At 38.8% G+C, this 71670-nt stretch overlaps 3 protein-coding genes, 1 non-coding gene and 2 pseudogenes across 14 annotated transcripts in view; 5 read left to right on the top strand and 1 right to left on the bottom strand.

Annotated features, from left to right (window-relative positions):
• Nucleotides 1-23054: 23054 nt before the first annotated feature.
• On the bottom strand, nucleotides 23055-43972 carry RMI1 (RecQ mediated genome instability 1). 4 transcript variants are annotated; one of them, XM_047102914.1, is made up of 4 exons: nucleotides 43850-43972; nucleotides 38191-38251; nucleotides 26812-26903; nucleotides 23055-25770 (listed from the first exon to the last, which is right to left on the bottom strand). In XM_047102914.1, exon 4 carries the CDS (start codon nucleotides 25731-25733, stop codon nucleotides 23856-23858), a length of 1878 nt encoding a protein of 625 aa, XP_046958870.1. In that variant the 5' UTR covers nucleotides 25734-25770; nucleotides 26812-26903; nucleotides 38191-38251; nucleotides 43850-43972; the 3' UTR covers nucleotides 23055-23855. The 4 variants fall into 4 exon arrangements, with proteins under 4 accessions (XP_046958870.1, XP_046958883.1, XP_046958876.1 ...); XM_047102927.1 differs by having other exon boundaries at nucleotides 23055-25469; XM_047102920.1 differs by lacking the exons at nucleotides 38191-38251; nucleotides 43850-43972 and having other exon boundaries at nucleotides 26812-27110.
• On the top strand, nucleotides 27270-27787 carry LOC124524136 (V-type proton ATPase subunit G 1-like; annotated as a pseudogene).
• LOC124505295 (U6 spliceosomal RNA) lies at nucleotides 31975-32077 on the top strand. Its single transcript, XR_006960608.1, has one exon. It is a non-coding gene; the product is annotated as a U6 spliceosomal RNA (small nuclear RNA).
• A 155-nt stretch (nucleotides 43973-44127) lies between the features above and the next one.
• On the top strand, nucleotides 44128-55646 carry HNRNPK (heterogeneous nuclear ribonucleoprotein K). Of its 7 annotated transcripts, none has more exons than XM_047102889.1 (17): nucleotides 44128-44235; nucleotides 46224-46300; nucleotides 46408-46492; nucleotides 46931-47028; nucleotides 47711-47767; nucleotides 49217-49260; nucleotides 50140-50212; nucleotides 50730-50801; nucleotides 51301-51414; nucleotides 51786-51914; nucleotides 52535-52842; nucleotides 52955-53009; nucleotides 53317-53400; nucleotides 53665-53680; nucleotides 53758-53840; nucleotides 54219-54388; nucleotides 55164-55646. In XM_047102889.1, the coding sequence occupies exons 3-17, from the start codon at nucleotides 46435-46437 to the stop codon at nucleotides 55192-55194; spliced, it is 1392 nt and encodes a 463-aa protein (XP_046958845.1). In that variant the 5' UTR covers nucleotides 44128-44235; nucleotides 46224-46300; nucleotides 46408-46434; the 3' UTR covers nucleotides 55195-55646. The 7 variants fall into 7 exon arrangements, with proteins under 7 accessions (XP_046958845.1, XP_046958860.1, XP_046958854.1 ...); XM_047102861.1 differs by having other exon boundaries at nucleotides 44129-44235; nucleotides 55104-55646; XM_047102876.1 differs by lacking the exon at nucleotides 44128-44235 and adding an exon at nucleotides 44525-44593 and having other exon boundaries at nucleotides 55104-55646.
• Nucleotides 55647-59440: 3794 nt separating this feature from the next.
• On the top strand, nucleotides 59441-62576 carry LOC124524129 (phosphoserine aminotransferase-like; annotated as a pseudogene).
• A 7807-nt stretch (nucleotides 62577-70383) lies between these two features.
• Nucleotides 70384-71670, top strand: part of QNG1 (Q-nucleotide N-glycosylase 1) — a 14944-nt gene continuing 13657 nt past the window's right edge. For both annotated transcript variants that reach the window (XM_047102847.1, XM_047102855.1), the window contains exons 1-2: nucleotides 70384-70947; nucleotides 71461-71670. The exon at nucleotides 71461-71670 is cut by the window's right edge and continues 50 nt beyond it. In XM_047102847.1, coding sequence (XP_046958803.1) covers nucleotides 70611-70947; nucleotides 71461-71670 — 547 coding nt within the window. In that variant the 5' untranslated portion in view covers nucleotides 70384-70610. The remainder of the gene's footprint in view (nucleotides 70948-71460) is intronic.

Below are 71670 nucleotides of genomic sequence, written 5' to 3'. Positions count from 1 at the left end.
ACAAAAATAGTACTCATAATCACACAACCCAGATATAATCACTATTAATATTTAGGTTAAAAAAATTTTTTTTTTTTTAGAGAGAGAGAGAGAGAAAGAGCACAAGTGCACAAGTGGGGGAGGGACATAGGGAGAGAGAGAATCTTAAGCAGACTCCACACTCAGCACGAAGCCAAACATGGGGCTTGATCCCCATGACTGTGAGATCATGACCTGAGCTGAAATCAAGTCAGATGCTTAACCAACTAAGCTACCCAGGCACTCCTAGGTCTAACTATTTCTAATCTTTCTCTACTATATCACTGCTATTACTCATTGGTTAAGAACACTCACTCTGGATGCTCCGCCTGAGTCAGAATCTTACCACTTACTAACCATCCAATCATGAGCAAGCTGCTTAATCTCTCTGGATCTATTTCCTCTACAAAATGGGAATAATAATATCTACTTCAAATGGTTGTTGTGACAATTGAGTTTAAAAATACAGAGCACGTAAATATATGCCTGGCACATAAAAACTGTTCAATATATGCTAGCTATCATTATTACTAAAAATAAAGCTGTGTGAATATCCTTAAGTATATATATCTTATTATTTGTCCAATTATATGTTTTTATTAATTACACAAAGTGAAAACACTATTTTAAAATGTATGCAGGGGCGCCTGGGTGGCGCAGTCGGTTAAGCGTCCGACTTCAGCCAGGTCACGATCTCGCGGTCCGGGAGTTCGAGCCCCGCGTCAGGCTCTGGGCTGATGGCTCAGAGCCTGGAGCCTGTTTCCGATTCTGTGTCTCCCTCTCTCTCTGCCCCTCCCCCGTTCGTGCTCTGTCTCTCTCTGTCCCAAAAATAAATAAACGTTGGAAAAAAAAAAAATTTTTTTAAATAAAAAAAAAATAAAATGTATGCAAATGAAACAAAATGTTATTTTAAGTTTGCCTGAATAGTTTTCTATTGCTGGAAATCAATATACTACAGAGTATTCACAAGTTTGGAAACATGGGGAAAAAATCAAAATAAAGAAGAAAAATGACCCTGGAAAATACAATCGAGGAAGAAAAAAAAGCTCTTAAAGTTATAATCATATCCTCAGGAAGATTTAAGAAAACACTGGGTCCATAAAACAAAAGGATACTGTGAGAAGAAAACAATTTGTGAAGAGGGAGAGAGAGCACAAGCTGGGGAGGGGCAGAGAGAGAGAGGGAAACACAGAATCCAAAGCAGGTTCCAGGCAAAAGACTTTTTTAAAATTTATTTATTTATTTAAACAATCTTTTTAATGTTTATTTATTTTTGAGAGACAGAGAGAGAGCATGAGTGGTTAGAGGGGCAGAGAGAGAGGGAGAGAGAGAATCTGAAGCAGGCTCCAGGCTCCGAGCTGTCAGCACAGACCTGGACACCGGGCTTGAACCCACGAACCACGAGATCATGACCTGAGCTGAAGTCAGACACAACTGAGCCACCCAGGCACCCCTAGTTATTTATATTTGAGAGAGAAAGAGAAAGAGAGCACAAGATAGGGAGAGACAGGGACACAGAGGGAGTCACACCAGGCTCCGAGCTGTCAGCAAGGAGCCCAATGCAGGGATCAAACCCACCAACTGTGAGATCAAGACCTGACCCAAAGTCAGATGCTTAACTGACTGAGCCACCCAGGCACCCTGGCAAAGGACTTTTTTTAATATAAGTATTTGAGAGGCTGAGAAGCCACAAACTCTTAAACACTCCAGGCAGGAATACTAACTGGAAAAACTTTTTTTTTTTTTAAGTTAATAATAGTTACCACTGAGTCATTACCATGTGTTGTTAGGCACTGTACTAAATGCTTTAAGATAATATATTTTGGGGGCACCTGAGTGGCTCAGTCAGTTCAGCGTCCAACTTCGGCTCTGGTCATGATCTCAGGGTTTGTGGGTTTGAGCCCCATATCGGGCTCTGCGCTGACAGCTCAGAGCCTGGAGCCTGCTTCAGATTCTGTGTCTCCCTCTCCCTCTGACCTTCCCCCACTTGCACTCTGTCTCTCAAAAGTGAATAAACATTAAAAAAAATTTTTAATAATATATTTTCACATTATCTCCATTTAATGAATGAGGAAACTGAGACTCAAAAAGGTTAAGTAACATGCCCAAGGACACAAAGCTAGTAAAACAAACAAACAAAAAACAGAGCTAGAATGCAATTTGGCAACAAATATCAGAAGTCTTTAAAATTTATTTTTTTGAGCCAGCAATTATCCCTAGAGTTTATCACAAATAAATAAATATATAATTATATCTGTACAATGATGTCCACTGTAATATTAATTAATCATAAAAAGGACAAGTGGAAACAAACTAAAGGTTCAAAAACAGCTAAATGGCTAGTTTCGGTGCACTGTGCACCTTGGCAACAGAACACTATTCAGCTATTTTAAATGACGGTATAACTCTATACTTATTAAAATAAAAAGCTAGTCCCATGTTAAGCGGGAAAAGCAAGATATACAGTAGTGTATATAGTATAACTTTTATTAAAAACCATAGAGGTATTTAAAAAGACAAGAAGAATATACTCCAAAATGGCTCTGTCTCTCTCACTCTCTCTCAAAATAAATAAATAAACATTTTCTTTTTTTTTTAAAGGGAGTACCTGGGTGGCTCAGTTGGTTAAGCATCTGACTCTTGATTTCAGCTCAGGTCATGATCTCACAGTTCATGAGATTTTTGAGATGGAGCCCCATGTCAGGTTCTACACTGACAGCGTGGAGCCTGCTTGGGAGTCCGTCTCCCTCTCTCTCTGCCCCACCTCCACTTGTGCTCATTTTAAGTAAACATTTTAAAAAATGCATTAATAAGGAGTCCGGAGTGGCCCAGTAGGTTAAGCGTCCAACTCTTGATTTTGGCTCAGGTCATGATCTCAGGGTAATGAGATCAAGTTCCTCAGTGGGCTCTGTGCTGAGTGTGGAACCTGCTTAAGATTCTCTCTCCCTCTCCCTGACCCTGCCCTCAGCTGGTGTACACTCTCTCTCTCAAATAAATAAATAAATAAATAAATAAATAATAAAAATGGATTAAAAATACAATAAGTGTTATTAACAAAGAAGTAGAGAACTGTAAACCCTCATACATTGCTCGTGGAAATGCAAAATACTACAACTACTTTGGAAAATAGTTTGACAATGCCTCAAAATGTTAAACAAACCTACCATTATGACCCTACAATTTTTAGGTATCTACCCAAGAAAAATATAAACATGTCTTCATAAATTTTCATGGCAGCATTATTCATAATAACTAAAAATGGAATCAGCCTAAATGCCCATCAACTAATGAATGGGTTAAAAAATAAAAAATATATGGAATACTATTTGGCAACAAAAAGGAATAAAGTATTGAATAAAGTGTTGGCACTTTCTATAACATGTCTGAACCTCAAAAACATTGTACTAAATGAAAAAAGCCAGTCACAAAAGACTACATATTGTGAGATTCCATTTATATAAAACATCCAGAATAAACAAATACATAAGGATAGAAAGTAGACTAGTGGTTGTCAAGGGCTGAGAGGGAAGGAGGGAGGAAGAGAACGGGGAGTGGCTGCTAATAGATATAAGGTTTCTTTTGGGGGGAGGATGGAGATTTTCTAAAACTGGATTATGGTTAACAGTTACAAAATCTGTAAATAGACAAGAAACATTGAATTATACACATTAACAGGTGAATTTCATGGTATGATAATTATATCTCAAAAAAGCTGGGTTGTCATAAGCAATATATTTAAAATTTGTGTCTTTAACCATATGTAAGTTACATAGCAATAAAATATTGATTAAAAGGCATATTAAGAACTACTAAAAAAAAATAAGAAGGGCTGGATGATAAACCAAAATTTCATGGAAGGATAAGCTGTTTGAGATCATCTGGTCCAGCCTCTTCACCATATAAAATAAGGAAACTGAGGTTCTGAGAAACATGACTTGCTCGTTTTCAGTGGCAAAACTGAAGAGAAAATCAAGGAGTTTACTCAGTGGTCATTTGCCGGGATATATACTGAATATTCAAAATCAGGTTTCTGGTATTCAATATATAGATTACTATATTCAAACATACAGATCTCTGCTAGAGTTTACAAAGAAGTATTTGCCAGAAAGTGTTAATCAGCTCTCAGCATTGCCATCTGATGCATTCTGTTTTATAGAAGTCCCTTAAGAATAATCCTGCCAGGGGAAAGGATATAAGAGCAAACTTATATTTTATGATGGCACTTAGAATCACCTCACTTTCCTGTTATTGTTTTTTTCTCCAAATGATATTCTGTTCTTTACCATTACACTTCCATGATTAAAAACATTTTTAAAAGAGATAAAAAACAGTTCCTAAATAAATCAAGTAATATGTAGCAATTAATGATGGATACAAAGTGGAATAATCCAGAGCAAAGATAACCTGATTCATTTTAGAATTATCTGCCAAACTTAATTAATTAGGAGTCATATACTTAACCAGATATCTTCTGGGTCTTTGAAAATGAAACAGTCCAAAATACAATATTTCTGTTATTTCCTAGGATATTACCAAATGCCTTAGGATTTCACTGTAGTAAATTTCAAGAGAAAACAAGAACAGGAAGTTTTGGAGTGGATCTCCTAGGATTTAATCCCCAATCCATCACTAAACAGCTTATTTGGTTGAGAAAAATGTATTTAACCTCCCGTACCAATGTTTCCAAATCTGTAAAATAGAAGAGTATAGGATTGTTCTAAGAATTAGATAATTTGTTCCTTTCCAAGATGATGAACTATATGCTTACTAGTCCCTCCTAAGACCGTATTTAAATAATAGAAAAGGTTAGGTTTGGGATATAAATCCACAACATTGAAGAGAGAGGAAGGAAAGCCATCAGCAAACTGATTTTAACAAATTTCTGGGAAAACGGAAAGAGGATGGAGAAGTAAGGACTGATGAGGAGGGCAGGAGGAGCCACTACTTAGAGTACATTCTGAGTAGAGAAGATGGCCATGGGGGAGGGCAGCAATCTTATCCAGAGAATCCCAAACTCCTTAGAACTAGGAAACTCCAGTTAGGAGGGACAACACAAGTGAGAGCTGGGTCTGAAAGCAGCAGTATTATTTAAAGCCTGCATATAGAAAGCACTCACTCTCCTCTCAAAATGCAGAGAGCAAAATATTTATCAGGCAGGTGACTATCTTCTAGGGGAAAAAAAGATAATAAATTAACAAGCAGTTTCTATAAAGAAATGTATCAGACCATCTAAGAAGAATTAGGGCAACTAAACTGGGCATTGTTGCCCTAGAAGTCCACCCAGGTATACAAAGTTCAAAGTCTTTCCACTGCCTCATTCTTTTTTTTTTTTTTAAGCTTTTTTTTTTAAGTTTATTTATTTATTTACAGAGAGAGAGAAGCAGGGAGGCACAGAGAGAGAGAGAGAAAGAAAGAATCACAAGCAGGCTCAGCACTGTCAGCACATAGTTGGATTCAGGGTTTAAACCCACAAACCATGAGTCATAACCTGAGCCAAAACCAAGAGTTGGATGCTTAGCTGACTGAGCCACCCAGGTGCCCCTCTACTGCCTCATTCTTAAAAGTAAATGGGCTCAAGGATTGCTAGACTTTTGAAGAAAATCTGTAATGTGAATGAGAAATATAAAAGTAAACAGGGAAATGAATTAAGAGAAACAAAGACATAAGACAATTCAGAAAATATAAGAAAACTATTTTTAAAATACTAGTAGATATTCCCAGTGATACATGGGAGACACCACATTTATAAAACAATAGACTGCTAGGAAATAAATTAAAAATTCACTTAAACAACAAGAAAGAGTTTTGTAGATAAACAATTAGACCACCAAAAAAAAAAAAACCACATGCATAAAGTTAGAAGTTCAAAAATATTTTTCAGAAGGAACCAAAAGACAAAAAGAAAAAAAAAAGAAAAAAGAAAAACAGACAATCTCAAGAGAAAGTTAATAGGCACTAACTAAGGCCAATCTAGGACGCTAATATTCAACTAGTAGGCTGTTTTAAGAAAAAGGAAAGGAAAAAATCTTTAAATACATATACCAGAGAAATTTCCAGAACTGAATGAGTCTTCAGAATGAAAACAACTACTAATGAATGAAAAGACTAGCTTAATGAATGAAGAAATAACTACACCTAGATTCAACAAAGTGAAATACCAGAACACCAAGGATAAAGATAAAATTCTAAAACCTTCCAGAGAGAAAAATGCAGGTCATTTACAAAGACAGCATGTTTCTCATCAATCACACTAAATGCTAGAAGTCAGAGCAGCACCAAAGGTCTGAAGGAAAATTATTTCAATCTAGGCAGCCATACTTTCCATCAATTGTAAGTGTAGAATAAAGAAGTTTTAAAACATGCCAGACTTAGAAAATTTACCTCCAATGCCCCATTTTTAGAAAGTTACTGGAGGATTCATTCCCACAAAAATTAGAGCATATAACACCAAATCTCAGAAACTACAGATCCAAGTCAGAAGAAAAAAGGCCAATAATCTAGGATGAAAGCTGAAAGGCAGGCTTAGAAAATACTGAGTAAATTGAAGTAATGACTCTCAAGAGAGGTATCTAACACCTAGTATCTAGATCTTTGTTTCTAATACCATTCTCTAATAAAAGGAAACTGGGCTTTTTGAGAAATGGCTTACCCTATGCTCTAGCAGGAACTATAGAGCATCTCACAGCACCAGAAAGTAAAGAAGTGTTTAAAAAAAAAAAAAAGGATGTGTCAAAATATCACAGGAGTCAAGACAAGGAGTTCCTAATAGCCAAAGCTGGAACAATTTGAACAACAAAATAATGTTGAATTATAACCCACAGTATAAAATGAATATCCATGAGTTCATATTGATATGATTGAATAAATTAATGAATGAGAGAGAAGAGATAAATCTTCATGCAAAAGAATTCTGAATAATTTATGCAGAGTAGGGTCATAAATTCCCACTCCTTAAGTGTAGGTTACACACAGTGGACTTCTCTCCAAAGCATACAGTATGGAAAGTTGTGGGGAGAGTGGAAGAGTACCTTTACAGTGGAGAAGCAGACAAATTTTATCTCAGCCAGATGACCAAGGTGAATGTGAGCAGTGATGAATCATGCTGATAGTGTGTATCCTTAATATGATGTGTTGAAAATGTCATTTACCTCTATGGTCTTTCTCCCCAGCACCCAGAGGCTCAGTATAATCAGGCAAAAAAAAAAAAAAAAAAAAATTACAAAAACTCCAACAGAAGATCATCCTACAAAACACTTGAGCAACACTCAGCAAAACTGTCAAAGTCATCAAAAACAAGGAAAGTATGAGAAACTTACAATCAAGGAAAGCCTAGGGGCACCTGGGTGGTTCAGGTCATGATCTCATGGTTTATGGGTTTGAGCCCCCTGTCAGGCTCTGTGATGACAGCTCAGAGCCTGGAACCTGCTTCGGATTCTGTGTCTCCCTCTCTCTCTGACCCTCCCCCACTCATGCTCTTGTCTCTCCCTCTCTCTCAAAAATAAAAAAAAAAACATTTTTAAAAAGTTTTAATAAAAAATAAAGAAAGAAAGGAAGAAATCAAGGAACGCCTAAGGAGACATGACAACTAAATGTAACGTGGCATTCTGGAGGAGGAAAGACATAAGGTAAAGCTAAAAAGTCTGAATAAAATATGGATTTTAGTTAATAAAATGTAATAATATTGTTTCATTAATTGTAACAAATTTATCATACTAATAATGTAAGAGGTTAATAATAGGGGACACTGAGTGTAAGATGTTTAAGAACTCTGTACTATCTTCTCAATTCTTCTGTAAATCTAAAATGTTTATTATTAAAAAAAAAGAGGTATCTAGGAAAGGGGGAGATTCAAAAGATTAGACAGTGTCCCTAATAAGTTGGAAGAAGTTAATAATGAAATAAAGGTGGAAAACTTCCCTAAAAGTGGAAAGACAATTAAAACTCTCCTAAACACACACACACACACACACACTCTATAAAAAGATTGGCAATCCCAATATACTACATATACTCATGCAATGACAATACTTAAATAGTTGTAACAATGTGATCACTGCTCATTTTCAAGTTTTATAGTAAGCTTATAGAAAAAAACAGATGTCATAAATCTGATTAACAGAATGCAAATGATAATGGTATGATAATGTTAAGTAAAAGTATAACTGCCCAAAGCTGAGAGGTGCAATGGGGCGATATGAATGGAAGGGAAAGTTATGACTACTAATGATCCTCCTGCGTAATGGGCAGTTAGAAGAAATGGTCTATAGTTGAAAGAAGAGGGGCACCTGGGTGGCTCAGTTGGTTGAACGTCCAACTGATCTGAGGCTTGTGGTTGGAGCGCCGCATTGGGCTCTGTGTTGACAGCTCAGAGCCTGGGGCCTGCTTTGGATTCTGGCCCTCTCTCTCTGCCCCTCCCCAACTCATTCTCTCTCTCTCTCTCTCTCTCTCTCTCTCTCTCTCTCTCTCTCTCTCTCAAAAATGAATAAACATTAAAAAAATTTTATAGTTGATAGAAGAAATCAAGGAGTAAGTTCATCATTTCTTTTTTTTTTTTTTTTTTTATTTGAGAGAGACAGAGACAGTACAAGTGGGGAAAGGGCAGGGAGAGAGGGAGAGAGAATCCCAAGCAGGCTCTGCACTGCCAGCACAGAGCCTGACATGGGGGCTCAAATTCACGAAACTGTGAGATCATGACCTGAGCCAAAAGCAAGAGTCCAACGCTTAACCAACTGAGCTACCCAAGCACCCCATTGTTTCACGTTTTAAGGATAACAAAGGGATTCAGAACATGTCACCCCAAAATATGCCACTTTGGCATATTATTTTGACCTGAAAGCATTTGAGAAACAGGAGATGCAGGAAAGATTCCCTAACTCCCCTTTTCTACCTAAAAGCAAGTCTTGAAATTTCCCACAAGAAAGGTGCCCTCCCTGTACCAGGAAGAGTACTTTGTTAACACCATGACAGTCAACTCCAAAATGGACCTGCACAAACAAACCTACTAAAATAACCCTTACTTTCCATTACTTTCTCCCATATATTTCCTAGTCACTGTTCCACAATTTACTAGCCCCTAGCCCAAGTCCCTGTCTTGTCACCTCCTCACAATTCATTAATCTTTGTTTTAAAAGTCTTCCTTTTGAAGACTCCTGTGTGCAACCTAAAAATTTTATACAAAATTTGTATGCTTTTCTCCTGTTTATCTGTCTTACATCAGTTTAATTCTGCGGCCCAACCACATAACCTAGGAGGGAAGAAGTTTTTCCTCTCCTCCTATGACAAATAGAGAAACTAAAAAGAGTGATATAATTACCCAGAGCGTAGGGAGAGCAAGAGAGATGGGGAAATCAAATAAGCTAAAAAACTTTATCAGGGCTGGAACTTCATAGACAGGTATCTAAATAATGGAAATTCTCAAATTAATTAGACAGTAGGGAAAAATCAACAGATACACTAAAAACAAAGTGTAGGAGTTAGGAGTTAGGGAGTAGAAGGGAGCAGGGTTGGAAAAGAATGGAAAGAGGACTGCTACTTTTCATTATGGGTCATTCCATACCATGCAATTTTGTTAAATATATTTATGTGCTACCTTGATAAAAGATTTGGTAATGTTCTGAAAAGCTTTTAACGTAATAATCTTTGTAAAGCATTTTAGCACAGTGCCTGGCATTCAGCAAGGAGCTTACACTTAGGCAAAGATTCTTGTATGTACATATTATTCATCTATGTATGGCACAAAATCTTCAAAGCCTACCTACTTCCAGGTCGGGACAATAGAGTGTACTAGTTGACCAGATGTCCAACTAGTCTGCTCAAAGTGAGACTTCTCAGGACCTTTCACTGGGGCTTAGTAAGAAATGAAAATGCAGGAGAAAAAGTGCTGTTCACTTTTAAATACTGTTAAAGTTACTAAGCACTACTTAAATGCTTTTAAATACTGTTAAAGGTACTAAAATACAAAGCTGTTTCCTATCTCTAAACTTGTCATGGTATTTTTTACTTGTCCTTCTTTTTAAGTTTATTTACTTTTTTATTTTGAGAAAGAGAAAGTGTGCACAAGCAGGGAAGAGGCCGAGAGAGAGAGAGAGAGAGAGAAAGAGAATCTCAAGCAGGCTCTGTGCTGTCAGCACAGAGCCCAAGTTAGGGCTCAGTCTCACAAACCTCAAGATCGTGACCTGAGCTGAAATCAAGAGTCGAACACTCAACCACCTGAGCCACTTAATGTCATTTCAAGTAAAGAAAAAATTTAAACTATTAGCATGGATTTTACCATTCACCTTTATATTGTGCAATGACGGTTTTAAATGCAAATACAAGAACATGTAGCTTTATGTGGAATCACCAAAATTACCTAATTCTTATTTTGTAGCTCATACATGTTTATGTATCTTATTCTTACCAGAACAGTGAAAACACTGTGCAAAAGCCAACTGTTTTTATTTCACTTAATATGCACACATTCTATTAATACTCTACCTTTAGCTTACTGATGAATAAGGAAGAAAGGATGGAAAAAAGATCTATGGGTTGCACTATCATTGCCTCTCCGTCTGTGTCACCATTTTCAGGGTAAGTGGTTGGCTAACACAGGGAAGTAACACAAGTAAGAAAGAATATGATAGCATTCCTTGGTTGTTTAATAGGTCATTGCCTTCTTTCTGCAAAGGAAGTTCTGGTTCAAAAAGAAAGCATGGCTCCACCTTACCTCTTACTCAGTGATAGACTTAACACTCTAACTTTGTACTCCTTTGAGACTTGCTGACTCATGCATTGTGTGTCCACTGGAATTCTGAAATCACAGGGAACCTCAAATGCTACGTGCCAGCAGGGTAGGAAGAAACAGCATCAGATACACATATGGTGCCTTTTCCCTGTGTTCAAGTGCATACTCTGCAGTCCTATTGGACTTCAATTACAAACACAAGTCCAAACAAAGATAAAATTATCAAGAATTTCAAGACAGCAACATAGAGCATTGAACCAAGTGAAGGGAGCCCTGCTGGGTATGCAGCCAAGACGACACAGGTCACACACCCATATAGGTGACTTTGCTAGGTTCATAGTCAAATTTAATTTGATTTTAAGAATACACAAAAAAAGTAACATTTCTTACACCTTCAAGTGTGTGAACTAAGATTCATACCTGCAACAAGTAGGAGTTTTGTCCGAAATTATATTAATACAAAACTAGAATTTGGGTTGTCACTTAAATGACAAATTGGTCTTCAGAATCAGGTTTGAACTTATTTATAACCTACCAAGAGAGCAGAGATTCTGTGATACAAACTGACTTTGTAATGTTGTAATTACACTTTTTAACTCTTAAAGAGCTAAATTTCCTTACGATGATCTTGCTCTGTTTATTTTAAAATATTGTGCTGTCATTTTGATTACTCCTTTGACTATCTCCCTGACTATAAGATCCTGGAGATGAAGAATTTGTTATAATTCCAGCTCCTAATACCAGAAATCCTGAATAAATGTTAAATGTTTGAGAGAATGAATGAGGAAATACAGTAGCAAGAACATTTAATGAAACATTAATTTGTTTACAGTGTAAAAGAACAAAAAATAAATGACATAAGCATTTTTTGTTCTCTGGATTTTTCCCCTTTTAAATCCCCTAAGTACCCAGGAAAGCTTTCCCTTGCTTCAGCTTCCCTTCCTAGTTTTTGTTAAGAGTGTGCCTGAAATCATTCAAGGAATTAGGCTAGAGGGAGGTAGAGGAGAAAAATAAGAAACCGGAAAGGGGAGGAGGAGAATTCCCCCAAGCAAACGGTGGGGTATGGGACCCCACAGAATGAGACCCATGTCCCCCTTCCTGCCAGTGCCCCAAGAGGTGACAGGACTCAAAAGGAATGGCTGCCGGATGCACCCAGGAAACTTAGGCTTGACACTGCAGTCAGGGATCAAACACCTAAAGAAACCAGAGTAAAGGGAGTCAAACAGCCTTACGGCCAATTTATGGGAAAGCTGAAAAGAAGCAAGTCTTTGAAAATTCCAGTGAGAACAAAAAAACACTACATTATTCTTCATCTTCCTGCACCATTTATACTCCCTAGGCTATTTCTAGAGCTTCTATCCTTGGCAAACCTGGATGTACCTCGCATAGCACAAAAAGAATCATTTGGGGCTAATGCCATAAATATATCAGCAGGTAAACAGTGTGAGGGATCAGTGGGGCCTCACCAAGCGTTCAACTCTTTCCAAAGCCCTCTGGGAATGTCACATGAATTTAAGGAATGGAAAGCAAACTATTATCTGTGGTTGAGTTTTCTATCAGTCCAGTCAAATTAAAAATGTGGAGAAAATGTGTGCTGCAACAGAAAATTGTCTTGTCTAGAGAACACCCCTCCTGGTTATAATGATCATATGGGAGCTGTTTTACAAGTCTGTAAATTGTAGATAACTGATAGTGCAAAATAATTCTTGTCTACAGACATGCGAATTCTGCCCTATCTGACAGATGCATTCACCCATCCCGCCACTGTGCAAAAGACCAGTTTTGCCTCCATTTATACATTAATTTCAACATTCCTTTACTACATAAACATTTGTGGGTTTTTTTAAGTATTTCCTCTCAACCAGTTATAACATCTGCCTGTTCCTTCGTTGCTTAAGTTAAATAACATCTATAAAGTTTGTTCAATTTTATACCTGAGAGCCTGAATTTACCTTTTTGTTTTTTATTTTAAAATTTTTCTTTAATGTGTATTTATTTTTGAGAGAGCGAGAGAGAGACAGAGCACAAGCAGGGGAGGGGCAGAGAGAGAGGGAGACACAGAATCCAAAGCAGGCTCTAGGCTCCAAGCTGTCAGCACAGAGCCCAACAGGGGGCTCGAACCCACGAACTGCGAGATCACGACCCGAGCCAAAGTCAGAGGCTAAACCAACTGAGCCATTCAGATACCCATGAATTTACTTTTTCTAAAAGTATCTTTTCACAGAAGGTAATAAATGTAAGATTTCTCATATCTCTGAGTTTATAAAGATTCATATCCACAACAAACATATAACTAAATAAGCCCTAGAAAGAGCTAACTGAAAATGACTTAAGGTAATCAACACTGGAGAATAGAATCACAGGTTGTCCTTACTCATTCTTTTACCTCTTTAGGATACAGTTCAGTCTGTATCCTACTTTAATTTCTTCTCTGAGCTACAATTGATCTTGGAAATCAATTGATATTATAGTTCATACTCACTAGATAATTGAAATGCACTGTTCAGCAACAAAGTCAAAAAGTATTTTAACCTATTATAGAAAGATAGGTCTATACCAGTAACTCTGCATTAAATGAAGCATATCCAACACAGAATATTTAAAATTCTGTATCTATCTCTCCAACTACTTCCATGCTACTATCAAGAGGCACAAAGGGCAAGGGAAAGAGAAAATCTGTTAGAAAACCTATTACCTGAGCATCCTTAATCAAGAGATAAAGGTGGCTTATGGTTAGAATGATCCCAACATGGAGGCACCTGGGTGGCTCAGTTGGTTAAGCACCCAACTCTGGATTTTGGCTCAGATCATGATCTCAGTTTGTGGTTTTGAGCCTCGCTTCAGGCTCCATGCTGACAGCAGGGAGTCTGCTTGGGATCCTCTCTTTCCCTTTCTCTTTGCCCCTCCCCTGCTCATGCTCACTCTCTCTCTCTCTCAAAATAATAAACTTAAAAATAAAAATTCCAATGTGATGGGGAAGAGTAAATATATTGGAGCTATGTTCTGGAGGTAATACTTAAAGAATATTGCCTATTATCAAACCACTGCTATAGATATATAGATAATAGCTATTCTTCCCTCCCCTCCCGCTTTAAAAAATTTTTAATGTGGTAAGAGAATAGCAATTCTTTTTTTAAATTTTTTAACTTTTTTTTTTTAATTTATTTTTGAGACAGAGAGAGACAGAGCATGAACGGGGGAGGGTCAAAGAGAGAGGGAGACACAGAATCTGAAACAGGGTCCAGGCTCTGAGCGGTCAGCACAGAGCCTGACGCGGGGCTCGAACTCACGGACCGCGAGATCATGACCTGAGCCGAAGTCGGACGCTTAACTGACTGAGCTAACCAGGCGCCCCGAGAATAGCAATTCTTAACCACATGTATTAATATAATTAATATGGAGAACTAGTTACAAAGGAGTTGAAAATACTGACAAGCCTGAGGGAATCATGAGACAATGCAGAGATGAGCAAAGAAAGCAGGAAGCTGCTAACCCCTAGGGCTAGAGGGATCAAGACAGGAGGTAACAACCCAACTAAAATCAGAGTGCCCAGCTGGCTCCGTTGGAAGGGCACGCAACTCTTGATCTCAGGGTTATGAGTTTGAACCAGATGTTGGGTGTAGGAGATACATACATACATACATACATACACTTAAAAAGAAATAACCCAACTAAAAGCAATTGGAAAGGGATGAGTATTAATTTTCTATCGTGTAACAAATTAACCCAAACTTAGTAGCTTAAAACAACACACATTTATTATGCCACAATTTCTGCGGGGGAAGAGTCAGGCGCAGATTAGGGGGTTCCATACTTGGGGTGGCAAGACTGCAATCAAGGTGCTAGCCAGGGCTTGTCTCTGGGCTTAAGTAGGGATGGATCCATTTGCTATAAAAAAAAATTATTGAAACATCTGGAAAAACTGGAATGAAGTCTAAGAGTTAGATGGTAGTAACATAATATTTCCTGAATTTGATGGTGCTACTCTGATTATATTCATTTATTATAACTGTTTATGGGAAGTGTTGCTCAACTATTTGGAGGTAATATGACTTGAATTTGCATTCCCATATAAATTTTAGAATCAGCTTGATGCACACTAAAATAATCCTGCTGAGGATGATATTGCATTGAATCCATAGATCAATTTGAAGAGAGTGGATATCTTTAAAATATTAAGTACTCCAATTGAGTATTCAGTTAATAACTGAATTTGCTTTGATCTTCTTTAGCGTTTTTCAGTATTTTGTAGTTTTTAGTGGACAAGTCTTGCATAGCTCTCCCTATATCTATTCCAAAGATTCAGATTTTTTATGCTGCTATAAATAACAATTTCTCGTTTCTTTTTTATGTTGGCATATGAAAATAGAACTTTTTTAAAACATTTTTTTAATATTGCTCTATATGTAATAGGAACCTTGCCAAGTACACTTACTACTTCTAATAGTTTATAGATTCTGGATTTTCTACATACACACTCTGTCAATTACAAATAATGAGGCTTATTTCTTCCTCTCCGACACGTTTTTTGTTTTTGCTTTTTCTTGCCTTATTACTATGACTAGGACCTTCAGAACAATGTTGAATAACAGACATCCTGATCTTATTCCCAATCTCAAGTATGATGTCTGCTGTAGATTTTACAGAGATCTTTTTTTATGTTTATTTATTTTGAGAGAGCAAGCATGTGCACGTGAGCAGGAGAGGGGCAGAGAGAGAGGGAGAGAATCCCAAGCAGGCTCCACTTGTCAGCACGGAGCCTGAGGCAGGGCTTCGTGTCACAAACCATAAGATCATGACTTGAGCCAAAATCAAGAGTCAGAAGTTTAAGCAACTGAGCCACCCAGGTGCCTCAATATTTTTTATCAAAATAAGAAAGTTCCCTCTTGGGACACCTGGGTGTCTCAGTTGGTTAAGTGTCTTACTCAATTTCAGCTCAGGTCATGATCTCACTGTTCTTAAGATCAAGCCCCAGGTTGGGCTCTGGGCAGACAGGTGGAGCCTGCTTGGGATTCTCTCTCCCTGTCTCGCCCTCTGCCCCTCCCCCACTCATGCTAACTCTCAAAATAAACAAACATTAAAAAAAGAAGGTTCCCTCTTCCTAGTTTGGTGAGTTTTTAATATGAATATCAAATGCTTTTTCTGCACCTATTGAAATGACCTTATAGTTTTTTTTCAATGTGAAGTACATTGGTTAAATTATCTCTGCATTCCTGAAAAAAAAGAAACCCACTTTGTCATGTATTCTTTTTCATATTTTAATATTTAATTTGCTAATATTGTACTTAGGTTGAACTTGTATTTTGGAATTATATTCATGAAAGAGTTGTCTGTAATTCTTTCTTTTAATCTCCTATGTATGTTCAAAGTTATGTCAGCTTGGTAAAAAGAGTTCGGAAATGTTCTCCCATTGTCTAATCCCTAGAATTTATGTAGACTAGATATAATATTTGAAAGAATTCAGTGGGGATGCCATCAAGGCCTGGAATTGGTGGGAAGATTTTAAGTAACAGATTTGATTACTTTTTTATTTAGATATATATTTACATACCATAAAACTCACCCTTTTAAAGTATAAAATTGAGTGGCACTTAGTGTATTCATTAAATTGTGCAATCATCACCACTAAGTCCAGAGCAGTTAAATCATCCCAAAAAGAAACTCCACATCCATTAGCAGTCACTCACCAATCATCCTCCCTCCTGCTGGAGTGAACTATTATGAATTATTTCATATAAGTGGGACCATACTCCACGAAGTCTTTTACATTGCTTCTACTTAGAATAATGTTTTTCAAGATTCATCCATGTTGTTGGATGGATGAATACCATTCCATCATACATACATACATTTTGTTTATCCATTCATCAGTTGATATACATATGGCTTGTTTCAATTTGGGGGTTATTACTAATGCTGTTATGAACACTGACATGCAAGTTTTTGTGTGAGGATATGCTTTCAATTTTCTTGGGTAAGAACGGAAGAATGCTAAGTCATATGGCAACTATGTTTAACTTTCTGAAGAACTGCCAGACTGTTTTACAAAGTGACTGTACCATTTTATAGCCCATCAGCAACATAGGAGGGTTCCAGTTTCCCCACATCCTTGCCAACAACTGCCGTTGCCTGTCTTTTCAATTATAGCTATCCTAGTAGGTATGAAATAGTGTCTCATTGTGGTTTCATTTAGATCTCCCTAATGACTAATGATGTTGAGCATCATCTCACGTATTTATTGGCAATTTATTATCTTCTTTGGAAAGATATCTATTCATATACTTTGCCCATTTTTACCGAGTTGTCTTTTTACTGTTGAGTTGCAGAATTGTTCATATATTCTAGATATTAGTCTCTTACAAATATGTGATTTGCTCCCATTGCTCCATTCTTTCATTCTCACATTCTAGGAGTTGTCTTTTGACTTTCTTGAGTGTCTTTTAAAGCACAGTGTTCTTAATTTTGATGAAGTCCAATTTATCTATTTTTCATTTGGTTGCTTGTGCTTCACATATGTAAGAAATGACTGCCTCATGCAAGGTCACAGAGACAACTATGTTTTCTACCAAAGAGTTTTATAGTTATAGCATTTAAATTTAGGTATCTGATGCATTTTGAGTTAATTTTGGGATAGTGTGAGGGAGAGATTCAACTTCATTCCCTGGCATAAGGCTATGCAGTTGTCTCAACATCATTTGTTGAAAAGACTTAGTTCTGTTCATCAAATAGATTCAACTATTTTAACAAATACAGAGCTATTCAGATTTTTATTTTTTTAGAAATGTCTACACACAGGGGCACCTGGGTGGCTCAGTTAACTGTCCGACTCCTGGTTTTGGCGCAGGTCATGATCTCACGGTTCGTGAGTTTGAGCCCCACATTGGACTCTGTGCTGATGGTGCAGAGCCTGCTTGGGATTCTCTCCCTCCCTCTCCTGCTCACGTGTTCTCTCTCAAAATAAATACATAAAACTTTTTTTTTTAATTTTTTAAAAAAAGGAAGAAAGAAAGAAATCTCCATACACAGAGTGGGATTTGAACTCACAACCCTGAGATCAAGTCACATGCTCTTCTGACTGAACCAGCCAGGCACCCCCTAGATTTTCTTATCTGTATTTTTTCAGGTACTTGACCACTTCATCTAAAATTTTAAATGCAGCAACATGCATTTATTCATACCTTCTTGAAAGATTTTTAATGAATGCAGAAGCAGTGAGTGATGTCTCCATTTCATTCTTTTTTAAGTTTTATTTAAGTAATCTCTATACTCAACACAACCCCAAGATCAAGAGTCGCATGTTCTTCTGAGTCAGCCAGCACCCCTCCATTTCATTTCTGATATTTGTTCCTTCACGCTTTTTTCATTTGTCTTGCTGTGGATGTCTTCTCAACATGACTCAACTTTGTTAATTCTAATATGTTCACTTTCTATTCCAATAAATTAAGCTCCTTCTTCCCTCTTTGTGCTTTAGTTTTTAATAACTTGAAGCCATTCATTGACTTTTAGCTTTTATTCCCTTGTAATAAATACTCCCCTCTAAGCACAGCTTCATCTATACATCATGAATTTTGATGTTTTATTTTATAGTAAAAATTTTTCTAACTTCTGTGATTTTTTCCTTAACTCAAGATGATTTTGGAGTATGTTTTGTAGTTTCTAAATATGGTATTTTCTAGCCTTTTTTTCCCCTAGCTCATTTTCCTTTTTTAAGTAATCCTTATGACCACATGAGGCTCACGACCCTGAGATCAGGAGTTGCATGTTTCACTGACTGAGTCAGCCAGGTGTCTCCTCCTTATTTTATTTATGGTCAGAGAATGTACTAAGATTGATAATTTTTTGATTCTTTAGACTTCCCTTCTGCTAAGCAGGTGGTCAACTTTTGTAAATGTCCCACATGTACATGAAAAAAACATGTATTATACATTTGTCAAATACAGTAGCCTACACATGGTGGTTAGGGCTCCTGTATTTTCTATAACCCTGCCAACCTTTTTTCTATGACTGTGTAATCTATGACTGTGGATTTCTCTTATTTCTTGTGATAAATTTAGAAGCTATTGAATTCTATAAATTTAAACTTGCTAAACCGTTCTGGCGAATTAGTCCTCGCATGATCAACTCTTTCTCTACTATGAGTTTTTTGCCTGAAATTATGATATTAATATAGCCACAGCAGCTTCCATTTAGTGTTTATATGTCTACATCCTTTCACTTTTCACCTTTCTGTAGACATTTTGGGTCTCTTTTGTATATAACTGGGTTGTATCATTATCTGAAAATGTCTGTAACTGGAGGATTTTACTCCATTTACACTTACTGCAATTTCTGATATATTGGGATTTAAACATACCACCTTAACAATTGTTTTCCTTGTCACTTTTCCCGGGTTTTCAGTCTTGCTTTCTTTTTAGGTTGAGTACTTTTTTTTCCCGTTGTTCTATTTTATCCCACTAGTATATAGTAATATACCTTTACAAATCTTTTAATGTGGTTACCCTAAATATTACAACATGCAATTCTGAATATTCAAGTCTAATATAAAATGATGGCTTAAACCTTTCCTCAGACATAATGACTTTAAAACTTTTCCATTTATCCTCCTCTCAATTTACATAACATTATTTTCATGTACTTTAGTCCTATTTTCTTTTTAATGCTAAAGATACTACTTTAGGTTTAATATCACTATATATATATATATATATATATATATATATACACATATATATATATATATATTTTTTTTTTTTAAGAGAAAAAGAGAATACATGAAAGTTGGGGAGGGGCAGAGGGAAAACGAATTTTAAGCTCCATGCTCTGCATGGATCAACACCTGAGCCACCCAGGTGCCCCTGTTTTAAAATCACTATTAACTTAAACCCCCATATTTACCCTGTTATTCCTCATTCCTTTTTTCATCTCCAATCTTCTATCTGGCATCATTTTCCTTCTACTTAATGACATCATTTTTGTGGTTAGGAAAAACTTCTCACTTTTTGTGTGATGTATGTTATTTTTTTAATTTTAGAGAAAAAGAGCATGCATGCAAGCAGGAGACGGGGGGGGGGGGGAGGGAGACAGAGAGAGAGAGAGAGAGAGAGAGAGAGAGAGAGAGAGAGAGAATCTCAAGTGGGCTCCATGCTCAGCGTGGAGAGTAGGAATATTAATTTTACCTTTCACACTCTTATTATTAACATTTTTGCTTGGTATAGAAATCTACATTTGCAGTTATTTTAACTCCATCACTTTGAAGATGCCATTCCATTGTCTTCTGATTGCCACTGGTTTTACAGTCTGTTATCATATATTTGCTCCTTTGGAACATGCCTCATTTCTTCCACTGCTCTAGACTTTTTTCCCTAGTTCTTAAAAATGGTAATATTTACATAATTATGACTTTCTCTGAATGTATCTTGCTTGAGGTTTGTGGCACTTCCAGAACCTACAGTGTGGGAGGCCAGACCCCAGTGCCAGGCTGAGACTGGGTGGAGCAACAGCTCCCTGTTGACTCAGCCAACCCGGTGGTTCTCCCTCCCATTCCCCCATTTGCAAAGGCATACGAAAGCCTTGTCAAGGTTGAGAAAGTTAATTCCTGAAGCCTGTGGTCTGTGGGTGTTGGCAGTAATGTTACCCCCCTTTTCTACCCTGGGTCAAATAGAAACAAACATGGGAACTGTGTTTTGCTAGCAATCTATCAACAAGGTCTTGTTGTGACCCGTTTAGAAAGTTCACAAGGTACACAGAACTAAATGGTTTGGCTGGCAACGATCATGTGAAACCTGTTCTTAGAATGACCTGATCCATAAGAGTCTTATAAAAGATTGTGTACAGCAACAATAAAGCCGTCACTTGGGCCATCAGCCCAGGGGACCCTCCTATTCCCAAACTGGCTTCTCTTTTCTTTTTCTTACATTCCCCTACCCTCAGGACCCTGATCTCAGTGTTTGTTGCGCCGGTCGCAACACTACAGCTTGATGATTTTCATAAAATTTAAAGGTTTCTTAAGAATTAACTTCAAATATTCTTTCTTGTCTTTCTGGAACTGCAATTACATTAATGTTGGCCCATCTCTGTTATATTCTTTTCTGGTTCTCTCCCATCCTTTGGACTCTCTATACGTTATTCTGAATTTTTTCTCTTCTGACCAAACTTAATTCACAATTCCTTCAGCTATATTTCATCTGGTGTTAAACTCGCTCACTAAATTCTTTTTTTTTTATTTTTTTTTTTTTATTTTTTTTTTCAACATTTATTTTTTTTGAGACAGAGACAGAGCATGAACAGGGGAGGGGCAGAGAGAGAGGGAGACACAGAATCGGAAACAGGCTCCAGGCTCTGAGCCATCAGCCCAGAGCCCGACGCGGGGCTCGAACTCACGGACCGCGAGATCGTGACCTGGCTGAAGTCGGACGCTTAACCGACTGCGCCACCCAGGCGCCCCGCTCACTAAATTCTTAATTTTAGCTTTGTTTTTATTTATTTTTTTTTAATTTTTTTTTTCAACGTTTATTTATTTTTTTGGGACAGAGAGAGACAGAGCATGAACGGGGGAGGGGCAGAGAGAGAGGGAGACACAGAATCGGAAACAGGCTCCAGGCTCTGAGCCATCAGCCCAGAGCCCGACGCGGGGCTCAAACTCACAGACCGCGAGATCGTGACCTGGCTGAAGTCGGACGCTTAACCGACTGCGCCACCCAGGCGCCCCATTTGTTTTTATTTTTTAAATTCCTAATTCTATACTGAATTTTATCCAGAGTTTAACAGAATAAGAGAGAAGCAATAAGTACAGTAAAACATACATAATATTAGTCTGTACAATGTACAGGATGGCATGAAAGTAGGCAGGGGAATTTAACACTTCAATGGACACCTAAAGCTTAAGTCAAGTTGGAAATCGTATGAAACAGTTTGAGAAGGGAGATCACTATGAGCTTGAGTATGAAAACATGAAGTATATTCCCCCACATGTTTGGGGAATTACAAATTGATATGACTAAAATTTAGGGGCAGACTAGGTAGGTAATAACGGAGGAAGACTAAAAAGAAGGCAAGGGCCAGATCACAGAAGACCTTACATACTAGATGAAGAATTTATACCTCACCCTATAAGAAGGTTAACAAAGAAAAAAATGGTAAATTTATTCTAGAAAGGTCATTCAGGCAGAATTATGGGAAAAGGTATGAGGACAAAATAAGGCACAAATCAATTAGTAAATCTACTGGAATATCAAAGCCAGAGAAGACCAGAGCCAGAATCACAGCACCAATACAGAAGGATGGACTAATATGGTAAAGTACTGTACCCAGTCTTCAGGGACTGAATATGAAAAGGAAATAAGGTCTAATCCCAGCTTTCAAGCACTAGTCAGAGGTAAGAGTACCACAGAACATTTAGAAGAAAGATAGTGTAGGATAATGCCATCTCATTTAGATCTCGTCTAGTAAAAAGGCTATGCAAGTATACAGAAGAGGTTACTATTAGAGCACATATCAGTAAAATCTGTGTTGTACCTTGAACTCTGATTATCATCCTTCAAATATAATGGCAAAGATTTTTAAAATATTTATTACATCTATACCATATTTACATATAAGTATTTACTTTAACTTCTAGATATTTTCCTATTATGTTATTTTAATTAAAACAAAACCATGTTTTCTCTTACTTAAGTATTTGATTAAGGTTTTAAAACTCAAGACACTTTAGGGGCACTTATTTGGCTCAGTTGGTAAAGCATGCAATTCTTGATCTCAAGGTAGGGAGCCCAAGCCCTACACTGGGTGTAGATCTTATTTAAAACAAAACAAAACAAAACAAAACAAAACAAAACAAAACAAAAACTGGGGCACCTGGGTGGCTCAGTTGATTAAGAATCTGACTTTGGCTCAGGTCATGATCTTGTGGTTCATGAGTTCTAACCCCGTATCAGGCTCTACTGTCAACATGGAGCCTGCTTCCGATCCTCTGTCTGTGCCCCTGATCAGCTCATGCTCTCTCTCTCTCAGAAAAAACATTTAAAAGAAAAAAACTGAGAATGTTTTAAGTTTGCAAAGACAAAAGATTAATAAAAGTAACTTTACCTTTCAAATGTGACTTTAAAAATTTTTTTTTAATGTTTATTCATTTTTGAGAGACAGAGAGAGACAGAGCATGATGAGCAGGAAGGGGCAGAGAGAAGGAGACACAGAATCCGAAGCAGGCTCCCAGGCTCCGAGCCGTCAGCACAGAGCCCGACGAGGGGCTTGAACTCACGAACTGCGAGATCATGACCTGAGCCGAAGTCGGATGCTCAATCGACTGAGCCACCCAGGCACCCCTCAAATGTGACTTTTTAACAGCGAAATAGAAAAGTGGTAAACCGTCTCCATTAAAAAAACAAAACAAAACAAACAAAAAAACAATACTCCCAACAAAACTAAAGGTAAGCTTACATGTTGAGCTAATTCAGATAGTACATAAAGACATGGACAACCACCTTATTTTAACCCCCTCAAAAAAAATATTTACTGAATCTTATATTCAAGTTTTCCATATACAATTCGAAATAAATTATCCTTGAAAATAAGATGTTTAAACCATGCAACATAATCTCTGCAATTGTACCTAGTTAATATATTTGCCTTAAGTATACCAGACAAATATTTACAAAATAAAAACCAGCAGAAGTATTTTTGTATCTGAGAGCCTGACATTCTAATCCACTGGATTAACATTGTTTCCTAAGTATAGTAATATAAAAAAATCTCTTTGGGTACTCAACACATTAGAAGTACAACTATCTATTTATAATTGCCAACTTCCAACAATATGACACATCAGTAAACACCAACACAATACTTTAGCAATCGTTATGTGAAATGACAAGTGAGAAACAAAACTCTCAATAATGATGGGTCACCAAATTCTTTCGTCTAACAGTTATTATAAAAAAAATTTATTTAAGAAACCTAAATACACGTTCATGATTAAACATTTTAAAATTAAACTAAAATGTTATAAAATTTCCTTTTTCTCTTTTACAAAACAAAGTCTCAAACATAAAAGGTTAAATTTAATGTTAAATATTTCTTTTTTTTTTTTGGAATTGTTTTCTGATACTATCTTAGTAAATTATTTATTCAGCCGCTTTTTTAAGTTCTCAAGGTGTTCCATTTCAACATCCTGTAATGCCAGTACTATTGCTTTAGACAAGGAGGGATTAAATGAAATCGTCATTAGACAACACAAATCTATTAAATCTCTCTGACACTTCTGCAAACCTTCCAGGAACTTTTGGTATTGAAGAGGATCCTTTTTTAACTGTTTCATTTCTGGTACTGAAAACCCTATCAGACTAGTAAGTATCTCATCCACAAAGTCTACATCTAGATATCCAGTACCATCAGAAATCTTTGCTGTTATACTCCAAATGCCACCAGAACTTGAAAGATTTCCAGTTAAGGTTACAATAAATGCTTTGACCTTCACTGTTGTAACTTCCTTTGGTTTGCTGGCCATTAGGACAGACAAATAGATAAAGGGCGGAGAATACAAATCCATGGCAATAGAAAGATTAGTGTTGTTCTCTGATGGTCTTAAAGAACAAGACTGTAAATGATGATCATTTTCACTAGAAATGTGTGAACTCCTTTTTGGTACATAATTTACCAGCTCTCCCTTTGATATTTTATTTAAGGAATGTCCATCTGCACTGCTGAAGGTTTGTTTTACTTTATTACCTGTCTCTGAGTCCTTATCTTTATTTGTAAAATCATGGGGTAGGGGTACATTACTATGAACTGAAAAAACGCTACTGTTTTTGTCTTCAACAGATGGACAACTAAATAATTTGTCTTCATTAGTCACTTGTTCGGATACATTTTTTTCATTCCAATTACGGTTTCCACTTTTGCAAATCAAAGAAAAATTATTTGCAGTATTAGGTTTATGTAAAAATCTCTCTATGCTTTCATCTGGGGTTCTGTTCAAAGTCAATGGCTGTAATTCTTTAGTCTTCATTTGTTCTTTCTGGACAGTTTCTTCTAAAAGCAAGGCCTCCTCCAATGAAAAGTCATCTAATTCCCCATCAGTGAAATGCATAGGTTGATTTGGTTGTTTCTCCTTTGGTTTTGGAGAAATAATATGTCGTGATTCAAAACTTGACTGTCTTGTGGGAACAGTATTTGAGGAACTACCTGTGCTGAAGCATCTTCTTTCTAAGGAGGTGTCATTATTTGCTGCAAGCTCATTTTCATCAAGACTTGCCAAGAGTTCTTCATCAGAAGGTCCTAATGCAGGATCCAGAACATCTGTAATTCCAGGGATGGTCTGGTTACAATTATTTGGTATGACTGAAACTACAGGATCAGGTTCCCCAATTAATCTTGCAAGTACTTTTTCTTGGGCATATTCCTCTGAAAGGGCATCTACTTCTCCTCCCAAAATCTTCACATTTTCTGGTTTCAATAAAAGAACACCAAGACGGAAAGAAATGTTTCCATAAATCAAAATTTTTGTACCTGGGGCAAGATCACTATGAAGAGCTGGAATAGACTGATATTCCATTCCCTGCATTTGTACAACTCCATCAGTTAGTTGTAACATCAACATTCGTGAAGGCTTTGCTTCCCAAGGTTTTAGGGTTACTTGTGTTTCAGCTGTAACTAAGTCATTCGTTGTATTCTTTCCTCTCAACTTTTGTATCTGGGAATATGCAGGTTGACTTACATCAACCAATGAATTAATCTGCAAAGCAAAAAATCCATTCAGTTCTCCTTTTGGAACTTCTAAAATGCCGTCAGGTAAAACAGGATGTTCCAAATCTCTCAGGTCAGTAAGGAGCCACTGCTCAAACACTTGTTTATTCATTTGTGCCTGACTCAAATTAACATTATCATTTTCTTCTTGGATCCAGTTAATACAAGCTTCCAACCACATTAGAGGTACTTTAACATGCCACGTAGCTAAAAGCCAGGTTTCAACTCTTAATGCAATATTAGTTACACTCATTTCTTTTAAAATAAAAGAAATATTATGCAAGTATTACCTGAAAACAAAAAACAAAAAAAAATTATAATTCAGTATATTTAAATACAGTTTCTACAATTCTCTACAATGCACAGGTATAACCACACCCTTTAGATTTTTCTCTCTTCAACATCTTAAAATTCTTTGACTTTCTACATGGCCAAATTCAAATACCACAAGTAATCCGATTACATAATGAGGAAAGCAAAAGGTTTAAGACAGATATATTCCGATTTGAAAGCTAGTTCTGTCAAGTTACAAGTTCTGTAGCCTAATACAAATTTCTTAACTTCTCTAACCCAGTTTTTTCATCTGTAAAATGTCAATACCACCATTTATCTTCCAGGGTTGTTGTGAAGATTATACAATTAACATTTGTAAAGCATAATGTCAGACCTATGAAAGACACTCAGTAAATGGTAGTTATTATATTAATAACCAGATTCTAATCATTTAAAATTTAGTCAAGAAACAATAGTCGCTAAGGTTGTTTTCCTATGTATAATTCATGTTCTATTAAAATGTTTACCACTAGGGTGCCTGGGTGGCTCAGTCAGTTAAGCACCCAACTTCGGTTCAGAACATGATCTCAGAGTTTGTGAGTTCAATCAAGACTGCGTCAGGCTCTGTAATAACAGCTCAGAGCCTGGAGCCTGCTTCAGATTCTGTGTCTCCCTCTCTCTCTGCCCCTCCCCTGCTCACAATCTCTCTCTCTCTCTCTCAAAAATAAATAAACATTTTTAAAAATTAAAAAAAAAACACTTTACCATTGTTTGCCCATTTAGCACTTAAATATGTGGTCTATGCATAAAAATATAGTAACAATAGACTCTGTGCTGATGTAAAGTATCTCATTTGTTTCACTAAATAAAACTCAACGGTCCTTCCTACGAGATACGAGATAAATGTACTTCTGATTTCTCAATATAAAAGCAGTAGCAAAACACTATTAAACACCAATTAACACTGTGTTCACAAAAGTATATTTTTTCTCCCACAGATCAAAATATCTAAGAGTTAAAATTTATAAAAGTTTTAACATGTCCACAAGAAAACTTACCATTTGGAACAGGAACATATAGGATTTGATGATAGGATTTGGAACTGGTTGTTCAGTGGAGTAATTGTAACCTCTACTGTTCAGAAATGGCCCTGGGACAAGAAGTGGTAAGGGTTATAAGGCAAAGCCACAGAAAGAATCACTGGTCTATGTGTATGAGTGTTAAGAGTTTGGTGGTATGGTTTTGGGGGTTCCTATTATCAATCAGGGCAGAGTAGAGGTAAAGTAATAAAAACATGAGGTTTTGAATGAGCTAAATAGAAGCAAGTGACCATGAGAAATTTACACACTCCCTCTTAGTGTATTTCTTTCTCTATATGCTTAACCTCACAGGGCTGCTGTAAAAATTAAAGATAGAAGAGGATGGTCCACAGGGCACTGGCACAGGCACGTATCTTAGGCAGCTGGGTCAACTGACCCAAAGGGAAGATCCAGCTGAACTCCGCATCCCTACCACCATGACCTGTCAGTCACAGGGTTTACAGCAGCTTCTGTAGGCTGAGAAGTGGGTGCCCAGAAAGTGTCCAAGGTCCACATGCAAAAGAAATGAAAGCTGAAGCAGGCAAAACCAACTCAAGCTGAAACAGAACAGTACAGCCTACAGAGAGAGAAAAGTGTCCAAGGCCGAGGACACTGTGGCTCTGGGATCCCATGGTAGTTGCAGCAGTGGAGACAGCCCAGGAGATGATGACCATCCTCTAGACCTAATTCCAGCAAAACAGGGATGAAGTCCTAGATAACCTCTTAGACTTTAAGACATCAAGCAGAAATCCATGAAAACTACCACATAAATGGACAGGAGAATAAGAAAGAAGTGCCTATTCAAAGGATTGGAATTTTACATGCCTTCATGGAATATGAAATTTTAGCAAAGCTTGAATTATATTCTCATGAAAAGGCATTAAATTATTTCTGTATATTATACAGTAGGTCCTTTCAGTTTTTGGAGAATAACAAATCTAGCTTCTTTATGTGAACTTAAAGCTTACCCTAATGTACAACATGGTGACTATAGCTAATAATACTATCTGTATTCGAAAGCTGCTAAGAGAGTAAATCTTTTTTTTTTTAATTTTTTTAATGTTTATTTATTTTTGAGACAGAGAGTTAGAGCATGAACAGGGAAGGGTCAGAGAGAGGGAGACACAGAATCTGAAGCAGGCTCCAGGCTCCGAGCTGTCAGCACAGAGCCCGACGCGGGGCTCGAACTCACAAACTGTGAGATCATGACCTGAGCCGAAGTTGGAAGCTCAACCGACTGAGCCACCTAGGCACCCCAAGAAAGTAAATCTTAAAAGTTCTCATGACAAGAAAAAAAAAAATCTGTAACTATATAAGGTGATGAATGCTAACTATTAACTAGACTTACTATGGTGATCATTTTGCAATGTACACAAATATCAAATCATTGTTGAACCATTGAAACTAATATAATGTTTGTATCAATTACACTTCAATTTTTAAAAGACACCAAAAAAGCTTACTGAAAGACTTCACTTTTTTACCTCATGTCTCTTAGAAATTTAATGAGTATACATTATCTGGTCCCCTATGTCTTTTAGCTTAAGCAACATATATCAATACTGACTTTTTCTTTATTAGATGTAGTTTAAAAAAAAATGTTTTTAAAAAAGAAAAGGGTTTAATGTTTTTTCCCCCAAAAGTTTTTCTTGAGGGTCAGGGGCTTTATCTATGAGAAAGTAGTAAATAGTTATTTGTAACCTGTGTTAAGCAGCAGACAGCCTTAAGATAGTCTTTTCCACCTAAGAGTTAGAACAATAAATACTAGGGGCGCCTGGGTGGCGCAGTCGGTTAAGCGTCCGACTTCAGCCAGGTCATGATCTCGCGGTCCGGGAGTTCGAGCCCCGCGTCGGGCTCTGGGCTGATGGCTCAGAGCCTGGAGCCTGTTTCCGATTCTGTGTCTCCCTCTCTCTCTGCCCCTCCCCCGTTCATGCTCTGTCTCTCTCTGTCCCAAAAATAAACATTGAAAAAAAAAAAAAAAAAAAGAACAATAAATACTAGCATAATTGTCTGGCCTGCTTTTAGTTTCTCTTAATCAAAATTACTAGACGACAGAATTCAAGAACTGACTACCCGTTATTACTTGGTATGCTGATAATCATTTAAAAGTAAAGACTATCGTGCAAAATAAATAAACAAAACAAAACAGATGGAAGAGCCACTATATAATCTAGTGGTTCAGAATACAACTCTGGAGCCAAATTACACTTATAAACTCTGTGACCCTAAACAAGTGGTCATGTTATTAACAAATGGTTAAAATTTAAAGGAGTTATAGTTGTGAGGATTACATAAATAACATTTTAGAGGAGGAGCTAAAAAAGGTCATTATCATTACAGAACTAGTGAATCTTTACAGTGAAGAAAATGAGAATATATACATATTTTTTTAATTATTGTGATAAAAATAGACCATGTAAAGACTGATTAGAAGACTCTTTAATAAAGACATTCAAGACTATGGCATCCCCGGGGTTCCTGGGTGGCTCAGTCGGTTAAGCATCCGACTTCGGCTCAGGTCATGATTTCGCAGTGAGTTCGAGCCCCTCGTCAGGCTCTGTGCTGACAGCTCAGAGCCTGGAGCCTGCTTCAGATTCTGTGTCTCCCTCTCTCTCTGCCCCTCCCCTGCTCATGCTCTGTCTCTCTCTCTCTCCCAAAAATAAACAAACATTTAAATATATATATATATAAAACATTTAAATATATATAAGAAAAAAGAAAAGACTATGGTATCCTTATCACAAGTCACAGAGACTGCTTCTGGGCTGAGGGACACCAGAGTACCTCTGAAGTGGAGGAACCATGCTGAAAATAAGGGGGACAAATAAATTCTCAAATCCTAAATACTGAACACACACTACTCTCTACCCTACAAAGCACCCAGAAATACCAGCGACTGTACTCTCCTAGAAAGACTAGAAAATCTTTCTCTGGACAATCTTACTACCCTAAAAGAAAAAACCTAAAGATACTAACACAAGAGGTTCTCCAATTAAACAGCCCATTTTGAGAATGCATCTACAGACTCAGAGTTTCTTTTCTTTTTTTTTAGTGTTTATTTATTTTTGAGAGAGAGGGAGAGAGTGCAAGCAGGGAAAGGGGGCAAAGAGAGAGAGAATCTCAAGCAGACACCCCACTGTCATCACAGAGGCCAATGTGGGGCTCAAACCCACAAACCATGAGATCATGACCTAAGCCGAAATCAAGAGTTGGACGCTTAACAAACTGAGCCACCCAGGTACCCCCAGACTCAGATTTCCAACCAGTCTTCTAGTTCCCTTCCCTTAACTGCAACAAGACATCTGAGACAATCTTTTTTAAGCATTTCTTTTTTTTTTTAATATTTGGTTTTTTTTGAGAGAGAGAGACAGAGTGTGAGTGGGGGACGGGCAGAGAGAGAGAGAGAGAAAGAGAGAGGCACAAAATTTGAAGCAGGCTCCAGGCTCTGAGCCTCAGCACAGAGCCTGACACAGGGCTCGAACTCAGGAGCTGTGAGATCATGACCTGAGCCAAAGTGGGACACTTAACAGACTGAGCCATTGAGGCGCCCCTCTAAGACAATCTTGTAACAATAGGCACATTAAATAAAAAATGCAATGAAATGACTATGAAGAGAGCCAAAAACTCCAAAAAAGCTATTTTTAATATCATCAGAAAGATAATAATATCCAGGTAATAAGAATCGGATTCTGTAACAAGAAATATTCATAGGACAAAAACAACTCTTAGAAATTTAAAATGATAGCAGAAATGAAACACAGTACACTGAATGGAAGATAAAGTTAATAAAATCTCTTCCAAAAGTAAAACACTGATTTCCAAAGAAATCAATGAAACACAAGGAAAAAGAAAAAAAAAGCCCCGTAAGTCTAACAGACTAGGAGTTCCAGAAAGACGAAAAAGAGAAAACAAAGGAGGGAGAAGGAAGGATTAATCAAAGAAATAAATTTACAATTTCCAGGACTTAAAGAAAAGAGCTTCCAGATGGAAAGAACCCAATACAGTGAATAAAACAGACATGTAACAAGGCATTATCTTTATGAAATTTTAGACAGGGACAAAGATGCTGCAAGCATCCAGAAAAGGATAACAAATATCAATGAATGCAAATGGTTTTAGATTTCTCAATAGAAGCTAGAAGGTAAATGAGCAATTCCTTCAAATTTCTTAATGAAAATTATTTCCAACCTTCTACCTAGGCAGACTATCAATCAAGTATGACAGTGAAATTAAACATTTTCAGATCAGCACTGTCTAAAACAATTTTTGTAAAGGAGGATGTGCACTGCACTATTATAACAGAAATAAACCAAGAAAGAGGAAGAAATGAGAGGAAAAGCATTATAGCAAAAAGTATGTGCGCGATGTAAAGGCAAACAGCCCAGAAGGTCCAAAGAGAATTTATTTTTCAAGAAGATAAATCCTGTAAGACCACTATTTCCAGGATCTCATGTCTTTTTCTTGGTTTACACTTCTCTTAGAGCATCAATATATCTCAATATAGGGGAGAGATAAAAGTAACTGTAGGAGTTAGGGGTTAAACTGATAAAAATATAGAGAAAACAAAACAAGGCCATTCAAGAGAAAAGAAAGTGTTGTACTGGAAAGATAAAGCAGTACTAGTATACTACCAAGCTTAGTTATAAATAACGTATGTGTTCATAACAGACCCTCTGAATACTAACCTGACAAAAATTTTAACTTAGCTATGCAGATTTTTTTAATTTTTTAAAAAAGTTTATTTATTTATTTATTTTGAGAGAGTGAGCAAGCATAAGCAGAAGAGGAGCAGAGCGAGGTGTTGTACACCTGAAACTAATGTAATATTGTGTGTCAACTATACTCAAATTAAAAAAGAAAAAAAACTAATGGTATGAAAGACAAAATACTGTCCCCCTGAGATCAAGAATAAAGCAGATGGGGGCACCTGGGTGGCTCAGTCAGTTAAGCGTCCGACTCTTGATTCCAGCTCAGGTCACAATCTCACGGTTCATAGGATCAAGCCCTACACCAGGTTCTGCGTTAACAGCACAGAGCCTGCTTGGGATTCTCTTTCTCCCTCTCTCTCTGACCCTGCTTGCACACTCTCTCTCAAAATAAATAAATAAACATTAAAAAAAGAAGAAGAAGAAGGCAGACATCGAACTCACTTCAGCACATATAATAAAATTAGAATGATACAGAATATTAGCAGGGGCCTCTGTGCAAGTATGACATGTAAATTTGTGAAGCGTTCCATACTTTTATGAAATAAAAACTAAACAACAATACACATACGCAGATGTCTACTCTCAACATTTTAACATTTACAGGAGGCCCATGTGAGTGCAATAAAGAAATAAAAGGTTTATAAGTTAAAACAGAAAAAAAAAAATAGCATGCAGAAAGACATACAGACCAATAGAACAGAATACAGAACCCAGAAATAAACTCTCATAAATACAGTCAAATAATCTTCAACAAGGGTGCCAAGATTACACAACAAAGAAAGGATAAGGTCCTCAGTAAATGGTGCTGGAAAAACTGAATATCTACATGCAAAAGAATAAAAATGGACCCTTGTACCATATTCAAAAATTAAAATGGAGATCTAGTGTTTATTTTTGAAAGAGACAGAGTATGAATAGGGGAGGGGCAGACAGACAGCAAAACACAATTCACAGCAGGCTCCAGGCTCTGAACTGTCAGCACAGAGGTAAAATGGAGATCTAAACAAAAGACCTAAAATTATAAAACTATTAGAGAAAATATTGGAGGAAAAACTTCAAGACACTGGAACAGGCAATGATTTCTTGGATATATCACTAAAAGAACAAGTAAAATCAAAAACAGACAAATAGGACTACATCAAACTCAAAAACTGTGCAGCAAGAGAAACAATAGAATAAAAAAGCAAGCTACAGAATAGGAGAAACATTTGGAAACCATTATCTGATAAGGGGTTAATACCCAGAATATATAAAGAAGCCAATAACAGTAACAAAAAAAAAATTTTAATGGGCAAAAAACACATTTTCCCAAAGATATACAAATGGCCAACAAGCATATAAAAAGATGCACACCATCATCACAAGGGAAATGCAAATCAAAACTGCAATGAGATATCACATCACACACCTCAGAATGGCAACTAACCAAAATAAAACCACAGAAAATAACAAGCGTTGGTGAAGATGTGGACAAATTGGAACACTTACCCACTATTGGTGGGATTGAAAAATGGCACAGCAGCTATGGAAAACAGTATGGAGGTACCTCAAAAAACGAAAAATAGAACTACCATATGTCCAGCAATCCCACTTCCAGGTATATATCCAAAAGAATCAAAGATAATCTTAAATAGGTATTTGCATACTCACATTCACCGTGGCATTATTCACAACTGACAAGGTATAGAAGCAATCTAATTGTTCAACAACGGATGAATGGGTAAATAAAACATGGTATATAGATAAGAAGGAATATTATCTAGCCTTTAAGAAAAAGGAAGAAAATCATGTCATATTGAATAACATACATTAACCTTAAGGGAATTATGCTAAGTGAAATAATCTAATCACAAGGGACAAATACTGCAAGACTCCACTTACATGAAGTATCTAACGTAATCAAACTCATAAAAATAAAGAGTAGAACTGTGGCTGCCAGAGACAGGGGAAGGAAAAATGGATATGGGATCTCATTCATGCAAGATGAAAAAGTTACAGAGATCTGTTGTACAACAACGTGTATATAGTTAACAATATCATAATTGTTAAAATAAAAATTGCTTAGAGGATGGGGCGCCTGGGTGGCTCAGTCAGTTAAGCGCCCAACTTTGGCTCAAGTCATGATCTCACAGTTCATGAGTTCGAGCCCCACGTCAGGCTCTGTGCTGACAGCTTGGACCTGGAGACTGCTTTGGATTCTGTGTCTCCCTCTCTCTCCGCCCCTCCCCCCACTCTCTCTCTCTCAAAAATAAATGGTAAAAAAAATTTTGTAATTGCTTAGAGGGTAGGTGTTTTCCACAATAAGAAAAAGAGAGGGAAATCAAGAAGGAAGAGGAAAAAAAGAAAATTACTCCTAAAATAAAGATAATATGAATATTTATCAAGAAAGCACCAAAGAATCTACAAAATAGCTACATCGCCTAATAAATGAGTTAGCAAGATACATCTTTTTCCTGCTCCATTTTTCACACTTTTGTGCTTTTTGTTGACGATTTCACTGTTTAAAATGGTCCCCAGCATAGTGCTGAAGTGCTGTCTAGTGTTCATAAATGCATCAAAGCTGCAATGTGTCATATGGAAAAAAATGAATCTAACAAAAATACATGTAGGATATTTACCCTGAAAACTACAAATTACTGATGAAAGAAATCAAAGACGACCAAAACAAATGAAGAGACCAGCTGTGTTGAAGACTCTATCTTAGGGTTTCAGTTCTCCCCAACTGATCTAGAGATTGATTCAGTGCAATTCCATTCAAAATCCCAACATCTGTTTTTTGTAAAAAATGACAAGCTAAGTCTAAAATTCCTAAGGAAAGGCAAAGGAACTGGAATAGTCAAGATAATTTTGAAAACAAAAAACGAAGTTGAAGGACTCACACTATCTGATCTCAAGACTTGGTATAAAACTTCATAATCAAGACAGGAAGGTATTGGCAAAAGGATTAACACAGAAATTAATGGAAAGACAAGACAGTCTAGATATAGACCCACACATAATATGGTCAATTGGTTTTCTACAAAGTTGCAGTGACAATTCAATGGAAACAGGATAGTCTTTTGAACAACTGGTGATGAAACAACTGGACAATTCATATGCAAAAATACGAACCTCAACCAATACCTCACACTATATATAAAAATTAACTCTAAATGAATCATTGACCTAAATATGAAAACTAAAACTATAGAAAAGCTATGAGAAAAGTTAAGACAAAATCTTTGTGACCTTGGTTTCTTAGAAGTTTTCTTAGGGAGGGGTGGCTGGGTGGCTCAGTCAGTTAAGCAAGTGTCTTCTGCACAGGTCATGATCTCACGACTTGTGAGTTCAAGCCCCGCATTGGGCTTTGCACTGTCAGTGCAGAGCCTGCTTGGGATTCTCTCTCTTTACCTCTCTTTCTGCCCCTTCCCCACTTGTGCTCTCTTTCTTAGAGTAAATAAACTTTTAAAAAAGTTTTCTTGGGGACAACAACAAAACTATAATTCATAAAAGAAATTAATGAATTGGGCTTTATCAAAATTTTAAAATTCTGCTCTGTGAAAAACACCGTAAGGAATATAAAGCCTTATCGGGGTACCTGGGTGGCTCAGCCGGTTGAGCATGTGACTTCAGCTCAGGTCATGATCTCATGGTTCATGAGTTCAAGCCCCACATCGGGCTCTGTGCTGACAGCTCAGAGCCTGGAGCCTGCTTTGGATTCTGTGTCTCCCTCTCTCTCTACTCCTCCCCCACTCACGCTCTGTCTCTCTCTCTCTCCTTCAAAAATAAATAAAAACATTTTTTAAAAAATTTTTAATAAAAAAAGGAATAAAAAGCCTTATCAAACTCAACACCCAAAAAACAAATAATCCAGTGAAGAAATGGGCAAAAGACATGAATAGACACTTCTCCAAAGACATCCAGATGGCCAAGCGACACATGAAAAAATGCTCAACATCACTCATCGTCAGGAAAATACAAATCAAAACTACAATTCTTACACCTGTCAGAATGGCTAACATTAACAACTCAGGCAACAACAGATGTTGGCGAGGATGCGGAGAAAGAGGATCTCCTTTGCATTGCTGGTGGGAATGCAAGCTGGTGCAGCCACTCTGGAAAACAGTATGGAGGTTCCTCAAAAACTAAAAATAGAACTACCCTACGACCCAGCAATTGCACCACTAGGCATTTATCCACAGGGATACAGGCGTGCTGTTTCGAAGGGACACATGCACCCCCATGTTTATAGCAGCACTATCAACAATAGCCGAAGTATGGGAAGAGCCCAAATGTCCATCGATGGATGAACGGATAAAGAAGATATGGTATATATATGTATATATACAACAGAGTATTACTCTGCGATCAAAAAGAACGAAATCTTGCCATTTGCAACTACGTGGATGGAACTGGAGGGTATTATGCTAAGTGAAAGTAATCAGTCAGAAAAAGACAAAAATCATATGAATTCACTCATATGAGGACTTTAAGAGACAAAACAGTTGAACAAAAAGGAAGGGAAACAAAAATAATATAAAAACAGGGAGGGGGACAAAACAGAAGAGACTCATAAATATGGAGAACTGAGGGTTACTGGAAGGGCTGTGGGAGGGGGTATAGGCTAAATGGGGAAGGGGAATTAAGGAATCTACTCCTGAAATCATTGTTGCACTATATGCTAACTAATTTGGATGTAAATTTTAAAAAATAAAAAATAAAATTAAAAAAAAAAAAGAATATAAAGCCACACACATGCGACAAACCACAGACTGAGAGAAAAAACTGACAAAAGACTTGTACCCAGAATACAGAAGAATCTATACTTAAAATTTAGTAAGAAAACAAACTTATTTGGGGCATCTGGGTGGCTCAGTCAGTTACATTTCCAACTTTGGCTCAGGTCATGATCTCATGGTTTGTTAGTTCGAGCCCTGCAGCAGGCTCTCTGCTGAGTCAGCACAGAGCCCACTTCAGAAACTCTGTCCCCCACTCTCTCTGTCCCTCCCCTGCTCATGCGTATGCACTCTCTCTCTCTCAAAATTAAACATTAAAAAAAAGAATAAAAAGAAAACAAACATGAATAAAACATCTGAATAGACACTTCACCAAAGAAAATATGCAGATAGCAAATAAACACATTAAAAGATGCTCAATATTATTAGACATTAGGGAAATGGAAAAGTAAAATCACAGCTGATACTACACATCTATTAGCAATGCTAAAGTAAAAAATAACTGAGCATACCAAAAATTAGAAATTTCCATACATTGCCAGTGGGAATACAAAATAGCACAGCCACTTTGGGAAACAGGTAAGCAATTTCTTAGAAAAACACACACTTACCATATAACCCAACAATCACATTATTAGGTATCTACTCAAGAGCAATGAAAACTTACATTAATTAAAAATCTCTATGTGAATGTTCACAGTAGCTTTTATGGCCTCATGGCCCAACGGTAGCATGTGTGACTGCATAGTAGCTTTAAAACCCACATGTCCTTCAACTGGTGAATGGATCAATAAATTACGGTACATCATTGCAATGGAATACTATTCAGTAATAAAAATGAATAAGCTACTAATAGATGCACTATCATGGACAAATGTTGCTATTTACAGACTGTGTCCCCACCAAAATTCATATGCTGAAACTCTAATGCCCAATGTGAAGGTATTAGGCATAGGGCCTTTGAGATGCATTTAGGTCATAGGGTAGAACACTCATGAAAGAGATTATGGCTTTCGTAAGAGCTCCCCACCCTACCACCACCACAGAGCTACCTTGCCCCTTTCACCATGGGAAGTTACAGTGAAAAGATGGCTGTCCATGAACACAGAAGTGCGTCCTCACCAGACACCAAAACTGCTGACACCTTGATCTTGGACTTACTTCCCAGCCTCCACAGAAGTAAATTTCTGTTGTTTCCAAGCCACCCAGTTTATGGTATTTTTGTTAGAGCAGCCTGAACAGACTAGGACAAATGTCAAATGCAGTATGTGAAGTGAAAGAAACCAGACAAAGACTATACAATTCCATTTATATGGCATTCTGGAAAAAGCAACACTAGCAATAAAAAACAGTTCAATGGTTGCCCAAGACTGACTACAAGGGCATAAAGAAATGTGGGCAGTGATGAAGCTGTTCTATATCATGATCTTGGTAGTGATGGTGATATGCCTATGTTTGTTAAAACACACAGAGATACACACCAAGGAAAACATAAATGTTACTGTACGTAAATTATCTCAGGGTGCCTGGGTGGCTCAGTCGGTTAAGCGTCTGACTTCAGCTCGGGTCATGATCTCGCAGTTCCGTAAGTTTGAACCCCATATTGGGCTCTGTGCTGATAGCTCGGAGCCTGAAACCTGCTTCAGATTCTGTGCGTGTCTCTGTCTGTCTGTCTGTCTCTCTCTCTGCCCCTCCCCCACTCCTGTTCTCTTTCTCTAAGAATAAACATTAAAAAAAATTTTTTTAACTTACCTCAATAAGAAAAACTGAAGGTAAATACCAAAAAACTAGAAATATTAACTTTCAAACAAGCTGAGGAAAACAAAGAAAACTATCTAACAGAAGGCACAGCCAACCACCATAAATAGAAACAATAAAATGGTAGAAACATGTCTAAATATACCAGCAATCGTAACGAATATAGATGAACTCACCTGTTAAAAGATACTCTCAAAATGAATAAGCCAAATCCAGTTGTATGCTTAAAAGACAGACCTAAAACAAAATAACATCGAATATAAAATTAATTAAAATAAAGGCATGTTAAAACCAAGCATGATTTCATTAAGCCATAGCTTAGGGACATCTTCAAGACAGAGAGATCTGTACAGCTGACCCTTGAACACAGGTTCCAACTACGCGGGCCCATTTTTATGCAGATTTCTTCCAATAATTATAGAACTGTAAATGTATTTTCTCTTAAACTTTCTTAATATTTTCTCCAGCTTCCTTTACTGTAAAAATACAGTATATACAGTACACAAAACATGTGCTAATTGACTACTTCTGTTATTGGCAAAGCTTGTGGTCAGCAGTAAGTTAATGGTAGCTAATTATAGGGGAGTCAAAAGTTACAAGCAGATTTTCAACTAGGTGGGGGTCAGCATCCCTAATCCCAGCTCTGTTCAGGAGTCAATTGTACTTACATAACCTGATTCCAAAGTGCCATTTGATTGCATCTGTTGTCATATTTTTTAACCTCAAAAATTAAGCCAGATCCATGGGTCTTAGGTATGCTCATTCAGTAAGTTACCTATTTCCTCCACTAAAATTTAAACACGACAGCACTGGCAGATGGGCCTAGTATAATTTGCAAAGGTGTTGTATTAATGTAATGATAGTCATTAAGTAAACGGAAATCAGGACAAAGAGTACTTTCAGTTGAGTTATAAATTAAGTGAATTATCAAGCATAAATGCCACAATTACAATTAAGTTGTTTGCAGAATGTTTTGTACTATAAATCACTCTGGGTACAGTATACATCCCTAAAATTATTACAGTACATGCAGCCATATAACACAAATGGCACGTTCTAGCTGAACCTGTTAAATAACAGGAGATAATTTTATGGCTACTTCTAGGAGAAGGAAGGAAAAAATGGGAAAGGAAGAAAGATGGCCTGGCTGTGAATTGAAAAGGTCAAGGCTGGACAGGAAATGAAATGAACAAGGATGAATTTCAGAGACATCAATCCTGGATCCCAGTAGGTACAACTATATAAACAGAGATAAAGATAAAGGTTTGCTGAAAATAAAAGTTAAAACCTATCTGTAAGAGGTTTAGCTTTTTTCAAAATACTTTTACATCTGTAGTATTACCTAAACCTCAAAATAACATGATAGAGTAAGTTCTGTCATCTAGTTAAGTGAATAAAACTGAAGCTTGAAGATTAAGACATATTAAGATCATGTATCAAAGCAGGCCCAGAACTAGAACATAAGTTCTTCTAATTTCCATTCTTATGCCTTTTGCTAGATAGACCCTGTTGATTTATGTGAAAAGGGAAAGTATAGCCAGTCCCTCATTTATATACAAAATCCCACTTACAAATAAAACACATAAAAAAGTCATTCTATAAGAGCACTATACTGCTGTTATAATGAACAGACTTTTTTCAGATCGCATTTAAGTAATAAGTTCCTCTAGTGCATTATAAATTATTTCACGTACAAAGTCAAGTGAAAGAAAAACTTAACATCACCCACTGCATCTATCTTTATGACAGCTTTAAAACAACAGTGCCATGGTTAAGTAATACTTTTCCTTTGCTATAACTACTAAAATACCACATAAAACAATTTCAAAATTTTTAAAATTACAAACTGATATTTTAAGTCTTATGTATCCATTTATTTTTTTCATTTTTTTCCTTATTTCAAACATGTACCTCCTTGTTAGTGTTGTTGAACATGGCAAGCGACAAACTCCTTTTAAATGACAGTTGGGACAAATTCTGAGAAACACAGCTCAGTGAACCACAACTAAATTGTTCTATTAATGTGTGACAGTCCTAATTAATAATTCTCTCCAAGTACTATCCTCTAGGATTTAAATCTCCACTTCTCAAGCTAATTGACATACTATAATTTTATAATAATGTTACCATACTAGGCAAAGAAAAAAATTCTGATTAAAACCCTAAAAGATAACCAAGACATATATAAAACGCAAGTAAATGTGATGAGATACTTAACCCTGTGCAAGCATTCAAACATAGCTAAATTCCAATATTTTACCAAAAAGTCAAGAACTTTGGGGAAAAACTGACTGCTAAATAAACATTTGTTACACAGAATTCATTTAAAAGCAAAGTAAGTGTAGGGTATACTAATCAGAAACATGGATGTAGTTCCCCCCCCAACTGCATATTATCATAATTGTAATAAGAAGAGGATTCTATATATAATAGGATTTTTTCCTACATGTTAGAAAGAAATTTTTATTTAAAAATTTAATTAAATGGAAAAAGTATTATCATGTGGAATCTACATGATGAAGTTTACACTGGGTTTCAATAACTGAGCCTCTTCATAATTTAATAAATTGTATTACTTGCATCTACTTCTTTAGAGAATTCTTAAGGTTTTCCTTCCTCTCTTTCTGGAGAAATTGAGTAATCACAGTCACTGCAGGTAGAAACAACTTAGAGGGGAGGTGTGAGCTAGGGAGCACAATTTCCCAACCACTCAGACACAAAAGAACAGCCCGTGATCCTCATGAACATCACTGTCCAAGAAAAGAAAAACATGGAAAGGTATGTTTCTTAAATTGTACATTAAGAATGTGCATACCATATGATCACTTCTTTTTCTCTCCAAAATGAATCTTAAGAAAGCAATCAGAAAGGACAGACTTAAGTGCTAGAGTGTTTATCATTCATTGTATTTGTATAGGGTGGAAAAAAACAGAAATAATCTAAATGTTCAACAATGGGGGGGGAGAAGCAGGGATTAAATACACTACACTGGATCCATGAAATAGGTTATAGTCTTTAAAAAAATTTCTACAGGTCTGTTTAATAACATGAAAATATGTTCATATTTTATTAAGAAAAAGGCCAGGTATAAAACTATATATATATATATATATATATATATACACACATACATATATGTATATATGTCTTAATCCCTGTTAATTTTATAATCATGAAAAAATGTTTTCTAAAAAGCTGACTTTATACTCTCTGAACTTGACTAAACACAATAATCTACATTCAAGTTCTTGACTGCAGGAACTGACCAGGAAAGAACAGAGTAGGAAAATCCTATCGTACATCACAAAGACTTAAGCATCTTTGATGTATAAGTTAATTTTCAGTCAGCCTCACCTATTCCCCCTTTTTAAAAAAAATATAACAAACGGCAGAAGTACCATCCTTTTGGACACATGTGGCATTTAACAAACAGCTGAGACTTACAAGCACTAACAAATGTTGAAATCATAACTACTCCATGTTTACACTAGCTTCATCTAAAAAATAAAAGTGTCTTAAAACTCATTAAGGGTAACTTTAAAATTCTGAGAAGATATTCTCTGAAAATTAGGGGGGGAATTATATTTAATGACTGAAATCAGAAGAAGTTATCAGTGGAGCTGTTCGTGGATCTTCCATAACCTACTGTAAGGAAAAGAGAATAGGAAAAGAGAATTCCACCTCTGCTATGTGACCTCAGACATATTCCTTAACTTCTCAGTCTTAAGTTTTCTTATCCATAAAACAGATAACCACAACTTACTCGCAGGACTGTAGTAAGCTTTAAACTGCCAGCACAAGGTAGGGCACATAGCTGGGAACCTTAGGAAATAGTACTTATATTTTAAATAATCATCCAGCTGGCTAGTGTACAATCTGAATTATATGAGTTCATCTAAAGTAAACCCCAAGGCTAAGTAATACTAGCTCTGAATTCACTGGGAGTTCAAAATGACCATAAAATTATACAAGATAGGAGCCAGTGATGTATCCAACTTGATGGGTACTTTGGCAAGGACTTGCTAAAGTCCTTGAATGAGCAAAAGTACAACACAGTAGTTCGGTTGAAAACAATAGAGGATGAAAAACTGGTGGAAAGAGACTTTCCTGTTCAAGAGCAAACTAATAGTTAAAACAGATAAAGAGGAAACACATGGAAAAAGAAGAAAAAAACTCCTTTCGGGCAATACTATCTAGGAAAGGTAAGTAACAGCTTTCACCAGTTAAGGTCCAGTCAGAAGACAGTGAAACTGGGAGAAGGAAGTTCTTAGATAGGGCTGTTTAATTTGCATTCCTGCTCACCACTCTTCACGTTATCAGGGTAGAAACTGATAATTACACCAGAAATACTAGCTTGAAAGAAAGTATCGTTAGTACAGTACCCCTATATGTCCCTTTAAGTGTTAGTGAAATGTCCCAGGTTTTAAGGCAGTCAATTAAATACTGCAAATTCTGACTGGCAGATGAAATCTCTATAAAGCAAGTGTTCTCAACCCCTACATACATGCATCAATTCATGGTTGAATATTTAATAAAGATCTGAACCATATAATATAAAACCAAAATGTGAACTAAGTTTTACCCTCCCAACAAGGCTCTTCGTGAAGATACATTCATCATGGAGGAAGGCGTTTAAAAAAATTACATGGCCACTGAAAGAGACCTTCTCTATAAACTCCACAATTGCAGACACTATGCTTTTAACAGTATTTAACTGTTAAAAGCCAGTAAATGTTCATGCTTCATGAAGTCCTCGGCTCCTCCAACAAGAGTTTCTTCCTCATTAGGCGAGTGAAAGATCATGGATGAATGCAATCATACCAAAAAAGGTGCTGGTTACATCCATTCTGCAAATTATTCAAGAGGGAAATCAAGTTACAGTAAGATGGAACGGCACATTTCATCACGACAAAATACACATATATGTATTCTGCAAATGGTGGAGTTAAAATTATATGTAAATCACAACATCTTTATGCTTCGACGCCTATTTGGGGTTGTGGGTGAAGGCTGGAGAGTAGAAGAGTGAGGATGTGGCGACTGGCTACTACCAGGCCAGGCGATTTCCCAGGGTCGCCACCGATTCGAAATGACCTTAAGAGCCTTAACAAAAGCAGTCATCAAAGCTTGGCACAAGGGCCTTAGAAGTAACCGAACACAAAGCAAGCGCAAACTTGAATACGCCAGATCTGTGACATATTTGAGGAGGAGGTTTTGGGGGTTTTAATCACTGCGGAACACCGCCACTCACTCGGTCGGAGCTTTAAACAGCTGCAAGAAACAGAACGCGGACGTCTACAACTTATTGTGCGAATCGCATTCATTTTAGGGGATAGAATGTAATACTTCCAGCAAATTTTCCACAGATAAACTGCAGCGACGACACTACCGAATACTTTTCTCACAGGTCCCATTTAACAAAAATGGGGGGAAAGGAAGAACAGAGCGGGGAAAAAAGAATGGTCTCGTCAGAAAGCCTGTGAAGACGCCTGGGATCTCCGGGAGCGCTGGCGGGGAGTCGGAAGCAAGGAGGACCAGTTCTCCGGGACTCCGAGGCCGCCCGGCCGCAGGCAAGTGGACCGGCACGCGTTTCCTGGGTTCCCGTCCGAGCCGACAGCGGGCCGCGAACCGCCAGCAGACCCCCGACCCGGGCCGCTCCGGCCCGTTACAAACAGCGGGTTTCCGCCGCGGGAGCCGGCGGCGGGCGGGCTGCACTCACCGCCGCGCAGCCCGCCCGGCAGCCCGCAGCCCGGGCGAGAACGGGGGTGCTGGGTGGGAGGGAGACGCGAGTGTGGACTGTGGAAACGGGGGCATTCGTCTGGGCCTAGCACCGACCTGGGCGTCCCGCCTTCCTCTCGCGCAACAGCGGTCCCTGGGCCGCGCGACTGTGAGAACAGGAACCGCTACGGTGCGCGCCCTAATCCTTTTTTGCCTCTTCCCGCCCGATTTGCCGCGCGCTCACACCCCTCCTCCAAACCTAAAAGACTCCGTAGGCCCCGAAAACGCCCCTTCCCCGCCCCCTCCCTGTGCGCGTGAACGAGGTAGCCTTCAGTTCTCGCGAGAGGTTTTCCCCCCTCCCTCTCCTCTGCCTCTAGTGAGTGCGCGAACGAGAAAGGAGGAGGGCGCTCCAGGCGAAAGCACTGCAGACGCCATTATTCCCTGTTTCTCTGCTGCTGCAACCTCGACGTCTTGCCTACGTCCCGCTTTTTTGCGGCCTATAGGTAATTGGGGTTTTCGGCGCTAGGGTATTATAGATTCAGGCAGGGGTTTGGCCTCCCTAAAGATTGCGTTGACTTCTCCCAAGCCCGGCTTTTCTCGGGCCCTCAGCGGCCTCACAACCTGAAGGGAGGCGCCGGCGCGAGGCGTGGCGTCGCCTCCTTCGGCGCCTTGATTGACGCGGCCTTGAGCCAATCGCTTTGCCCTCGCGCCACCGCTGAAGCCCGGGCAACCAATTGGGCTCGGCGGCGGGGTAGGAGAGCGCGGGGAGGCGGGGGAAGGCGGCGGGGGCCTGCGCTCGTTCTCTGTCTAGCTGTGACCGGCTGAGGCGGCGCGGCGGCACAGGGACGGCGGCCTCGCGCGGTGAGGAACGGGGCAGGGCGAACGGTGCGTGGGGGCGAGGATCGGAGACCAAGTTTGCCGCTTGAGGGAGGCGTTTGGGGGCTGCTTGGTGGTTGGCCGCTTCTCAGAAGGGAACGTTGCCCGCTTTCCCCTCCCCCCACCTCCGCCATTTCCCTGAGCGTGTATCCGCAGTCCGCGTCGTGGTGCTAGAGGCTGCGGGGGGGAATTGCGAGGCAAGTGCCTGTAGGATGATCTGTAGTTTTGCAGGCTTGAAATCAGGCATCTTGTGTAGGAAGAGGCGGCCGGCGGGCGGGACCCGAGGGCGGTGGAGAATGCCGCCGCTCTCTTTGTGTGGGCCCCCCCGCACTTCGGCCCTCCCGGCCCCAGGCTCGGAGCTGGAGCGGGGGAGATGGAACGGTCGAGGCTGCCTCCGTTGCTTTGTCTCTCCCGCGGTGGGGGGAGGGTGCGGGGGATGAGATCTCGGGACCGCGTGGTGGGTGGGGGAGGGGGTCCGCGCTCGGCTCCGCCTAGTAGCACGTAGTCGCCATTACGCGGGCCGCCATTTCCTGTCGGGTCCGGGTGAGGAGCGGCGCGGCGCTTCTGGTCTCGCCTTCGGCTTATTCAACTCCTGTTACTCGGCCGTTGCGGATCCCCGGTATCGTGCGGGGCGGCGGGGGAGAGCATGTTTGCGTTCGGCCAGTCGCGCCCGTAATTAGTGGTTTTCACGGTCTGAGGAATGGTGACTGAAAGGCTTGAACGATGAACCGCGGCAACGTTTTTATCTAAATTTTCCAGCATACTCCAACGCTTAGCTGAAGGATGGGCCGTTAAGGATAGCGTTTCAGTTAGTCGTTAAAAGAGAAGCTTATCGACAAATGTTATGAAAGAATGAAAGGCATAAAACGTATCCTCGAGTTTTAGCTTTAGGCTGTCTGGCAGAAGCCACTTGACTATTTTTTTTCTGCTAGTCCTGTGAGGGCTGGTGAAAGGCGACTTGCGGTCCTATCACGCTGACATTAAAGAAATAATTGTTACGATGCAGAGAGTTTTAACCTAACTTCAATTTCTATGGGGCCAGTATTAGCGTTCTGGGGTTCCATTAGCTGTATTTGAGTAATAGAGCAGTGCTGGCGGTTTGGGTCTGCTCCCTATAAGGTTTTTTTTTTTTTAAGATTTAATTTTCCGGTACTTTGACCTGATTGTTGGATATAGCTTGAATTTGCCTTCGCTTGTAAACTTTAGAGAGTTCAGAGAATGGCCTTTCAAGTCAGCAATGGGAAGAGACCCACGAGCAATTTAAAATTCCAGTATAATCAATTTTGTGTACCTATAAATTTATACCTTTGGGGACAAAATTGAGACTCTGAGCTTATTACAGGTCTTTGTCGTTTCTGTATTTATTGTATAAAACCATTAGTTGCCGTGGTGGGACTCAGTCCAATGGCTAAAAATTCGTGGTTTCCCTTTTGCAAAAAAAATCAGAGTCCTTTGGTTACTTTTTTTTCCTAAGGCTTACACTCACTTGAGAGTGTAAGACCCTAAAACAAGTTTTAGAAAGAGCTCTTCAGCTTATTTGTATTCAGATCACTGTTCATTAGTATTTAGTAATGAGCAACCAAAAAGCAAAACTGATTTATGTTGGTTTTTATAGGCTACTGCAGCACTAGGGTGTCAGTTGGTCCCGCCCAGAACACTTCAGTTCTGCTCTGCAAGGATATATAATACCTGGTACGTTCTAGAAGCAGAGTCATTTCTTTGCCTTTTCTTTTATTTAGCGAGACACAAAGCTTACTTTCCAATAAACCAAATGTACTAGCCTCTTTATTTTTCAACAGATTGGTGTGTCCATTTAATTCAAGAAAATGGAAACTGAACAGCCAGAGGAAACCTTCCCCAACACTGAAACCAATGGTGAATTTGGTGAGAACACATTTTTAGCAATTTTTGTGTTTTCTATTGTTTCATTATTTAGAACGGTTTAGTGTGACATCCCTGTCAGTTTTCTTCTACTTAGGAACTATATGCAACTGTCTTTTGTGTTGTTGACGGTAAACTTAAGATAAAGACAACAAAAAATATTTTTCTTTGCGTTTTACAACTTTTAATCCCTTGAATTATTTTGTCCCTTTCATTGTTTTGTGTTTAGAAAGAGTTTTTTGGAAGGGAACGTGCTTTGATTCATAATTAAAAGTTAGAATCTGAGCGGCTTTGGCCTTTTCAGTTAGCAACAAATCTCCAAACAGAACGGGAGTTGCTTTGTCTGTCCTGTGGGTTAAAACTAAAATGTAATTGGATTAAAGGGGCTTTTTCTTGTTGATAACTGGTGCTTTCTTTGACATCTGAACTGTTAACTTCTAGGTAAACGCCCTGCAGAAGATATGGAAGAGGAGCAAGCTTTTAAAAGATCTAGAAACACTGATGAGATGGTTGAACTACGCATTCTGCTTCAGAGCAAGGTATAAATTTTACTCTTGAAAATCTTAAAGTAGTTCTTACTAAAGTAGAAATTAAAATAAGTTCTGGTTTGGCCCTCTGGGAAGCATCCTGAGCCTTACAGATTAAGGAATGTAAAAGATGTGTGTGGCTCTTTTTAAACAGATTGGTAAACCGTGTTATTTGGATGACAATTAAAATGAAAGCCCTTAATACAGTGACGCTATGAGTAAAAGTAGGAGAAAGGGTATAGGTGATGATTAAAGCATTAATGGATTAAAGATTATACCTTGATTGCATTGTGGGGAAAATATCCTAGCTGGCAGTTGACTTGATGGGCATTATCACATCACAATGTGAAGGTACCTAGTGTATTTAAATTACCTTTTTCGGAATGATACCATAAAGTTAATCAGTACATAATTTTCACGCTCTGTATTTTTGGCATGCTTAATATTGCAAAGCTGTCTTGGTGTTTTCATCCCCAAAACTCAATAGACTCTCGATTTTTTTTTTTTTTAACTTCATGATTTTGATTTTGATACCCAGATAGATTTTCAGCTCTATAACCAAAAAGGGGAGGTTAGAGTTTTGTTAGGGTTTTTGTTTTTTGGGGGGGTGGAAGGGTTTGGTTGCAGTTTAAAAGCATAGGAAGACCTGTTGATATAAGGGAAAGTAAATTTCTTGTGTTTATATCTTCTCCAGAATGCTGGGGCAGTGATTGGAAAAGGAGGCAAGAATATTAAGGCTCTCCGTACAGACGTAAGTATTAAAGAGTTTAAACTACACAAGCAGCTTCAATTTATGTGTTTGTAGGAATTTAAAGATTTGCATCATAGAAATCATTCAATAGTCTAGATACAAGCCATTTGTAATAATTGAATACATAGTTGATTTCAAGGTTTGCCATTCCTGATTTAACAAAGCACAGATTGAGTTTGGGGAGGGGGGATCTGTATTAAACCTCTTCCCTTTCTGATAACTTTACACCAAATTATTCACTTCAAGATAACATTTTAATTAGAAATAACGACAGTGTAAAAACCCTTAATTGCACTAGTTACCGTGTGTGAATCAATTACAGTATTACAAAAACCATTGCAGGTGGCTGATTAAACTCCGAAATTTTTATTTTTTAATCGTCCATCTGTTTAACAGCTTGCACATGGAGCACAGAGATTAATGTTGAGGTTGCATGATTTAAATATGGGTAAAGAATAGACGCTTAATCTTATAATTGGGAAACCATTTGTCAATGCCAATGATTTGTTTGAGTCTTCATATTTTATAGTGGGTTGACTCTTGTGATTAGACACATTAAATGTTGGTATCACCAGAAGCGAGCATATTTATAGGACTTGGCTACACCAAAATTCCTAAATTTTTTTCTCATAGTGTACACACTCTTAATGTTTCTTTGCTAAAGTTGAGGCAAATAATAACTTTGTGTTGAATACTTATTTGATAGTATTTCATTTCTCTCTTGGTCGCAGATCTTTGTATGTTCCTCCTGTAAACTGAACTTGAAAATTTGTTTTAAATTTTACAAACTTGCCTGCTAGGATCTAGGAATGCGTTTTAAACCTCCAGGAAACCAAACTGGTCTTTTAAGAGATAGGGTTTTTGGTGGTGTGGGAATTTTTGTTTTGTCTTTTACAAACCTCTCTCCTCTTAATCCAGATGTTCTATATAATTATCTGGGTTATCAATTTCCCCATTTCCTCAAGAATTTTAGTAAACTGAGTCATGACAGGTTTTGTGTCTACCCTCATGAGCCAGCCTGCTACTGAAACATCGTTTGTTAAAAAGAAAAAAAAAATAGCTAGTACCATCATTTAAGGTCCTTAAATGTTAAGCCACAGTCAGATTTAGAGAAGTCCATTATTGTGTTAGTCTTCAGAACAACTTAAGCTTGTTTCATTAATTGAGAGTATGAGTATAGTTTGTATTAAATTAAAATTTATTGCTTTTCCCCCTTTTCCCTCTCCTTGTTTTTTTGGCCATATATCTCCGTTGCCCATGTACTGGATCGACTTACCCCTGCGTTGCCCACCATGACGTTGGCCCATCCGCCCCTGAACGCCCATGTGAAAACCCTGGTTGGCTATGCCCAAAAATGTGCTCGTTGCCAAACGGGTACCATACTTGACAACTTCTGATTGAATGCCCATGCCCAATGCCAACATCCACGAACGCCAATGACCAATGCAGTACAATGCCAGTGTTTCAGTCCCAGACAGCAGTGGCCCCGAGCGGTATGTCCCAACAGTTTATGCCTCACTGCCTGATTAGAAAGAGAGAAATGTATTTTATTACCTGCCTTTTATATAATTAAATAGTATCCCCTTTAGACGGTGTATTGTTTTTCAAGTTTCTGTCTTATTTTCCCCATTAAGTCTTTTTGTCACTGAACTTTTACCGTGAGTTGCCCACCCAAACGATCCACTAATTTTATTTCGATGGAAGGAGCACAGCTTCAAGTGTTGCATATTTGCTGCATTGTAAATCAAATTGTTACCAAAATAGTCTCTCGCTCTGTCTTTGTGGCCCACCTTGCTTCCCAACATTGCCTGTTCATAATTTTTTCTGATGAAATGCTAACTCTGGTTCACTTTCCTTCACTTCTCATTTGTGTTGTCTTTGTTTTGTCTCGCATTTGTATTTGTTTTCTTGCAGAGCCCATTAGTGATCTAATTTCTAACTGGTATCCATAACCTTACTCCAGATATAATGTTCACCACTTGCATATTCCCCCACTTTTGCCTAAGAGAAGGTGTGCCAGTTTTACCAATGTAACAGCGAGGGTATCCTTAATTAACTTAGTGGTGGCGGGGAACATAAATATTCAACTCTGCTTCAGTTCTGGTCAATTTATTGCCCACTTAATCTGAGCCCTTCCAAGAGCCCATTCTCTCTGTCTCTCTGCAAGTCTCCTAATAGTGTTATCATGTCTGTATTGGGCATAAAACAAAATGCATGTGAAAAACCTATAAATAGGCTACTTTAAATGGGGAGATTAAATAATTGTATGTTACTTCTCTGTGAAAGTTTGTATGACTACTGATGATGAACACAAAACTCATTTTTTCTTTTCCACCTTTTTTGTACTATCTGGTATTTGTGATGTTTGACAGCATATTGAGTATCAGTGCTGATATTGAAACAATTGGAGAAATTCTGAAGAAAATCATCCCTACCTTGGAAGAGGTAGGCTCTCTTTTTTTTAATGTATTTGGCAATTGAGGGGGGAATATTTAAAATGTTTTATTGGGGCTTAATAGGGGAGGTGGAGAGACAGTGGCTGTGACAGTTTGTAGCAGCGACATATAAACTGCTACATAATGTGCATGGTTACTACTCCATGTGTGTGTCTTAAAATGTAATCTGGAAAAAAAAATGTAGTCTGGCCACTCCAAAGTAAATACGAACTACCTGTGGTCTTGCATATGGGTGTAGCATATATTTTATGGGCTCTAGTCCTAGAAGAGGTGTTTTTTAAGGTAGAATATTGATTGTGGGGACTGTGTTGGAAAGGACTGTGTTAGATTTTTTTAATTTTATATATTCATGTATTTATTGGATATATAGAAAAAAGTTACTCTTTGATTCTTAAGAATTTAATGGTATAGATATGAAATATGTTGTAGTAGCTTTACCAATATATGCGACAATAGCCTGATCACACTAGACACTTAACCTATTACTCTTATTTTTCTACTTTCAGGGCCTGCAGTTGCCATCACCCACTGCAACCAGCCAGCTCCCGCTCGAATCTGATGCTGTGGAATGCTTAAATGTATGTCATAGTGCCATTGAACCCCACTGAAGTATGGAGCCTGGCCCATAGGATCAATTTTATTTTTAACATAGTGTACTTATCCCGTCTCTATAGAAAAAGGCTTAAAAACAAGAGAAATGAATGGTCTTACAACTCACTGTTGACCCTGCTCCATGCTGCAGTGGGAATTAACTACATTTGCAAAGTGCTTTGCAGTCATTTTTATTATGGTGTTATTTGAATGTTAATAATAATTTTGTGGTAACAGCGACATGCTAAATGGCTGCAGTGTGGGTATGGTGTTGCAGGACCTGAAAATAAAATAGTTTTTTAAGGTGGTGCAGAATGTCCTTTTTGGGCCTGGCTATTGAGGATAATAAGCACATAACTGGTAAAGTTATTGAAATATAAATTCAGGTTGCTCACTGCAACAGTATATTGTCATGCTTATAGCAGATAAGTGTGTATTGGGGATTCTTTGATTTGGGACTAAAATCTTATAACTCTCCCTCTGCAGTACCAACACTATAAAGGAAGCGACTTTGACTGCGAGTTGAGACTGTTGATTCATCAGAGTCTGGCAGGAGGCATTATTGGGGTCAAAGGTGCTAAAATCAAAGAACTTCGAGAGGTAAAGGCACTTTATTTTCTTCTACTGTATACTAGAGAATAGTTGTTCATACACAGTTGGATCAGTGGACTTCTCTCCTTCCCCCACTTGACCTCCCTCCCTAAGATTCCTTATCACTTCTTTGTTCATGTAGTTTGCTTTTAAAATACAACGGCCTGAACATGCTTGGGCGAGTTTTTTGCCAAAATTTTTATACACTGGCAAGGTCCTAGAGCTATTTAACAGGGTTTTTATATGGTCAGGTGTGGGGGGGTACTGAATATAAATGTAAATTTCTCTGAACCTAGGATTTTTTTTTTTTTTTTGGTGTATTTTATGTATTTTTAAATGTCTTCTAATTAATGCTTCCCTTTACTATATACTTATTACAGAACACACAGACAACCATCAAGCTTTTCCAGGAATGCTGTCCTCATTCCACTGACAGAGTCGTTCTTATTGGAGGAAAACCTGATAGGGTTGTAGAGTGCATCAAGATCATCCTTGATCTTATTTCGGAGGTACTTCATTTACATTCAATTCTGTGCAACAAATTGTTATTCTAAAGTAGTGTCACAATGTTTAGACAAATGGCTTTTGTCTTATGCCTTTACCCGTTGGGGTTTTCTTGTTTTTTGGATATTTTAATTTAAAAGTTTTTTGAGATGGTGGTTATTTGATTATTGGTGAGAATTTTAATAATTTTTGGTCCTTCAAGTAGTTTTTATAGTACTAGTACTACGTTGCATAGCTTCCCAACTGACGTCCTTCAACATGAGTTAGAGGCTTACCCAGGATACTGATCCCTTCAGCCCTTGAGATGGTTTTTTTTTTTCCTTTAAAGACCCCATTGTGAAATGTGTGGGTGGGGTTTTGTGTTCTCTTCCTTGAGATCTGAGGGTAAAAGGCTGCTGCTTCTTCCCCCACAAGCCAGTAAAATTTTCAGACTCACCAAAAATACTGCTTTTTTTTTTTTAAATACTCTTTTTTCCTATTAACCTTTTGCCTGATTGCTTTCTCCTGTCCCAAGTACCTCCCCGGAGAAATAAGGGACTTGAAATGTTTGGCTTGTTAACATTTAGTATGAAACAAGTCTCTTTTCCTTGTTCTTTTCTCTAACGTTGCTACATTTTTGTTTTAGTCTCCCATCAAAGGACGTGCACAGCCTTACGATCCCAATTTTTACGATGAAACCTACGATTATGGTGGTTTTACAATGATGTTTGATGACCGCCGTGGACGTCCTGTGGGATTTCCCATGCGGGGGAGAGGCGGTTTTGATAGAATGCCTCCTGGTCGGGGTGGGCGTCCTATGCCTCCATCTAGAAGAGATTATGACGACATGAGCCCTCGTCGAGGACCTCCTCCACCGCCTCCTGGACGAGGTGGCCGGGGTGGTAGCAGAGCTCGGAATCTTCCTCTTCCTCCTCCACCACCACCTAGAGGAGGGTAAGTTTATTACATCCACACAGTTAACTTACAACTGGCTACATTTGATGGGTAGATAGATTTTTGTTGTGTGTGACATGTACTGAGATTACAACACGTACTGTGCTTGCAGAGATCTAATGGCCTATGACAGAAGAGGAAGACCTGGAGACCGCTATGACGGCATGGTAAGAACTCTTTTATCATCAATGTGTATGTGAGGGACTGTAAAGGGTTTTAAAGTCAAGTAGTTGACAGTTTGTTGAAGATGATTGTTAATTGAAAAGCTTGCTTTACCAGTGGACTTGGTAGATAACTAGTTAAATCATTGTCAGTTTGTTGAAATATTAAGACTTTTTTGAGCCATTTTTGTTTCCCCACAATGTATGATTGGTGCTAATAAATATTTGAGTGAAGTGAAATAGAAATGAACCTTATAAAATGGCTGAAACATAATAGTCCAGGTTACGTTAACAAGTTCTATCTCTGACACAGGTTGGTTTCAGTGCTGATGAAACTTGGGACTCTGCGATAGATACATGGAGCCCATCAGAATGGCAAATGGCATATGAACCACAGGTTGAGTATCATGGGTGTTTGCATTCATGTCAATAATAACTTAAAATGTTTACCTCCTTGCCAGTAAGTGTTTTTCCCTCCTGTAATGTGTGTGTTTTTGTGCTATGTACCTGAAGTGTTTTCTTCCCCAAGGATTGTCTTCCCAAACCTAGGGAGAATATGAGAGGACTCTAGTTTCCTAAACTAAGATTTTAGGAATATTAAAATATCTGAAGGGTAGTTTTGAAGGCAAAGTAATTTTTTATTTTTTCTTTCCATTTTTAGGGTGGCTCCGGATATGGTAAGTTTTTTCCTTTGTGAAATCAAAACATTATTTCATGCTTTCTAAATGAACTTAATGCTCATTATTTAAATCAGATTATTCCTATGCAGGGGGTCGTGGCTCATATGGTGATCTTGGTGGACCTATTATTACTACACAAGTAACTATTCCCAAAGATGTGAGTATTCTTTGAATTCTTAAATTCTTGTAATGTTAACAAGGAACGTTTAATGAGTCTTTTTCTTTAGTGTCCTGACTTTTAGTAAAAGGTCTTAATAAAAATACTGTATGTTAGGATTAAAATTGTGTTTTACAGACTTTAGTGAGGTGTCTTTCTCCAGCTGAGGGTTTTGAAGCCCTTGATTTGTTTATTAAAGGAAGTGTTGATGTGTGCTGTGTAAATAACATTATAATTCAAACCTTGATTGGTTAGAGGGCCTTAAGTAATCTTAGAATAAACTGTGCAAAGTTAGTACTCTTGATATTCATTGAAAATACAGGTAATATGGTTACTTTGAAAGTATATCATAAACACTTGTTTTTAAAATCTTTTCAGTTGGCTGGATCTATTATTGGCAAAGGTGGTCAGCGGATTAAACAAATCCGTCATGAGTCAGGAGCTTCGATCAAAATTGATGAACCTTTAGAAGGGTCCGAAGATCGGATCATTACCATTACAGGAACACAGGACCAGATACAGAATGCACAGTATTTGCTGCAGAACAGGTCAGTTTGAGTTTAGCTTTGTGCTAGCCTATACATACTAAAACTTGAAAAAGCCTTCTTCTCAATTGATTTTTCTTTTAGAAGCCATGGTGTCTCAACCTTTTGGGGACCTAACTTCTAAACATTCTAATAGCTTTGCTTTAATTTTCTTCTGCTTTCTTACTAAAAACGAAGACATTCAATACTAATCTTGCTGGAAGAAGCCTTAACCAAGCAAACTTCTCATTTCTCTGGTGAAAACTGCTGCCAAAACCACTTGTTATAAATTATACAGAGCCTGTAGAAAATGTAGAAGATTCAGTGGATGTTGGTCTAGTTCTGTGTGGAAGACTAGTGATTTTGTTGTTTTTAGATAACTAAATCGACAACAAATCACAGTCTGCCATATGGCACAGGCCATGCCTCTACAGGACAAATGATTGGTGCTGTAAAACGCAGCATTTCACACCTTACTGGCATTTCCTTGTCTTCTCTACCAAATATTAACAACTTTTAATTTCATTTTCCTAATTCTGCTCTACTAATGTCTGATTTACTATTAATCATTTTTCTTGAATTTTACATTGCTCTAATTTTGTAATTGCTAATGTTTTAATTCTTCTAATTGTAATGGACATGTTTATCATTTTAATTTAGCATTGAAATTGTCTTAATGTTGATTAAGATGTTACGAACAAAAATTCTAATTCGTACTTTTTTTTCTTTTCTTTTATAGTGTGAAGCAGTATGCAGATGTTGAAGGATTCTAATGCAAGATATTTTTTCTTTTTTATAGTGTGAAGCAGTATTCTGGAAAGTTTTTCTAAGACTAGTGAAGAACTGAAGGAGTCCTGCATCTTTTTTTTTTTATCTGCTTCTGTTTAAAAAGCCAACATTCCTCTGCTTCATAGGTGTTCTGCATTTGAGGTGTAGTGAAATCTTTGCTGTTCACCAGATGTAATGTTTTAGTTCCTTACAAACAGGGTGGGGGGGGGGAAGGGCGTGCAAAAACTAACATTGAAATTTTGAAACAGCAGCAGAGTGAGTGAATTTTAATTTTTGTTCATTGTTGGTGGTTTAAAGGAAAAATATTCCCCCCATGTAATTATTGTGAACACTTTGCTTTGTGGTCACTGTAACATTTTGGGGGGTGGGACAGGGAGGAAAAGTAACAATAATAGTCCATATGTCCCTGGCATCTATTCAGAGCAGTGTGCAGAATGTAATGCTCTTTTGTAAGAAACGTTTTATGATTTTTAAAATAAATTTAGTGAACCTATTTTTGGTGGTCATTTTTTTTAAGACAGTCATTTTTCAAATGGCTGGATTCCCAAACCCACCCCAAACTAAACACTAAGTTTGATTTTCAGCTCCTCTGTTGGATATAAATAAATGCATCTCTTCTTGGACTTAGGCACAATATCTTGGCAAATTCCATTCTGGTGATTTCTTGATGATTTGAAAGTCCATTGCTTGGAAAGAAATTTTGTCATACACATTCATGCTTATAATAAGCTGGGGATTTTTTGTTTGTTTTTGCAAATGCTTGCCCCTACTCTGCAACAGTTTTCTATGTTAGTAATTGTGAAGGAGAACCGAGGTGGGGAGCAATACTACAAATTCAGTAATGGTTTAAATATATGCCAGAAGCCTAATGGCAACAAGTTTTATTAATCAGAATAATACTTGGTTATGGAAGTGACTGATGCTAAATAAATTCTTATTATTTTTTATTAGATAATTTCTCACTTATAGACAAACTGTCAGCCTGCTAGTGTCTATTAGTTAAACTTTGTAAAATATATATATATTCTTGTTTTTCCATTGTATGCAAACTGAAGGAAAAAGATGTACCATTTCTCTGTTGTATGTTGGATTATGTAGGAAATGTTTGTGAACAATTCAAAAAAAAAAAACGATGAAAAAAGTTCCTGTGGATGTTTTGTGTAGTATCTTGGCATTTGTATTGATAGTTAAAAGTTCACTTCCAAATAAATAAAACTCCCATAATGCTAGATTTGATGTGTGCCCAATTTGAACAAGGGTTGATTGACTACCTGTAAAATTTGTTCAAACGTTCCTCTTGTAAGGAAATACAGTAATCTTAAATTATATTTTTTGTGTGTGAAGTGTGTTTCTAGCATTTATAAATGAAGTCTGGCAGGGGTGGTAAATATAAAATCCCAGTGATTAAGCTCTTAATTTGTTAAAAAGGGGAGTCTAGCATAATGAGAGCTGAGTCATGATTATCCAGTTGTACAGATCTTCAACACTGCCTACGAGAAATTTTGGATTTCTTAGGTTTTTATCTTTAAAATAGCTCTAGTTTGATGATTGAAAATGCTGACAGATAATGTAACAACTGCCTTACTATGTATGGTTCCTGGCTCATAAATTTCTAAAAATTTCTATTAACCTCCGAGTGTCTAGAAAGCATGAGAACAGTTCACGTCTACAGAGAACAATCAAGGATGCAATTCTGCTTTTATAGGTTTAGGAAAAAAGATTTGGACATACAGATGAAGTAGGGGGGTTTTCTGGGGTATACATTAAGTAGTACGTGCATGCAAGCATCATTTAAAGGCAGAATTTCATTCCTCTTTTAGTTTGGAGAGGAATTGAGTATTCCCTTGATAACTGAAATAAGTGTCAAAACATCATTTAAAACTACTGAATGCTACATGTGTAGTTTCCCAAAAGGAGAAATTAGGCTGTATTGCCACATGGGTGTTACTTAAGCATCCCCCTTGGGTATTTTAAGTATGGGTGATTGATGCGGAGTTGTTTAGGGTAGTACAACCTTCTGTTGAAATGAGCCCTTCCCCTACAGAAAAATTAACAGGTGCTACTTAGTCAAATTGTTAGTCTTACTGGAGGAGGACATCCCTGGAGAACACTGGCTTTCAGAGCACTCATTGGTCATTCAAAAGTTACTCCTGGATTATTAGTGTGAAAGGGTTTTAACTTTTGCCTTTTACAAAGAATTCTGACCTTGAACCTATAAACCTACCAAAAAATTAAGTAGATGAGAGACTATCTGCCATTGGAAAGTTGGATGTACCAGTTGGGAAGGGAGAGGTCTTTTGTGTTGCCACATATTTGTAAATGGTGTTGGAATATGGGCTAGAAATTCAGGTTGAGTAATTTATCAGAAGTAAACATGAAGCTTAATATTCCCTTAAATGGAACGTTGAACCAATTTTATAAGAAGTGACTAGTACATACGCTGATTTGTTAAAGCTTTAAAAATTTAAACATTCCTAAAATGTTTTCAGCTTAACATTTTGAAAGTTACTACCAAAATGCCAACAAACGTTGGAAATCATGTAGCTTGCACCAAAGTTTTTCAGGAATGAAGGTTTTAAAACCTTTCCCTGCCATTCAAATTTTGCCTTTAAAATGAGACTAATGTAAAATATTTCAATTTTGTTGAACGATCTAGTAGTTATTTCTAAATCTTTGATCACTGATAACTACTGGAATGCTTAGAGACTGAAGAGGGAAATGAACATGGCAATATTTCTTTTAATCATTTTAGTGGTTTGTTTACAGTGTCTTCTGTTTGTGCTCAAAATGGAATCACTGTTCCACAAACAAATCGAATGTGAAGCCTGCTACTAAAGGGACATTTTGAATTTTCTCTCACAGGCCAATGAAAATGTTTTTGTTGACAAAGTAGGATTTTAAGTGTCTAATGCTTTTTTTGGATTTTGGATTTTTTTTGGAAAGGGATTCAGTCTTGATGGCTAAATGTAAATTAAATCCATTATAAATATTTTGCATTTCCTATTAGCAAGGTTTGCCTGTTGCTGGCAAGTTAGAGATGACATGAACTGTTTCTTCATGGAGGCACTGAACTTACAAAAAGCTTAATCAGTATTTCTCAAACTGTTCCTAGGACTACCTTTAAAATCGCCAATGGTGCTGGTTAAAAATATTTAGACCCCCACACCTCAGTTCCACTGAGTCACAATCTCCAGAGAGAGGTACCAGGAATCTGCATATTTAACAAACTGAACAGTTTAAAGACCAGTGTAATACAGTAATATATAGTAATGTTTCCATACCTTTTCATTAACTGTATTTAGTTTCCAACGTATACAGGTACAGCGGTGGGCCCTAAGGATGCAGTGGTTAGAAACCATTTTTTTGGAGAGACAGTTCAGTAACCATCTACTAGGGGAAAAAAAAAAAAATGCTTAGGAAAGCAGAAACTAATGTGTGTTTGTACATATAGGTGTACACATTCACAAGCAGATTGGACACACTGTAGAATTAAAACTAGAGAAATCCCATTGTGTTAGCCCAAAATTCTATCCCTTTCACCTCTTAGCAGATGCTGCTTGTGTACACAGCTGGCCATCATTTGCCCAAACCAGGCTTCAGCACTTCCAGTCAGGGAAGAAATCCGACCTCAGGGAAAAAAAGAATACCTAGAAAATTAAACATTTCACATCTGTCTGTATTTAAAATGGGGAGCTAATTTGAGTCAAGGACGTTGGAAAATCTAAGATGTAAATGCTTTGTAGGCTTGGGTTCCCATTTGCCAAATGAGTAACAGGCACTAGCAACAAGCTTGTGGTTAACTGATAGACCAGCTCTCCTGTGACCTCAAACTTTCCTAGTCTTCACCTCATTTTCTGCCCAGAATCCGTGCTCCTCCCACTGCCCCCTGCTCCCCCAAACTCAGACCTGTAACCCCCACACCTGTAGTTATGAAAGAAAAAGTATGTCACCAGAACTATAAACCTTCCAGAATCCTTTCAGAAATATTTTCTTTCAGTCATCCTATCTCCCTTTTCCAAACCCTTCTTCCTTGAAGTCCTCCTATCATTAAGGAATAGGCTTCCTGGAAGGGAAGGGCCAGTTCACTTAGAAGAAAAGTGTCTGCGGGGTCGGGCCAAGGCGGTGGGGGGGGGGGGGGGGGGGGGTTGGGGGGAGGGGAGCGTGGCATATGACAGGTGTTCATCAGAGCAAAAGTCATTTAGATAGTAAAGAGAGATTAGGCAGGAACAGAATAGAAAGTACCAGCTAGGTCCTTCAGAAACCTCCCTAGGGTTCATCCAGTAGAGGATGATTAGTGGAAGCAGGAACTCCAGGTAGGTTGACTAGGAAGCTGAAAGAGAAGGCTTAAACCTCACTATTTGGAGCCCTGCAAAGTGTCCCCATGACTACATGGGCTTGTAAAGCAGAGCAGAAATTGAGGCAATCATGTTTTGGGACAGAGAAACCCTGAGATTTGCACACACACTCCACAGTATTCCCTTTGATACCCATATGGCATAAGAGGGACACCAGTTGAGTGCTAATGGGCTTGCCATGGGGTCATCACAGTGAAGAGGAAGGTTACTGCATATCAGAGGCTGTAAGGAAGATAGCCTAGTCAGGGGGTGGATGGAGACAGCAGAATTTCAAAGGTTTGTCAATATTCATGATGAAAGCCAAAATGAGATCAAGTTAGTCAAGAAGAAAGCTAGGCCGAGTGCTGAGAAACCAGCTAAGACTAGCTTCGGTCCATTCAGTGGTAACTGAAGTCAGACACCAGAAGATCCCAAACCTACACCTCAGCTTGAGCAGAGACCACTTGATGCTAAAGGCTCTTTACTCCTATTATCAGAACACTTTATACCCTTGGCACCCAGAAGACCTCTGGGAGGTCTTGGAAAGGTAGAGGTAAAAGACTGTTTAGAAAAAAAAAAACATCCCTAATAAGGGGTCTGACCTTTAACTGAATAATTATTTCCCTTAAATTAGACCATTTAAAACTGGAAAAGACCTCAACTTGCATTTAATTTGGCAAGTTTATGTGGTTTTTTTCTACCATCAATGGGAATGGGAACGTATAGAGAAAGAGGGCATATGGGAACTTGAGAGCCCTAGAAGTCAAGAGGTAAAAGGCAAGAAAAGTAAGGCAAATACAATCAAACCATAAGTTCTAGGTGGAGGTAGCCTCAGTTGGGTTGGAGCCTTCATCTGGTAGATCAGGTAGCTTTATCTAGATTATTGATTCATACCTGTGTTTCAAACTGGCACCAATTTTGTGTACAATTCAGCCTCCAGAACTCTGTGGGATCAAGCTGACACTAATCTCCAGTTGCGACCAAATCATGGCTTCACTCATGATTCCTTTGCTTGCTTCCCTGGCTTCCTTTCACCTGAGAAAATTCCTCCAGTGAGTCACTGACACAAGAATTCCTGACCAGGGCTCTGCTTCTAGGGACTTGATCTAAGACAGTTGAGCTGGAGCAAGAGCAGAAATTTACACGACCGAGACATCCCTGACTTAGATTTTGATGCAGTAAGTAGTGAGACATCGAGTTCTCTCCTTCTCTGGAAGGGATGAGAATTTTTTATAAAGAGTAACTGCATTTTGCTAGCAGTGTTTTTGAAAGTATACATATGCAAACAATTATTTGGATACTGAATAGCCATAGGAATGAATTATAATGTACCTTTTTGTTAAACAACACAGCTTCACTTTGACCTTTCTAATAGGACCCAGCTTTGCTTTTGGAGGTTTCTCTCTCAGCTGTTTATATCCTGGTCCTTGGGAGAGTCCTTATCACACCAAGAGAGCAGGCATTTTACCAAGGCTTGCCTGACCTGGGAATTTAAATCTTGAGCAGAATGATTGATTGCAAGCCAAGTTACAATGATCATGGTGAGTTTTCTCAGCAGCACTAGTAGAAGAAAACTTTGGGCAGTTTCTCAAACTGGTTCCCCAGCCTCCCCTTCTTCTATCCTTCACTTCTTCTTTCTCATAACTTTTCAAAACATTCTTTTTGCTTAAATTAATTAGACAGTTGCTGTTACATGCAGCCCATCAGTCAAAGAGGCTTATCTTGTGCAGGCAGCACTGCTAATTTCGGGGGGGTGGGGGTGGCAATAAAAAGCACGGGTCTCAGCTGCCACTGCTGCCAACCAATGTCACTTGGGTCTTCACAGTTATGCCATCTGGGGCATAAATCAATCATTGCCAGGCTCTCTCAAGGCTGCCACTGAACATTCAGTGCAATAACTTGCCTCAAGTTTCTGGCTTTTTCCTCCCCTTTCAGACTTGAATCAAATGCCATATGTCACAGAGAAGGGAACTGACTTCTGGAGCAGCTACCAAAGGGGCTGGATGATGCGATCTGGAATGAAAGAGGAGTCAACTCTGGAGGAGAGAACTCTGACCAAAGGGAAATAAGAGCAAGGAGAGAGACGCACCGCCGGGTGATCTGTGGCCTCCAGCCGACTCGCCCAGTGGATCAGATGCCTAGTGGACTGCCCCAGGCATGTGGTCAGTTTTGCCCCAGCCACTAAGCTGCTGTACTCAGTGTTTTTAGAGATACAAGAAGAATTATTAGAGTACAATTGGAATTGGCACTAGTGTTCTTGAAATGAGCCACAGGCCATCAGCCTCTGCTAAGATTAATAACAACACAGAAAATCTTGTGTGGAAATTGTCAGTTGTTCCAGACAACTACAAAATTATTTCTGTGCAAAGAGGCATGTCAAGGCCAGTTCACTGCTGTCCTCTTAAACCTGATCGGTCAGAGAGGTGTGCTACCTACGAGATGACAGGAGCTTGGTTAGCTAAGGCAGCAAAAGAAGCCTAAAAGTTTAGGAATGTGAATATTGCCTATCCTAAGCTTGGGAGTTATGCGAACATTCCAGATCCAAGCCCATGGAACCTCCTGTGTACATCGCTGCCCCAACGAGACCATGCACAGAGTAGAGTTTGCCTTGATTTCTGATGTCCAGGGAGCAGTGCTGGTTTGCTACGTGCCCTCAAACTTCCTATCCAGGCTGGTGGATGTTTCCTAGTTTGGTGTGATTTCCACATCCAACACCCTTGTGTGTTTCAGCATCTGTGTCATAGGCTTGGTCCTGGAGTGATTAAGAACCAGCCATGGAGAAGTTCAGCTCCATCAAAGCACAAATGATTTATGATATTATTGATAAGTCTCAAGGATTCTATGTATATCCAGTGGATCCCAGAATAGAAGCAAGATGAATATTCCATTCTGCATTGGCAATGCCAAAGGAGACGATGCTTTAGGAAAAAAAGATTACTCACTAAAGCTCTTGAACTCAATGTGATCTCCTTGAAAGGGTGTGGGTCTGTGGGAGGCATCCAGCCTCTCTGTATAATGCTGACAGGAAAGAAGATGTTCAGAACCTGGCAGCCTTCATGAAAAATTCTTTGGAGATGCATCAGCTATGAACACATTTTTTTTTCCACTATTAACAGTTAATAGGTTTAATTACTTAATAAGTTTATCTCAGATATACATTTCTAACCACATGATAGTAATGTAATTGTGAGGACAGCTTCAACAGTAAGTTCATATTCCAACATAAATTTTTGTTGAAAATGATAATCAAAAGGAAAATGACTTATATCAAGGCAATCATCACTTCCCCAAGAGTCTCTAGAGAAATAAAGAATAACTTTACAAACAGAATCTTGTGTCAATTTTAAACACAATCATAGAAATACTAAAGCTGATAATATTAAAAACTCCACAGGATTGTACCTCTTAGCTTTCACTTCCCCACCCCACCCCCCGTTTATGTACATTCCTATGGAGGCAATATCCTAATTTCCTGCAGTCTAGGGATCGAACCTGTGGCAAAGTCCATATTTTACAAAGCCTCCAAATACTGCTGCTAATTTAGGACATAGCTTTCAAATGTGAACATTCCCTACTCTGAACCTTTAGCCATAGACTCTAGAAATGGTGCTCCCTTACTTTATTTCTACTACAGCTATGAACACAAATTAACCAATATATACTCTGCCCTTGAAGAAGCTACAAAATTTAAAGCTACTTGGGAATGGCTACAATAAGTTAACAAACATGGTATTTTTCTTGAATGAAAATTTTATTATGGATTCTTTTTTTCAAAGAACAACAGCAAAACATTCACAGCTCTGCAAAGCTGGTGGGACTTAACAGACACCTTAATTCTGACTTGAACTGGAAACATTTAAGAGAATCTTCCTCTTGCTTTGCTAACAAAATCTAGTTTATGTTGTCTTTCCCTTTTGTGTGTGTGTGTGTGTGTTTTGTTTATGGTATCTTTGTTGCTACTTTTTCTAACTGGATCCCAGTATTCAAACTTGTCTGTGGACTTAATTATGCAAATTGCAGTTAATTGCTTCTGGAGACACACAAAGACACAGCAGGGTGAATGGGGTCCTCTGGGTACCGAATCTTGATCCTTTCCAAAATGACATAGTGGGGTCTCCTGGGTTCTACATCTGTTAATTCAAGTTTACACTGACTGTGTGGTGAGTAGTTTAGGGGTTCTAAGCTAAAGGGCAAACTGGGGATCTTTCTTTATCCTGTTATTCTCATAAAGAGATAAAAGTGACATATGTTTATATAGCAAAATCTGTTTTAATACCAAATAGTTTATATCTTTATGCATTTATATTTCTAAGAATACAGTTCTCAGAGTCCCTGACATTGTGCATTATAACATTACATTAGTAACAGTTGTGGCCCTCACCCTGCCCTGCACCTTTTAAGCTTCTTCACAGAAATGATTTAGAAGTTCTCCAATTCACTCTTGCTTTCCTTCCAATGGGTAGAAGAGAAGGTTGGATAGTTGGTTCTTTATGTTTTAGGTAAGCCATTGAGGGGCTCCTGGGTGACCCAGTCAGTTGAGTGTCTGATTTTGGCTCAGGTCATGATCTCACAGCTCGTGAGTTCGAGCCCCGTGTCAGGCTCTGTGCTGACAGCTCGGAGCCTGGAGCCTGCTTTGGATCCTGTGTCTCCCTCTCTCTCTGCGCCTCTCCCACTCGTGCTCTGTCTCTCTCTGTCTCTCTCTCAAGAATAAATTAAAAAAAAATTTTTTTTAATTAGGTAAGCCATTGAACTAAAATTCTCTGTTAAACTTCCTTATCCTTTGTTCTCTTTATACTGTCTGACCAGAATGATGCTGTGAGTTCTGGAAGATCTTTGCTTAGGAGTCTTTCCCCCTATTGTTTATCCATGGTCAGTATTTTATGTTGAATATGTGAAGGACATTAAAATCCTAAAATATCCAAAAAGAGGGAGAGACACAGAAACAGACAGATGGGAAATTCCTCTCTCTTCCTCTCACAAACGGCTCTGAGGCAGTTTCTCCCTATAGTTTGTCCCTTATAACATAGACTGTGTCCACGCTCCTACACTAAGACTAGCTGTGTCTCTCCGAGGCTCGCCACAAAGCAGTGGCTAGCACAATATCACATCCCCTTATATTACTTTCCATCTGAAACTTCCTTTCTCCTTTCCTTCACTGTCGATATCCTCAGATTGCACCTCAGAAATAAAACATCGGCACTTAATCCCTGCCCCAGGTAAATCCTGCCCCATTTCAAAATAAATATTCCTTTGTATCTGTTTACTTTTTTGTACTTTTTTTAAAAGCAGGCTTTTACATTTATTATTGTTGACTGTCCTCTCCTCCCTCTCGACCCCGCCCTGCTCTGCTCACTATTTTTGCCCTACAGTCTAGCTGAGTGATTTATTACCAACTGGCACCAAGTCTCCAAAGCAAAGTGTGCAAGGGAAACACATTTGCGTGATCCCCCTTAATAGAAGATACACCAGGCAATCTGTCTACTTCTGTTTCCCAGAAATAAAATAACTAGAAGGCCTGCTGCTTCTCTTCCACATATTTGAATTTGGGTTCTGGAAATTTCTCCAACTGTCTGTGCAACAACCTCTTGCTTGACAATTTCCAGAACCCATTCCACTGACAGCTCAGCTTCAGCTTCTAGCAACCCTGAGCTAGAGAAGGTGATTATTTGATCAATATTTTACATTGTATCCTGAAGTGGTGAGTTCAAGATTATTCAAAGAGATATCAATTGTAAAGCAGTGCACACACCAAGTTTGGGTTGTGCAAGACAATCTGTCCGGCAGGAACTGATGATGACCGACATCACTCAAGTCACCTCTTTGATGACATTTAAGTCTTGTGCATAACCTTGTAAAGGAGCATTAATGGAACTCAGAGAACCTCTCAAGGACTGTGTGATTTGTTCCACAACTTTTTTGTGTTGTTTAGGCAGCAAGGGAAACAAATAGATTACTGGTTTGTTAAAAAGGATATAGCTCTGGAACAACCAGATAGAAGAGACATATAAGGCAAGTTATGTGGGAAGGGGCACAGAGCTTGAATCTCCGAAAAAAAATTTTTTACATATATTTATTTTTGAAAGAGAGTGAGAGCACGACCAGGGGAGGAGTAGAGAGAGAAGGAGACACAGAATCTGAAGCAGGCTCCAGGCTCTGAGCAAGCATTCAGCACAGAGCCTGACCCAGGGCTCGAACCCACGAACCGTGAGATCATGACCTGAGCCAAAGTCAGATGCTCAACTGATGGAGCCACCCAGGCGCCCCATCTCCCTGAATCTCTAAATGTTCATCAGCTGGAAGCTCTGCACTGGTACTTATGATGTTTAGTGATTTCTCCTAAGTAGGAAATATACATTTCACTCGTTAAAAGCAACCCATGGTTCAAAAATTTCTAAATTGGTTTTGAACTGTAATGATAATGATATATCATGAAGATGATATATTTATTCCATTATAACTAAATATTTTTTAATGTTTATTTATTTAGAGAGAGAGAGAGAGGGCAGGGGAGGGGTAGAAAGAGAGGGAAAGAGAGAATCCCAAGCAGACAGAGAATCTGACTGTCAGCGCAGAACCCCACGCGGGGCTTGATTTCGTTTCATGACCATGAGATCATGACCTGGGCCAAAATTAAGACACTCAACTGACTGAGTCACCCAGGTGCCCCAATAACTAAATATTTTAAAACAGAAATTGAATTATTTAAGACTCATAGTGTTCACCAGAAAGAGTCCACTCTGCTCCTAAGCCAAAGCCTATAGATGGAACACTTTACACACAATAAGAAGAGAAAGAACTTCAAATGGTACTAAGAAAACCAGGATAATATAATGCCCCAGAAGCCAACGGTGAATTTCAAGGAAGTGGTCAATTTTATCTTATTTTTTTTAATGTTTTTTAATGTTTATTCATTTTTGAGAGACAGAGACAGAGCACAAGCAGGGGAGGAGCAGAGAGAGAGAGAGAGAGGGAGACACAGAATCCGAAGCAGGCTCCAGACTCTGAACTGTCAGCACAGAGCCCAATGTGGGGCTCGAATTCACTGACTCCAAGATCATGACCTGAGCTGAAGTCGGATGCTTAACCGACTGAGCCACCCAGGTGCCCTGGAAGTGGTCAATTTTAAATGCTATAAATGGATTAATCAAAAAGAAAAGAAACAGAGGAAATTTACACAGTAGTGAACCATCTCTTTTCTGTTAACCTTTCTTGGGGCTTTAGTCTATTGATCACTTCAATAGAGTCAGGGGAAGTGAAAATAATACAGATGTCCTATCTTCAAAAATCCATTTTACATTCCTCCTTCTGTATGTATGAAAAACTACAGCCTCCTCTCTAGCAATGTCTACTGTCCATACGGTGCTCTAGCCAACTTTTGCAACTTTTCCTCCAGAGTACCTCTTAACCTGCTCTTTTCTTTTCTTTTCTTTTTTTCATGCTCATTTATTTGTTTTGAGAGAGAGAGAGGGAGGGAGGGAGAGAGAGAGAGGGAATGAGAGAATGAGCTGGGGAGGAGCAAAGGGGAGGAGTAGAGAGAGGAAGAGAGAGAATACCAAACAAGCTCCGTGATTCCAGCTCAGAGAGAGCCTATCATGGGGTTTGATCTCACGAACCCTGACAACACAACCTAAGCCTGATACTTAACCAATTGAGCCAACCAAGTGCCCCATTAACTCACTATTGCTGTAAGTTTCTGCCATACCTTATCATGACAGAAAACAGAAGATGTAGCAGTGATTGTTGCCAAAGCTTGACATTTAATGTAGCTATTCAGAATGATGGCCTTCTTGATGACTAGAACAGCTTAGCTTGGATACTGTTTAGGAGTAGAGGGAAAGGTGATGGGGACAGAACATCATTGATCAAGGCTCCTCCCTCTGTTAACCTTGAAAATGCAAGCTTAGGGAGTATTTAGAGGTCATCTTGATGTCTTCAAAAGCCTATGCCTGTGCGTAGAGTAGAGCTGCTGGCAAAGATTTTCAAAAGAAATAAACTCAGCCAGCCTGTTCCTTTGGCTCTTTGCCCTTTTATTTTCATCATCCTTTCTGTGGACACAATGCCCATCCTACAGCCATAAAGACAAAAGTCATATACGAGGGAGAGTAAGACCAAAAGCAAGGAGCCTAGTTCCTTGCTGACATTCTCAAATGGCTGCATCAGCCCTGGAGTGCCTACCTCTGGATTTATTATATAGGAAAATCCCCTTTTTATTTAGTCACTATAGCCTGGTTTTCTGTTGAAGTACAATACTACCCAGCCATTTGATTGTCCGCCTTCCTCACCAGATCATGAGACGTCAGCAACCACGTCTATATTTGCTACCTGTAAGATAGGAAGCTTTCATAGAAGTTCTAGAAAACTCAAAATTGCCTTAAACTATAAGGAAGTTTAACTCACATAACGAGATCCAAAAGTGAGATAGACTTAAACGTTGACATAATTCAGGGGTACCTGGCTGCCTCAGTCAGTTAAGTGTCCACCTCTTGATTTTGGCTCAGGTCATGGTCTCACAGTTCATGGGATTGAGCCCTGCATCTGGCTCTGCACTGAAAGCACAAAGTCTGATTGGGATTCTCTCTCTGCCTCTCTCTCTGCCCCCCACCTCAAAATAAGTAAACATTTTTAAAAAATCTTTAAAAAAACAAGTTGACATAATCCCATCACTCCAGCTCCATTACTCTGCTATTCTTTTTGCCTCCTCCGTGTGTTAACCTCACACACAGGTTGCCGTCAAAAGGAAGGTAGCAATTTCACACCTCATATCCAAGCTCAATTACACCCAGAGGGAGCATGAATCACTTTCTAAGTTCTCCTGGAAAAGCTTTTCTGGAAGCATCCTACACACCTATCTTTGCAATTCACTGAGGTGAACTGGGAAACATATATGACCCTAACCCAGGTGAAATTGTCCTTAGACCAGTCCAGACCACTCCTGGAGCTCAGGATGCTGAGCTAAGTGAGCTGTAAGAGGGATTCCTGAACAACATCAGGATTCTGTTGGGAAGGAAGGAGGGAAAGGATGCTGAGTAGGTAAGGACTCCCTTTTTGTATTCCCAACACCTTGTATATTTTTGGGGAGCGGGGGAAGGCAAAAAAAATTTTTTTTAATGTTTATTTATTTTTGAGAGAGACAGAGCGTAAACAGGGGAGGGCAGAGAGAGAGGGAGACACAGAATCTGAAACAGGGTCCAGGCTCTGAGCCATCAGCACAGAGCCCGACGCGTGGCTTGAACCCATGAACCGTGACATTGTGACCTGAGCCGAGGTCGGATGCTTAACCAACTGAGCCATCCAGGTGCCCCTCAACACCTTGTATATTAAAAAAATAAACCCACCTACTGTGCAAAATGTATAATTTATCTCAACAAGAAGTTGAGAGAAGGAAGCATGTTTTACTCATGTATACTACTCCCAGTGTTTAACTCAATATCCTGAACATAGTAGGAATTTAAATTGTTGGGTTTTTTCTGTCAATGAGAGAAAAGAGCCTAAATTATATAACCGTCCTGGATTCTTTTGAGATTGCTAGATTTTTCTTGCAAATCAATTTCTTTGACTCCCATGACTTAGAGCTGCTGGGGTAGACAGGAAAAATCCCAAGTCAACAGATTTACATTTATTCAACAACAATATTAATGTGCTGGTGACTTTGTCTGGAAAAGCAAATCATAGTGAAGTCCTTAAAGTTTTTTTCTTACCAAAATGAAGAAACTGGAGGGATGATGTTCTGCTTCTCTGGGGGCACAGTTGTCAAACTTAAAAATTCCAAATCCTCCCCAAATTTTCCAATTCCAATATTCCTTACTGTCAATAACTAGAGATGACTACTGTTGATTATTTTTAATAGTTGAGTTTCAAGGTGTGAACATTTCATATTATCCATGGAGATTTAAATCTCTGAAGAAGAACAAAAATACATTTTTGTTCTATATGAAAATACATATACTAAATTTTCATCACTAGGCAAATTTGGATCATCACTAAACTGACTTGGGTACCTCTCTCCTCATCCTATTAAAAAATATTTTTTTTAAGTTTGGGTCTGTAAGGCGATACTTCCTGTAAAAATGTCTCCTCAGCAGGGCCACTAATACTTGACCTGAATGGTTGGCATTGGTGAGTTTGGTTCACAGAAAGTGCCCCAGAGCTGGGGATTGATGAACAAAGGTTTGAATCTCAACCCAGAACACTGCTGTCACCAGGGACTAACCACTGAACCATACAGCTCTCTCAAAACAAGGAACACAACCGCCGCTTTTGTCACAGCCAGGACTAAAAGAGTCAGTAAGTAAGCACAATTCCAGACACATAATGTTAACCTAACAATTTAATACACTTGTTTTCTCATCCATTTCTCCAAATTTCCCAACTAATCCTAAACGTCCATATGGCCTCCAAATGGGCCAGGAATTTAGCACAAGAGGCGTGCCTGGGAAATGGGGTTGTGGGGGACCCGCCAATCCATGTCGCAGCCTGGGGGCGATTCAGCCCCCTGCAACGACTAGCGCCGTCACGCTCGTCGCGGCCCAGGAACCCGGATGCTGGGGGTCGCCGTGGGCGTCTTGCCCCCACGTCACCCACCCGGAGTGGCGAGGGGCCGGAGCCGAAGGCAACGCTGCGCACCGCTCGCAGTCATCGCGACTCAGGCCACCGCGCCAAGCCGCAGTACCACGTGCCCGAAGAGAGGGTGCAAACGTGCACAAAATGGCGGAGCAGTACGCCAGGGCAGGAGGGAGGAAAACTGCCTGCCAGCTCCCGCCGGACCCCTCCGGGCAGTTTCCGGGTCTTCGGAACCGGAAACGGGTCCCAGGCACGCGCCTGGGCGAGAGTGGGCGGGGCAGCCTTCCCGGAAGTGCCTTCGGTCCCGGCCGGGGGCGCGGCCCCGTGGCCTCCGCTGTTCAGCCTGGGAGTGCGGTGGAGGGAGGGGCCCCAGAACACGGCCGCCCTGTCCGGTTTCAGTGCGGCTGGGCGAGGGCGGTACCCCGTTAGGGCAGCGATCCCACGGTGGGTAGGAAAGGAGAGCTGCAGAGGGACCCGCGCCCTTCCCCCGCTCAGAGAGGGAAGCGAGTTTGGCCAGCGGGCGGGTGAAAGCGACGTTCCCCAGTCCCAAAGGGAGGGGCGGAATGGACGGGCCCCTTCCTCCCAGGGAGTCTGCAAAATTCATTGCAGAGAACAGTCGGGATGTGTTCATCGACGGCGGAGGCGTGCGGAGGGTGGCCAAGCTGCTGCTCGCCAAGGCCTCGGGGCCCGAGCTGCGCCTGGGGGGCTGGAAGGCCCTTCACGAGCTGAATCCCAGGGCGGCTGACGAGGCCGCGGTCAACTGGGTGTTCGTGACAGACACGCTCAACTTCTCCTTCTGGTCGGAGCATGAGGAGCACAAATGTCTGGTGGGGTACAGGGGGAAAACGTACAGCGGGTACTGGTCCCTGTGCGCCGCGGTCAACAGAGCCCTCGACGAAGGTTGGTGCCCCCTGTCAGACCTGAGGCAGGGTTCGGTTCAGCGGGAGGGTCCCAAGGAGCGGGTCCGGCGTCTGGGTTAATACGGCGAACTTGAAGTTCTTCATTGCTTAATGTGAAGCAGTTCTTCTCTGTTTAAAATAGAAGTGTGAGAGGAGGCTGGCTATAAGTCCATTCTCAGTGAGAAATGATCCTAATGTTTATCATCAGCACAGCTAAGAATAAAAGTCAGTTTTCTAAAGAATGTCACTTTGATGACATCTAAAGAACAAAGGGACACCTATAACATTTTATGCAGTCAAAATACATCTGATGTAATATGACAATTGTTAGAAACGGATGAATAAATACAGATGAGTAAATAAAAAATTAATGCTTCTGATTTTTAAATTCTTCATCCACGTTTCGTGCATTCCTGTAACACTCATTTGCTCTCCTATTGTATGTTGTAAAAGCTAGGGTCTAATGAATATAAAAGTATGACATTGTTCCTCTGCATTTTCTTTTCTCCCTAAGGGATCCCGATAACTAGTGCTTCCTACTATGCCACAGTGACCCTGGATCAGGTTCAGCACATATTCCGTTCTGACACGGACGTTCCCATGCCTTTGATAGAAGAGAGGCATCGGATTCTTAATGAAACCGGGAAAATTCTGCTTGAGAAGTTTGAAGGCTCTTTTCTTAATTGTGTCCGAAAAAGTGAAAAAAGCGCTCAGAAGTTAATGC

The sequence above is a fragment of the Lynx rufus genome, unplaced genomic scaffold (assembly GCF_022079265.1).
Source record: "Lynx rufus isolate CCGP_SWC_20201006 ecotype Redwood Valley unplaced genomic scaffold, mLynRuf1.p SCAF_10, whole genome shotgun sequence".
Lineage (NCBI taxonomy): Eukaryota > Metazoa > Chordata > Mammalia > Carnivora > Felidae > Lynx > Lynx rufus.
The sequence above is the reverse complement of the archived record's forward strand: the minus strand, read 5'-3'. Positions and strand labels throughout refer to the sequence as shown.

Coding starts and splice junctions, on each gene's coding strand:
- RMI1 (XM_047102914.1), bottom strand. CDS start 25,733: ATGAGTGTAACTAATATTGCATTAAGAGTTGAAACCTGGCTTTTAGCT.
- HNRNPK (XM_047102868.1), top strand. CDS start 46,435: ATGGAAACTGAACAGCCAGAGGAAACCTTCCCCAACACTGAAACCAAT. Junction 47,768..49,216: donor TTAAGGCTCTCCGTACAGAC/GTAAGTATTAAA, acceptor TGACCAATGCAG/TACAATGCCAGTGTTTCAGT. Junction 52,843..52,954: donor CCACCACCACCTAGAGGAGG/GTAAGTTTATTA, acceptor CTGTGCTTGCAG/AGATCTAATGGCCTATGACA.